Source organism: Phaethon aethereus (assembly GCF_964289735.1).
Source record: "Phaethon aethereus genome assembly, chromosome: 15".
Taxonomy (NCBI): domain Eukaryota; kingdom Metazoa; phylum Chordata; class Aves; order Phaethontiformes; family Phaethontidae; genus Phaethon; species Phaethon aethereus.
Genome location: NC_138591.1, coordinates 1,578,391 through 1,648,189, shown reverse-complemented (window position 1 = coordinate 1,648,189; position 69,799 = coordinate 1,578,391). Strand labels below are relative to the sequence as shown.

The window sequence follows — 69,799 nt, the reverse complement described above, 5'->3', positions numbered from 1 at the left end:
GTCTGCTGGGCAACAACAGACTTAGAATCAACCCTAGAGGTTTCCTCTATTTAAGTGGGAAAAAAAAAACCCAAACCTGATTAATTAAGCAGCCTAAACCAAATGGAGGTGTGCAGACTGACCAGAGGCAGAGGTGCTCTGTTGGCAGGCGGGCCTGCACCTCAGGTGGTCTCCGTGCATCACAGTTCCTTCTGAAGCTTGAGATAACAGTATTTCCACAATTCCCACGGAGAAAGGGCTTTGAATCTACTGTTTTGTTGTAAACATCTCTCTAGCGCAAGGGCACCGTAATTCAAAGTCAGGCCAATGAATCCCTACTGGAACAGAAACGCTCGAGGAATTATTAAACAGCAGCTTTGGTTGACGTTATGTGCCATAAATCACAGGGCACGGTAAAGACCCAGAACCAGTCTGCTCTGCAGCTGGACAGACGGAGAAAAGGGAAATGGTTTACAAGACACCGAAGCACAGGCCCTTCCTTAATCCCTGTGTTCCGGTGCCAATATTGATACGAGCTCCTCCGTATTTTTTCAAATGTGGCTGTTTGGGTTGGAGGGCTCTGCTCTCAATGTTTTTGGAGTATGTTCACTATAGGTCCTTAAACATCTTCCTTCTGAAAACAAAAAACAATTAGAACCCAATATAGACCTGCTGGTTCCAGTACAAAATGCATTTGCATGTTTCTGGCATTAATAATCTGTGTGGTCGGGTTGCTTCCTTTTAGCATTAGAAAGACTTCTGTGAGGCAGTCCGAATATTTCTACTCCAAAAAATGCTGATGTTCAGAGGCCCCAAAGTAGGTACAAAGGGAAGTGAGCAGCTTGCTTGGGCCTCAGCAGGGCCCCGATCTCTGCGGCAGAGCCGCCCCCTCTAGAAGACCTTGTGAACAGACATGGGAAACAGCAACCGATTTGTCCTCTGCACGAGAACTCCAGAAGAACACCTCTTTGCCATTGCAGTGAAAGAGCTGACTCTAGCAAAAGGCGACATGGGCACTGCAAGCAGAAAAACTGTGAAAACCACACAACAGTGCTCCTCTCCCTAGCACTGCCTCCACCGTCGGGATCGGAGTGTGACCAGGCTGAGGAGCCCCTGCCATTCCCCTTGTCCTCCATCACCCAGCCGATCCTAGGTACAAGCACAGAGGCTTCAGCAGAGACAGCTGACCACACATTCCACAGAAACTGTCCACTCTTCCCTCTTGGGAGCTTCAAGGAAAAGCACGAAAACAGAAATGTCCTTTCTCTTGAGGCGCCTCCAGCAGCCAGGTCAGACCCATCACCCAGAAGCCATCAGAGGAGGTTTGCTCTGGCCACTGGCCACGCTTTGTGCTTCTTCAGTGGGCTGTCAGGCTCAGTGTCTGCAGATACTGCTGCTAGCATGGCGGAGGTCCTCATCAAGTCAGATCATGTGCCAGGCTCAGGCGCGGGTGATGTACATTTCTGGTTCTTTTCTGGATCACTGTGCACAGGAGTCTGCTCAGTGTCCTCCTCTGAACCCATCCTGGTTGTAGCACTCTTTGTATCATTATCAGCTAAACTCTGGGTTTTAGTCACATCTCCCTCATGAGATTGGCCTTTCCCTGCTGAACCCATCAAAATAGCTGACAAATCTCTCTGCTAAGAAGGGCAAAGGACAAAACCACAAGAATTATTGGGAATTTTAAGACAAAACTTGTCAAGCAGCGATGGGACAAATTCAGCCCTGAAGCCAACAGATGCACCCCATGGATCCACTCGTTTCCATGTGCTGTACATGAAGAGATGCCAACAGCTCCTCAACGTGCAAAGGGTGCAGATGACACAACTGACACGTTAGCAGTGATACAGCTGGAACAACATGAGCCTGATGCTGCAGAAAGGAAGGGTTTGGATCTCACGGGTAAAACAGTACTTGCACATCTAAGTCTCTACCCATTGCTTGGAAAGTTTAAACTCCAGAAAGGAGAGCGCCAAAACTTTAACACGATCTGCCTGGGACGCATAACTGTCCATGCTCTAACAAATATTAACGGCTGATAAATCTACTGTGCAACGTATCTGGAGGTACGGGGTGGAGACCAAAGGATAGATCCTGGAAAGAGCTCTGGAAGAATGCGCCGGTCAAATCATCAGCTTATCCTTGAAAGATGCAGCTGACCTCAAGATAACCTGCTTTTACACCACTCCCCTCAGCTCAACTCTCCCTCTTGACATGGACTGACCTCCACCTGCCCAGAGCGATGCAAACAATTTACCTCTGACCTCTGGCTCAGCCAAAGACGCCTTTGGGCTTGCCTCTTGCGGGCTGTAACACGGCTTCTGTGCTGCTTGACTGCAGCCCACAAGACCTTCAGCAACTACAATCGCTTCCTACTACCTGCTGCCTAGAAGGGCTCGTGCTGCAGTCCAAGAGGACAAGCTGGGGCTGCGTTCAAAAGCCACCATCGGCTGAGAAAGCAGAAGGTGCATGCTTCTTAGGGAGAACTCCCATGCTTCCTTGGGAAAGACACCCTGATCCTTCACAACTTCAACAGCTTAGTGCCAGGCATCATTCCCTGTCCTGGCATACGTATTATCCATACGTGTACACTAGTCACACATGCTCTCAGGTCAAGAACACAGTATTTCTGGAGCACCTGTTTCAACTCAGCCTGGGGAAAAATAGGAGGAAATCACAGCAGCCATCCCGTAGCCCACAGGAAAGAGGCTCGGAGGTCCCACTCTGCTTCCTACAGGAACCACAGCGGGCACAGCAGCTGGTGCGCCAGGCTAGCTGTCCACACCCCGCATCCCTCTCCTCACAAGGAGGTGCCTGTTTCTGCAGACTCCTTTTTCTGATCGGCTTTGGAAAAGGGATGTCTTGCCTTCAGATTACATACATAATGGAGAGGCACAGTTGGTCTGATTTGTTGTGAGGGAATTCCCTCACAGAAAGGATAATTTCATTCACTTCGGACTACAGGTCATGTCAGTGATCTGTTAAAGGGAAGATCGCTACAGTGTCTGTTCCTTTCTCCCACGGGACCAATGCCTATAAACCCCTTTTTAAAACATCATTATGTGGAATAAACTGTCCAAGGAAAAAAGGCCTTGCAACTCCGCTAATCTTCCTAATGATTTAATACCTGCAAATACTACTGGGAGGTATTCCTTTCCTGATCGCATTAAAAGCTGTCGTATTATACGTCTCACCACACTTCAGCATCCTACTGTGGATTTTTTTTTTTTTAAACAAAGCCAATTTCTCTGGAGACTGAGTAGGGATTTTAGCTCCCACCGCTCTCCCCAATTTGAAAAGACCTTCTAATGCCTGCCTGGGGGATTCCAATAAGTCCTGGCACAGATCCTCCAAATAGTAGCAAAGCTAAACAGGGTATGGCTGTTATTGTAGAGATCTCTCGCTGCCAGCACAAATACACAGACTGGACCATTCAACCTTTTACAGCGGGAAAGTCACGGACAGTTGATGATTCACAATCCGCATTACTTCTTCTACTACAGCCACCCTTTTTCTTTAATTATTCTTTCTTTCTGGCAAGCATCCCTTCCCTGCAGCTTTTGCGATGCTTTTTCTCCCCAGCTTCTTAATCATATTAGCAAGAGCAGGCGCGGGACATCCCAGAGTCCAGTTGGATTTCTGCATCTGCTCCAGACGCCGTGTGCCGCAGCCCTGGTGAGGAGTCCCAGGCGAAGACTGCTGTGGTTCAGCTAGCCAGGGTTAAGCATTCCCCCGTGTACAAGACCAGAACAAGGCCTGTGAAACACTCCTGTCCCCTTCAAGACCTCAGAATAAGGCTGAAGTGGTTTCATGGGCTGTGTTTGTGCTGGCTCTGTGCCTAGGGGTGAACCTCACCAACGGCAGCCTATACTATGAACTTTTCTTTTTTTCTTTTCCTACACAAAGCCAGGAGACATTTCTTTCCCAGGTCAGTATGTACAGGCACATCAAACTGTAAAATCTGTTAAATTATTGTCTCCTCCCCATGCAAGCATGTGCTGGCCCTGACGCAGCGGCTCAGGGGCTCAGCACCCCGTGCTGCTCCCCACCTGCCCCCCTCACCGAAGCAACCCAGAGCGGAGCCGAGGTGCCGAAGGCTCGCAGGGAACAGAGCGTGGGTACACGGAGGTCTGCCCCAGCACAGCCTGCCCAGTCTCTCCTCCACTCCGGTTTCAAACAGCCGCAGCAAAGGAGCTTTCCCCAGGAACTGATTCTTGCTCTCAGAAATCTTTTCTTCATTATTGAGCTTAAATCTTCCCCAATTCAGGTTTTCTCCAAAGTTCCCAGGCACAGGTCCTCTGACAATTCACCTTAACTACAGGCCTTTACTGCTGTCTAACACCCACAGCCACTGCACATCACACAGTTGTCAAAGCACCCACCAAGAAAGGAGAAATGAACCATCAGAGACCCAACAGGGCAGATGTCACCGGAGCAGAGACAGACAATTTAAAAAAAAAAAGTCACACCCCATCCACTTCATAGCTTTTTTTCCTACTGTAAACAAATTGATTTTGCTGCTGTTGTTTCACTTTCTGATGACTAAAACAGAAACTCAAAGTTGAGTCCCCCCTCTGGCACAGTGCTACTCAAAATGAAACACTGACAGCATTGGTTGAGGAGTCTTTGGGGAGGCTGATGCTTCACATCAGGTTTGGGCAACTGTCTTGTACTACATCTCCATTTTATTACTTTACCCTAGTCTTCATAAGCTGAAGATAAAAAAAACACAAGGGTAATTGTGTAAGAGAGTGTTAGCGGTATATACAAACCACCAGTAAATTTGCTTTGTTTAAAATGGAAAGAAGAGCATGAACCCAAGCAATGCCAAGCCTAATAGAAGACTAAGGACAGAGTGCCCCCACCAAGCGCAGGCATGCAGCCCGCTCTCCTGTGCTCTGTGGCCGGTGAAGCGGGCACCAGCGTGCTCCACGCCCTGCTAGCACCATCCACTGCCTCTGCTCCAAGTACCGCAGAGACTGGAAGGCTACCAAGAGCAAGCTTGGCACAGCAGGACATGTAAATTCAGTCTGATCCCTTCTTAGGCTCCATACGGAGACTCTGGAGGGTTTCGGTAAACATCCTTGGTAATTTTTGGACACCACAGCAATGTCAAGAAGTATCACATTCATAAATCAGACCTTACATCAGCTCTGTTGGCAGAAAGAACATTTGCCCAGTTCTTGAGGCACACTGAGCCTCAGACGGCATCATCGTTTCTCAGGATTTATGGCAGACACCGAGTTAAGCTGCATCTTTGGTCTTATGTTAAATCACCTTCTTGCCAAGGCTAAAATTTGCTCCATGGTGTAATCACAAACTGGGGCAGAAGAGTGAAATAACAAATTTCATTCCCATATAATAATAACAAGTTATGTTTCCATAGCACCCCTCTTCCTCTCGGATCCAAAAGGACATTACCAGCTTAACTCACTGAAGTACACTCTGTGCACAGGGATTACGTAATCCTCCACTGAAATACAGCCACTGCTCTTTAAGGGTGCAATCCAGCACTAAAGCAGAGTTTAAGATGGAAAGAAGACGCGCCCCTGCACTAAGGGATGCCACGGAGCAAGGACTGAATCCTCCGACATGCTGCTGATGTGAGGACAGGTAGACAGGTGCATGGTCTGCGCTCTGCAGATCTGTCAGAGGAGAGGTGCTGCTTTCTGCTGACAAGACTAAGCCCAGATCCATCCGGGACAATGACAAACGCTGGAGCTCCCTCTCTCCAGCGGCAGCCAAGAGGGCAGCAGGACTGTGCCGTCCCGCGCCCGGCTTGGAGTTGTGCTGCCCCGACGGTCTGCCGGGCACCTCGCGCGTGCCTGGGACAGCAGAGCCACTGGGAACGCGGCTTTCCGGCAGAAGGGGAAACCACAGCCCGGGCACCTGTGGTCAGAAAAGGTCCTAGGTCATGCACTAAAAGACAAAAACAGTCTCTTATTCGGCCCAGTCATGCTGGGATCGCTGCCCAGTCATGCCTATTCAAACAGCGTCAACCCGCGCCGACTGCACCCCTCTCTGCCTCTCAGTACAAATAGCAGCTTAGACTGCTGCAAGCTGCGCTTTGTATTAGTTGGGGGGGTCAGGAAGACAACAACCCTGGGGCTTTTCCTGGTAAGTAGTCTGTCTGTCCCACCTTATCCCTTGGAGGGCTGTCAAAGAGCTACTGTTTCCCACAAAAGAAAACAAAATAAAATTAGGAGCATGAAGAGATTATAAATATAGCAGTGAACGAAGAGGGATGTCATACAGGCAGGGGGACGGAGGAGCGTGTGATGCAGCGCTCCCCAGCCTTGCACACACGTCTGATCTCGAGGCAGACTGAGCTACAGGCTGCCTTTGCTCCATTTTTCCTTTCCAACATTTTCCACACCCTCCTGCCAAGAAAACTCCGAGAGCTGCCTGCCATGTCTGGCAAACGCTTCCTACTGCAGAGTCCTCCCAGTTAGCGCACGCACGCACACACACATGGAGGGACCCGCACCAGGGCTGGGGCTGCTGCGCTGCTCAGCGATGCGGCAGGTCGTTCACAAAGCTCTGTCCTCGCTCCTCACCGATATCCTAGAAAGGAGAGACTCGGGGAGAGGGAGAGGTGACTCTGAAGTGCATTAGGCATTTTGGGTCCTTCACAAGGAGGCCAGCTGCCCAGCTCCCACGGGGTTTGGAAGCCTTCTAAGATAGAACCTCACGCCGAGGTTCACAGCAGGTGAGGTGAAGAGGGAAGGCCATGCACGAGAAGCGAGATAACTGTTACTTGCCCACGCTCAGGCCTGGGTTGTAAATGCCGAAAGGGGTTTGTACTTGTGAAGAGCACTCCCACGTATCACACAAAGGCAGATCTCCTGGTCTCAGCTGCCTGGGCATGGATTTAATATATTTCTATTACATTTAGAATCATCAAATATTATGACATCTTTGTGACGCTACCTGGAGTCCCAGCTCCTACATTCAGCATAATTTGAGCAAATCAAAATTTGCATCTGAGGTGTCTTGTGTGCTTGGAGTTGTTTTAATTTCCTGCTGTGTGAAATAGGAGAAGCAATAAAATCAAATCCTTGGAAAAAAATGACAATTGTTTAATGGAATAAAAAAAAAAAAAATCCCAACACCTTCCCAGCCTGCTTGTGCCACACATGGCTGCTTACACAGGTAGAAGAACGGTCTCCAAGTCCGGACTTCCTCACTTTTATGGGTTTAAATTGGATCCCACTAGGCGTTTAAGGCCATTGTTGAACTGCTAACGCATTCTGCAGCATGACTAACAGCAACTGGGTTATTTTTCATTCTCATTTGGCTTTTTTTTGCTCCATCTGCCTGTCATAGCAGACAGGAGAGCCAAACAGAGCAGCAGAGCTACAGGTGAGTGATCAACAGTGTCCTGGATGTGTGGAGAGCAGGGATAAGAGCTCACCAGCAAATCTGGGATGGAAGAGATGTAGGGACAAGCTGCTGCATTCCCGGACTCACTGAGCAGAAGGGATGTGCAAATATGGCTTTCTCTCAGATAAAGGGCAACTGCAACTGATACGGCATGGTAAGACAGAATGGCAGAAGGAAAAAGATGAAGAACTACAGGTCGCTGCTACGGAACTTGAAGGAGGAAAGTGACTTTCCCCACAAGGCCGGCTTCAGCTCTCAGCAAAGAGCTGCACGCCTTTCCTGACTTAGCTGTGCTCTTCTGCATTTGCACCAACGCTCCTGAAAGCAATACTTTGTCCTCTGCTTCCAGGAGCCTGGAGATTTTCTTCCTCACCCTTTTATTTTTTTTCTGAAAAGAGACCAGCAGACTTCAGTTGACTGCACACACTTAACTGGCCAGAGACTGGCAGCAGGGGCAGAGACAAGCCCAGGAAGCAGGAGGCAGGCGGTGGTTTATGAAAGACCCTGTGGAACCAACACTTTCCCCTACCAGGAACAGTCTTTCGCAACTGGATGTCTCTGAGCTGTGGATTTGGGTGATTTCAGAATTCTTCCTCCATGACCTCTCCCTCTCCTGGCCAGACTGTGGCTTCATCTTACTGGAGAAGGCAAACTGGGTTGGGAACATCACTAATGGCATGGAAAGAAATAGGAGACTTCCCAAGAAACGCAACCACAGAGCCGGTTTCAGGAGCCCCTCCCTGCACAGCAGCAGCTCCCAGAGGATCCTGGAAACAGTCAGCATGCTCATCCTACCTGGGATCTTAAAAGCCTCAAAAAAAACCGTGCAAGAAACTGTCAGTAAATTAAATCCATCCTTCTCTTGTAATAACCTACCTTTCTTGATGTGAAGACAGCCCCAATGCTAGAACTGCGGGCTCAAAAGAGGGGACTATAACTACAGCAAGATTCCCCCACCTAATGGCATCTGTACTCTTAGACAAATCTTCCTTAGTTCAACGTATAATCAAACACACTTTAAAATGCTCCCTCTGCTCTCCCATTAACTATGCTGTCTAATGAGATTCCAATGAGTCCCAGTAACTCACAGTGAGCAATTAGGGGTTGTAGTTTCAAATTGGAAACAAATAACTACACATGCAATCCGTCCACATCTATTACGTGCAGACACCCCAGGGGCTGGCGCGAGCCGTTAGACTTGGCATTCAAAGGCTCACAAGATCTACCAGCACAGAAAAGTCTGAATCTGTTCTCCCACCTATGTACTCCCGGCATGGGTTTACAGTACTCAGCCAAACACCACTGTGATCTTCTTTCCTATGAGACAGATCAGAATCAGGCTTCAAGTCACAATTTTTCACCAGCGTCTTGAGAAGGCATGAGAAAAACATTGGTAAGATATCCCTGTTGAACATGGGGAGCAGGTGAGGCTGGAAGAATGGAAGAGACCTCTGAAATCAAAGAGCGAGCTGGAGCGACTTGCCCTTCCCATTAAGTACTTCGCAGTATTTGAATTTGGTGCTACCCACCAAATACATCCTGAACCTGCAGGTCCCAATTAGAGTCACACCTCTTGGGTCCAGCCAGCACTCCCGAGGAAGACAGTAGATGTGTCACAGTTGGGCACTTCACACCCCCAACTCTGCAACCACCCTGTAACCATCCCCAACTCTATAACCACTCTTTTGCCTCAGAAAGAGGCAAAAGCCAGAACCTGAGGGATAAAATTTCTCAAGGTCTGAGTGGTGTTTGGGAGGTGAATCAGGGCTGGGAGGGAAAGGAAGGCAGGCTCAGATTCCTGGATCAAAGGCTAGCTCAAAGTTCAGCTTTGGGTTACCTACAGATGAAATACCTACCTCTAAACAGCAGAAAAGTCGTACAATCCATCTGATCAAACGATAACGTCTCTAAAAATGACCCCAAGATTTCAGCTGCCTCTTTACAACTTCAAAGATTTTATCAACCTCGCTTGAATCCTAACCAAATTCTGTATGGTTAGGATGGTACATGGCTCCAGATGACCCTTTCCCAACCCACTTTCACCCCAAAAGGGGAATCAGAAGATATACTCAGCCTTGCCATAAGACAAGTGGTGGGTTCCCTAAAGCTGTCTCCTGGAATAATGACATTAAATGATAATCTCTATTTTTTTCTTCCCTTTTATTTTGCTGAAGCCTTTTTTCTCTATTTCTCCTTATTGAGAAGTACAGATGCCTCCAAATGTCTCCAACACGGGGCTTCACGCTCAAAACCCAGAAGGCAACAACATTTGGCCTTTTTTTGGTTTATTTTTAGTCTCAAGATTTATGAGGGGTAGCTGACTCATGTTTTGGCTGGCAGGGCTGGACTCTTGTAAGTAATTGCATCGTCGCTATTTCATTAATTAAGATAAGTTTCCCCACTTCTGTTTGAGGTGTTGGCGATGCCACTGACTGCTGTGAGAAAAATACAGATTTTTGCCTTGGGTCTCAGGCAGGTGAAAGTCCAGACATTTCCTTCGCCAGTCCCTGGCCCAGGCATCCAACTGAAAGGTGCAGATATATCCGATTTCCCAGCACTGCTCAGCTCTATCAGATCGTTCAAGAATCTCCTCCCACAGGGGAGCTCCACCCTCAAAGGGCAAGAAATCCTACACACATCAGGGCTACTGTGACTTGTTGGGTATGGTTTTGCTTCACATACCCCGATTTCCTTTCCAGCAATGCACCAAAAAAAATTTACTGAGGAGAGAGTTTGTAGCAAAGGAATTCAATGAATGATTAACTGCATCCTACCTATTAACCATTGCTCTCCGTTCCCTCGTGCCTCGCAGACACCCCGCTTCCGGGTAGCAAAGCCATGCCAAAATCTGATATCCCATTGGTTTTGCTTGCAGAGTGGTCAGGTGATGTGGACAGGTCTGGCTTTGAGTTAAAACCCATTAAGTGCAGTAATGATTAATCCAGAACCCCGGCACAAATTAATGATGAAATGCTGTTCCTCTTGTCAGACCAAATTTACCTAAATGAATCCTGCTTCCTGGAGGTCACCATGGCAGGGGGTCTCCACACAGACCGGCAGAGGCAGGACCTCTGTGTACACCAGGAGCAGGGGCTAGCGCAAGGACAGCTCTTCACGAGGCAGCGAGAGGATATGATGACTAGATGTTGCCCTCCCTGCTCTGAAATGAACCACATCCACACCACGCTCTGCTGCCTTTGGACTAGGGCAAGACAGAGAATGCAGCTCTGCCAGTCTGAAGATGCTTCAGACCAGTGGCAGCCAGATGCAGGTGCACCCCCAGCAAGTCATCTCACACTGCAAGATCTTCATGTCAGATTGGCCCCACATGTACGTGCAAGCCCACGTGTTTATCACACTCAGCTGCACCTCAGAAGACTGGGAGGGCTCAGTGCCGGGCTCAAACGCAAACCCCCTGTGTGACCTCAGGCAACTCCCTTACTCTCTATAAGCATAAAGCTTTTACAGCCTTACCCAGCTGAAAAACAGGAAGACTTCCTTTTTCTTCTGCCTTGTCTATTTTTCTTGCAAGATCCGGAGGATAAGGCTTGTTTTCGGTGAGCTTATGTACAGTACTCAGCACTACGAGGTCCCAATCCTGTCCAGGACTCGCAGCACAACACATACAAAAAACAATTCCTAGAGCTTTGGGTCTTTTCTGCAAGCCCACACATACCATGGTACCATGCAATAGAGATGCAATTGAATCTCTGCATTGTAAATAGAGCTTCCTGGTATCTTTACATACAAAAAGACACCAGCACTGCTGATTTGTCAGGAATTTACTCCACTGGCTTCTTTATCACCCAAGGACTAGCAGTAAGCAAAAGGCTGGAAAGCCCTGCTCTGCTGTCAGGACAGAAAGTCTTTGGGTACAACATTAAAAGCTCAGAATTTCTGCCCACTAGGAAAAGAAGGACTGTACAATTTCACAGGCATCTGCTGAAAGCCACTTACCACCACAGCCTGTCACCAAAGTCCCTGGCATGGAGAGCAACACGTGAGTAAACAGCTCTCGCGCTCCCATTGCTATGCCCGAGTTTCATCAATTAGCGGTGCTGAGCCACCCGTGCAGCCACAAAAGGTGTCTGCTTAGACTGTTCAACAGCAGGACCCTCATGGCGCACGCTCAGGGAGACACCAGCTAAAACTGTATATGGAGCCCTGAAATATGTGGATACCCAGTATCCCAAGGCCCAGAAACCTGTCCTTGAAGTATGGGAGCCAAGCTACTTCACGGCCTCCCCATACTGACCAAGTGGGATTTAGGAGCAGCCCTTTGCTCAGCACAGCATGGTGCATCTGAAAGGGTAGGTGGGAAGGATTAAAACATTCCTTTGCAGAAGCCAGGACCTGATGCTGCAACACCAAGACTCTCATCTGTCTGTGGCCTGCACAGAAACAGTAAAACAACTCAAGTCTCCCATGCTCTTAATTATGTAGATTAACTCAGTAATATGAACTCGATGGGACTGTTCTCGTGGCCGCACCAGACACGCACACTTGCCCCCGTGCTGATCCTCTGCCACCCACATTGCCACTGATTGTAAACTCTTTATCTTCCCCGTAGATGCCCAACAATGGCTTCGTTACTGCCAGACTGCTGGCAAGAACCAGGGCCCCAAGAAGTGAAAAGAAACAAGTGTAAAAGTTGAGTCGCAGCCAGAAGGAGAATTGGGACCCATCCCTGCCACAGGCCCGTGTCTCATCCCATCAGTAAGCTCAAGCTCCTGCTGAGGGCTTCTTTGCTCTAGATTCAATAAAGAAAAAAAGTGCTGCTGCTGAAATGTGTTTCATACTGTAAAGGACAGAACCCGTCCCTCCGGACGGCCATGCTGCAGGCTGCAGTGGCTGCAGCGCAGCGGAGACACGGCTCTTCAAGCCCTGCACGGAGTTTGATTAGGCAGAGGATCAAGACATCCTCAAACTCCCAGTTGGAATACCGAAACGCACCCCCTAAGGAGGAGGAAAGGGCCAGTCTCCGCTCCCTCTAATCAGCCATCATTAAACAAACAACTAACAGCGGGGATCGTGTAGCACGCGCTGCAGCCAAGAGCTGCCGACTGGCTGGTCCCGAACCCACACGGCAGCGGTGTCAGCAGGCCCAACTCTGCAGCCCGAGGCGGGGCGGCCGGCTCAGCCTGCGGGGCGCCCAGCCCCGGGACGTGGGGTGGCTCGTGGCACCCCTTCCCCGCGGCTGAGCCCGGCCTCGCAGCGAGGTGTGTGCAGCGCCAAGGCCCTGCATGCCCGACGGGCGCTGACCGTGCAGAAGCCACGGAGACAGCAGAGGTGCAAGGCAGGAAAGGAGATGGATGCGCGGGGGTTTGCCCGAGCCCAGACAAAACCCGCGTTTCCAGAGGGCCCATCTATGAGACCACGCTGCTGCCGAGCGCCATGATGGGCCCTGCAGTGCCACAGCAACTGCAACGGGCTGCCTGCTGCAGGCCTGCTGGGTGGAGGCACCCAGGAGGGCTGCCTGGGGCTGAGAAACAGGGTCGGACTGGTAACGCCACAGAGACCTTCCTGCCAGATCCCCTGAGGTGCGGGCTGGCTGACCCGGAGCGGGAAATGGCACCAGAGAGCTCCACAGCTGAAGTAATATGGCAGCTGGTGAGATTAAAATGGCACCTGGCTGAGGTAAAGTGGTTCTTAGCTGAGGTAGGATGCTTTGGGGAGGATTGGAGGTACTGGCAGCGCTGGAGGGCCATCCTGCCGAGAGGAGTAAGACCCACGAGCATGGCCGCAGCCTGAGGCTACACAGTTCCTTTTCCCCAGACTGCTCCTGGTAAGGAAAACTCTCCCAGCGCCACGTCCCTCTGCCCCGAGGAGCCCACAGGGAGCAGCCACGTTTTCTCAGGAGCTGGCACCCTGGGCTGGAGTCAGTGCTGACTTCCCATTTGGGGCTGGGATGCCTGCGTTTAGGAAACGGATGGCACCACCTTGAAACAAAAAATAAAGTTGGGCAGAAAACAAAACTTTTCTTTTTTCAGACGTGTTAAAAGAAAAACAAATGGTTCTCCAGCTAGGACAGCACAGTGAGATCCAGCTGGCTCTGGTACCTGCCACATGGTTCCTACCAGCGAAGCACAAGGTTGAGCGTGTAGTTCGGAGGACGATGACAAGACAGGGTTGAATCACAAGCAAGGATGGGAAGGCAGGACCAAGGTTACCATTAAGCCTGTCAAAATGAGTATGTGTGTGGTGCTTTGCTGCCCTGTTCTTTACCTTGCTCAAAGTGAAGATTCACCTTCCTGAGAGTCAGTATAGGATAATGCTTTGCTTCCTTCTCACGAGGATGGCACAGCACCAAGCAAGGAGAAATTAGAAATCCAGGGCATTTATCCAGCAGCCAAGCATTTAAGCCCTCCACAATCATTTAATTCCCATAAATAACCACAACAATACTCCCGCGAGGCAAGGAAGCACCAGCCCCATTGCTCAGACAGGGGAGACTGAGTGCAGATGAATCAATGACAGCCCAGCCCACACAACCAGGGTCAGAACTGAAAACAAAAGCAAGAAGTCCCGCTTTCCCCTCTGTGCTCCAGCTGTTAGACAACACTGCCCCCAGTAGCTCGGCTTTCTTCCCAAACTAAGGTATGCACTTCAATTCCCTGATTGCGGAGAGGAGAAGGACAGAGGGGGAAGCAAATCCTGGCCTTAAGCACGCTGTACACAGCCTCCATGGCTGCTGCACAATTCAGCAACTTCCAGGAACTGCACGGAAAGCCAATAAACACAACACTGGCTCCACTGCCGCTTCCCCTCTCTATGGGAACGAACAGGAGTTGTGGTCAGTGTGCCCAGGGAGAAAAGGTTGCTCCGTGTTGCTGATCAGACCGATCACCTGCAAGAGGAGAGGAGCTGGAGTAAGGGCTGCATGCCCTCAAAAGATCCAGGACTCTCCCATGACTTATGAAATGTCTCCCAAACAGCTAGAGAGTGCATCTACTTCAGGGGAAGCTTTGTGTCCTGTTGGAGCGGGGGTGTTGGACATTAATTTCCAAACTTAGTCTCCTCTCCTGGTTCTCTCTGAAGTTATGGAATCAAGCTACAGGCTTGGATGCGTCACAGCTAATCCACAGGAAGACAGAATGCAGCAGTGGGCTTTGCCAGCTTGTTTTAGAGATCTGATGGCTAGCTGTAATTAACCCTTTAAATGCTGCAAATTCTAAAATATGCCAGAGCAAAATACTCCAATCTGACTGGCTGCATAACATGGGTCACTACACTTGGCGCAAAGCAAATCCAATGTAACGGAACTTAAATTGGTGGCTGTATCAGATGCAATCTGTACGTGTAATCAGAAACTAATTTGTCCAAGGACGGTGACATTGCTATCTTGACAGCTTACTCTCCTGCAAACACTGGAAAGGCAGAAAGTTTTTCAAGAAGTGGCTAATTGCTGGATGCAACGAGTGACAACAGGGGCAGCAGTGAGGGCCAAGGGTCTCGGAGTTCAGGGTCTGGCTGCTGGGCTACTGAAGTTATTTTGTGTTGTATAAAACACAGATTCAAGAACCAGTGATGCTCCTGGCACTCCCTGCAAAAAATGGGGTGTGTCTTCTCTCTAAATTAAAACTTGGGAATTGTGTTGTGTCACTCTAGCAGAGCCTGGAGTACCACCCAAATAGCTTAAGCTTTGTTTCCATGGTGCTGTCCTACGATGTGCTATGCCCTATAACAGCTTTACTGCACAAAGGAGCAATTTTCTTTTTTTCTTTCTCTTAAGTAATGTCATTGGTATGAACCCAATCCACCACACATTAGCTACAGCAATTTTCTTAATGCAACTGAAAGACTAACACAGTCTAACCCTTGTGCCTCTTTAGCTTTTGTCTTACCACCTCAGTTTGGTCTACACTAAATTTTTCAAGACTTCTGATACAAACTTTGCACTGATCCCTGCAATCAGAAGTTGCAAATCTAGGCAGAGTTCAGTCCACAAAGCCAGTGACTTCATGCTTTCCCTCCACAGGAGTAAAATAACGTTCCCACACTCTGATAGAAACCTTTGATCTGCACAGATTTAATTCATTACTTATGAATCTCTGGCCAACGTCACTTTGTTCATTTCAGTGGCTCTCTACTTGCAGTCACCTCCTCTGGGAGGACAGGGAACTTTTTTTTTTTGCTGTGAAGTAGGTGAGAAGGGATGCTGACCAATGGCTTCACCAGCTCAGTGCTTTTGTAACGGTCCTCTTCCAGAAAATCACCCAGCAATAATGAGCCAGCCTCTACAACTGCTCTACAGAGGGTTGGTCGGGAGCCAAGATATTTTCCAATGGAAACTCTTCTCCAAGGGAATCACCCTGCATCGTATTTCAGATGAGTGCTTTGTTTTGTTTCAGGAAATAGGAGAAGACTTCTTTTTAATTGTGCTATGCTTAGGTGCAAGGGCAGTTTTGTGACATAAATTGCTGAGGAGTCACTATATGGCCTGCTGGAATCATTTATGAGACCGGAATGGGAGCAGCTCTGCTAACATCCCAAAGGCAAGTGCCCATATTCCAAGCTTATGCTTTTGCAGGATTGCTTGGACCACATGCAGGTCTCGGGTAAGAGCCGTCTCTTTGCCGTGTCTGCACTGTGCCTAAGCTATGAGATCCCATACAGCAACACAAAATATTAAAGGTGCCAGGTGATTGCTCTTTCCATATCCAAACTCTTCCTTTTGCAAACTCACTCTTTCCAGAAGGCTTTCCAACCCTTTTCATCTGGGAAGGGGTGAAACACCACTCTCTGCCGAGGGCGAGCCCCACACTCCAGGCAGCACAGTGCTGATGCACAGGCTCAAGCAGAGCGCAGACCCTTTCACAAGGTCTCCACAAAGCTCCTGTGCAAGCCTCTGTCTGTGGGTGACAAGGCAAGACACTGTCCCAAAAACCCTGTCCCACTTCTTTTTCTGAGAAGAATGCAGCTTAAACAGAGGTGTCCGAGGGAGTAAAAAGCATAGCTAAGTGGAGGGAATGTGGCTGCAAGACTTTTCTCACAGACTCTCTATTCTGTAGCCCATGGCGGTTTCCAACTGTTCTCTCAGCTCTCTAAGCCCCCAGAGTCGAAATGTGGCAGATACACTCTGCTGGGAGCATGCGTCGCAGGATGGGGCCCATGATTATTCCTCTTATCACCTCACAGACTGCCTGGCACTGGCTGAAGAGTGTAGCTCAGACGGTTCTCTCTGCTCTCAGCTACGCAGCCTCTGCATGTGAAAGCTATTAAGCAACAGCACAGGAGCAACCCACGAGGCAAAACCGGTGAACGTTCCCATACTGACAGCACACCGGTCCCCGCTGCCAGGAAGACACCGAGACACCCGGGTGCCAGCGCTGGGCTGCACGCAGGTGCTGACCAGGAGCCATGCGCGTCCCCTCGAAGTTAACGCTTGAGTGGCCAGCTCTCCTGACAGCTCCGTGAACAGCACGCAGCTACTGGCGAGCCGAGGAGCCCCGTACACAATCCAGGGCCCGTGTGGCAGCACTGATGTCCCGCTGCTGGAAACATGGCATATGGGAGCATCAGCAGTGGAGACTGGAACTGAAACATCTGTTTTTTCCGAGCCACAGATGGAAAGGCTAAGCTGTATTCTACCCCTAAAATACAACCAGCACAGCTGTGACGCAAGCACATGAGTGGAGAAGTACAAAAATTTCCACTTCTGGAGTGCTTTTTCAAGCAACACGAGGTTGCCCTACAATAATAAATACACAAAAAGGAACGATCGTAGGGTTTTTTCAGCTATTGGGGGGACCCACGTGCTCACATCACTGCCACACAGTAAAAGAATACGTGCCTTCAACTCACAGCTCTGTCTTCACAGCGTGTTCCCACGACCCACCAGCTCACCACCTTGGGTCTGTTTGCAGCGCAGCAAGAATCCCTGACAGGACTAGACACGGATGCTCTCACTAACCTGACCTAAACCCAAATCTGCGTGCTCCAGGCCCGACTCTCTCCACCCCTTCCTGAGGCGTGGCTTTGAGAGAGAAACTAACAACTTTGGCCAACACAATTTGTCTGGGCTCTCGCTTTCCCAGGCTTAGCTGTTCCTCGGGTTCCTCCCTCAGGAGGACTCAACCCACACCCTAGATCCTCTTTTTAGAGAGCCACTCCCACCTCTCCCTGACCATGAAGTATTTGCTGTAGCGGAACCTATTTAACCCATTCCCAGCAGGATCCGTGCCCCGTGACCGAGCAGGGAAAGGTGTTTACAGAATCCCACACAAGCCCCCACACCAGGGAGAGGAGGGGAGGCTTCGCGGCCTGTCTCAACCAAAGCTGCAGGGAAAACTGCTCTTTTGCTTCTGGATCTGCAGAAGTCCTCCTCCCGGCCAGCGGAGCCCCGAGCAGCACGATCCTGCGGGACCCAGGGCTGAGGTACTGCTGTTGCAACGGAGTTGTGAAGAGGCCGGCGCTGGGCACCCACATGTACCATCAGCGACGTCTGTCCAAGGAGGTGGGCACAGGCTCTAGCCAGGGCTACCAACTCCACCCTGGAAATCTCCATTCCAAACCAGCCATTAGACCTCATGACTTCATCACAGACATGCAAAATAGTACTGCACAGAGCCAAATGTGTTTCTTGATACAAGGAGCTGTCTGCATAGGCGGGCAGAATACAAGTTACTCAGCTGTCGCTAGAAGAAGAAAGGGGATGGTATGGTGTCCGGGTACAATTTCAAATGACTAGGAACAGACTGGCTTGGATCCAGAATTCATGTCACTACAGATCGTCCCGCAGGCTCGTCAAAAGCAAGAGCTGCTACAGACTGTGCTGTCAGCGTGAGTACAGCCTTCTGATGATGCTCAAGAGCATACGCCAGCGTGACAGCAGCGGGCAGAGAGAGCCCCATCGCCTCCCAACACCGCGCTGCCGGAGGGCAGCCCCGGGCCCCAGGCTGGAGGTGAAGCAGGGCCACACGGTTAACACACATGCACCACGATCGAAAAACGCCGTAGGTGGAGATGCATTACCACAAAGCGAACATCGTCATTTCCTTCCATCAAGTACTGTTACCCAAGCGGCGTCTCACACTCTCTTAACATGGGTTGCTAATTAGATTAAAAATGACACTGGATTAAACAGAATAACACAAGACTGTATGCCACATCTGAAACTTCATCTCCGATCTCAGCTTGTTAAAGTTTTTACTAGGCCTGATGCCAGGAAGCCAGAGGGACTCGTTCCTAACCTGAGGGGAACTATTTTTACTGCCAGACGGGCAGAAACAGCCGACTGAAGAATATTATGCTTTGATTATCTCTGTTTAAATCCAGTGGTAGCACATCATCAAAATGTATGCAACCTTTTGGGGGAAAGGGAGGAGTTGGAAAGTGAGGACAGAATCTGTTTATTGGTCATGGTTCCTATAATGTACCACAAATGCTACAGATGGTCAACTTGCATGTTGTTGATGCTCTTCCTGATGATAGGTTATCCCTTAAAAAAATGGGAATGGCTGTAATCACATGTTTTTTGCTTTTTGTGCTCTTTGCAAAGCAAAAACTAACATTATATTTCAATTCGACTTTTTTAGTTTCGGCGAACAGAGATGCCAACTTAGCTTCAGTGTCTAAGTAAACAACAGTCCTTCAATACGAAAAACGAGCTAATTGTTTCCTGCAAAGGCAGGTTACGGAATAAGGGCCGGGGAGGTCTGACTTGAAGCCCTCACCCTCCTGTTGGGACAGGCAGCGACCTTCGGCAGAGCACGTTCGGGTAGGTGGCAGAAGCCGCAAGCGGAGCGCGGTCGGTAGCTCTGCAGCCCGGCAGTCGCTGCAGCTTTCCAGCCTTTAAGCCTGATCTCAGCAAAGCCTGGAGAGAAAGGTGGGCTGATGCGGGATGAGGGAAGGGTGGGCGGATGTGGGGTAGCAGCCACTCCTCCCGAACAGCAGTACCGCCGCAAGTGCAGCCCATGAGCGGAGCTGCCAACTTTCCACTGTGGAAGAGGCAGAATTTTTCTCTTTGAGCCTGACAGCGACTGCCTAAATCATGCTGTTGGCTGTGGAGGGGCTTTTTCACAAGTGCCATGTGCCCCACACTCTCTCGAGCACTCTCCTCATGGTAAGAGCAAGCAGCTCTGTCTGTGCAGCTCCCAGCCCGCTCCACCCCGGCAGCGGAAAGCACGTTTTTGCTCCTGAGCTGTCCTTCTTCACCCCCGCTTACTTTCTTACTCACTCACTACAACTCAGAGAAACACCTGGGGACACACGGGGTAAATAAGAGACAAGATGCAAAATCAATCTGAAATGATCAATCAAAGGACAACAAAGCTTGAAAAAATGGAGAAAGGATGACGGAGAAACACATTACGGAAACCGCAGCACGACAAGAGATAAAACAAGGAATTCCATTAAGTGGCAAACAGGGAGAGAAGCATTAAGAAACCATATAAGCCTGTTTCACCCTACCTTCTGATCGAGTGATTTTCTTTTTAAAACCCCTTTTGTGAGAGCAGAATAAAGGCAGCTGGGTGAAACATGAGACAGACCTGGCAGGGGCTTTCCAGCAAGAGAACAGCAGGATCGGGCCCACACTTTCACTCCAACAGGGAAAAAGCCACACGCAGAAAGGCACCACCAGTGAACTTAAAAACTGCAGGACGTACTGGGAAAAACCAGTCCCAACAGTACATGGTAAAAAATACATCAGATGTCAGAGGAACCCCAAAAGATGAGGTGAGCAGAGGTGCGGTCTTCCTTTCTACTAACGCCTGACACAGGTCAGGAGCGGGCATTCGGACAGCAGGTCTTCACTCTGCCCAGTGGGGCTCTGCGATCTGGAGCTACAGTTTCGTAATGTGTGGATTTCTGTCACTACCAGGGTTTGTAGGTTTGGCTGCACTGAATTGCAAATCGCAAAATCTTTAAACGCTGCACCAACACCAAGGAAGCGAGACACCTTGATGCTACTCCGGATTATTTAATTGCGACTTTTGCCACGGAACAGGGATGCCTTCAAACGCCACCTCTCCGGGGGATGCCTTTTCTTATCTAGCAGGACGTTTTTGTTAGTACATTTTTAAACACCACCAAAAAAAAAAAAACCCAAGTTTTACTTTTAAAAAGGGCAAGTTTCTCAGTCGTGGGAACGGCACTCAAATTTCTCTGAAGCTTTAGGAAGGAGCACAATAAACAACCCAGACCTCCTGCTCGAGTCGTTGCTGTACTGGCATTATGGTGACACTTCACTAACGCCAGAGACCATTATGCTCTGACAGCATAGTACAGAATTGCCTCCTTGTTTGGTGCTTAAACTATAGTTACATGTTCCTGATGTGATTGGTCCCTTCCACAGACTGAATGAAGCTCGTCTGCAAAATATTTATCTAGCACCTCATTTGGGCCTTTCCCCCCCCAAAAAAAAATTCTTACAAAAGAGAAACACAGCCTTGTTTTCGCTGGGGATATGGCTTCTTGTAAGAATGACATTCCAGGCTGTTCAAGTTTTTTCTAGGAACAGAAGTAAAGGTATTTTGCCTTTGTGGACTGGACACTACTGTACAGACACTCCACTGCTTGTGGTTTTACCTGAATTGGATTTTACTTTTAATTGGATTCCCCCCCCCGCCCCGATAACTTTTGAAGACACCTTGAGCCTTGAAAAGGCTTTTACTGCATCATGTAACAATACCAAAATCTACTGATCGCTGCCAACTCTTGAAATTTAAAGTATCACAGACTGTAGGTCCCTGAATCATAAAATCTGTTTATTTTAGGAAGGTGAAGTCACCGACTAGGCAGCATAACCCCAGGGATCTCTGCCAAATCCACAAAAAAACCTCGCTAGGTTTTGGATTAAAATTATGACCCCCAAATCTGCAAAGCTTCTGCTTCTGCAGGAGTGTGGTGATAGCAGAGCTCCTCTGATATTTTCACCTTCTCCTTCTTACCCATCCACAAGTAGTATTTCACATTAATGAAGGAAAAATAAGGGAGTTTCAACTCTAGTCTCATAAATTGAGACTCTAATCTCCACTTCAAAAGTACTACAATACTAAAGATGTGTGAGAAATAGTCAATATTTGCAAGGGAAAGTCAGAAAGTCTTTATGAGGTTTACTTCCAGTTGAGGAATGAAAGAAGTGATACCAGCTCATGAAACAGCTAAGTCTCAAAGTAAATGCGAACAAAATCCAGTAGCCCTGAAAGCAGAGAACTTGAAAAGAGATCAGATCAGAGCATTTCTCAGATGGAGAAACTCCGAAGTGCAAATGCTGCCACTTGAAGCGTGTTGCTCTCGACGTATAGTTTTTATGTTGCGCACTGCAGATTATTTGGAAAAACAGACTTGCTCTTGATTCCAGCCAGACTTTGCGTTACACTTCAAGAACCCAACTCTGGCAGTGGGAGGGGGCCAATATTCCCATTCTGTCTGCCTGGAGATTGCTTCCAGCTAGGTATGTAGCGTCTGCAAGCAGCAGAGCTTATTTCCTTAGTGATTCTTTGGATGGGGCATTTCTTCTGTAATCCTAGTAACAGTGCTGCCGAAGCTGGCATGAATTTTTTCAAAGTTGCTACGTCTGTAACGTCAGACACAAGAGGAATTCATTTCCTAAGCCGTACTTCTATAGCTAGAGGTAGGGTATCACAAGTCCCTGAGTGCAACTGCTAGCACACGCGCCTGCTGCAGGATCGGGAGCTTCAGCGTTGGTAATTTTCTGAACTCGGCCTTCTTAAAGGCTGTTTTTGTTTCAGACTAATAAAAAAAGTTTTGTTGAGATATTAAAAAAATGCTTTCCTCTAATGAGAGAATAGACAGCAAATCATTAAAAGCATTATTTACTTTATCTGTCAGTGTTCAATAAAGGGAACACAAAAGGCATAGACAAAACCGCTTGCATAACTTCACTGCGCCATGAGCCAGAGTCCCTCTCATCCCGACCGACAGGAATCTGTAAATCTTTCATGGTTGTAATGACAACGTAAGTACACATGCCTTCTTTCCCATCATCAGGAGGTCAGCGAGGGCAGTAAACTTCTCCCCCAAGGAAACCCGTGTGCCACAGCAGACGGCTTCAGCACATCTTATACCAGTCATCAGAGTATTACCAGCACACGCTTTTTCAGCTGAGTTGTGACTGTACGCACAAGATGATCTGCTGGCTGACAAAGACGACTCTACAGTCTGAATTCCAAAGACAATCATCCCTCGGCAGAGCAAAGCTCTTCTCCTCACCACGCTGCTCTCAGCAGTGCTGTAAACAAACATTTCTCCATCGAAATCAGAGGAAGATGTCAGTAACACTATCCTGCCGTTTCAGTCCATTTGCTTTAGCAGATTTCCCCTTCCCACATTCCGGGCACTTTGTTTTATTGACCTGCAAGAGCTTTATGTCCAACTTCAATTTGTCATTGCACAATAGGATCTAATCCAAAACGTTCTGGGAGCTTTTACAACTCAACGCCTCTGAACAACAATAATATAAACAGTCCCGAACACTTACTACCGAATTTAATAATCCTAGAAACACACTGTAATAACCCCAAATCCTTAAAAAGCCAAATGAGGGACTTATCATCACAGTCTTCAGAAGGCTGCTCTACAAGTGACCAGCAAAGTGCTGGCACGTTCCACCTCTGTCGCAACGGCACACTCAGTCTCCAGAGCTGCAGATCCCCATGCCTAACTGAACAACAGATAACGCAATGTCAGAAACCCCTTAATAAAAATCAGTTTTTCCCAGTTAGGGACTTTCTACAACAAACAATGGCTAGTTTGTTCGGAAAAATCTAAACGTATCTTGTAAGAAAACAGTTGGAAAACACCTTGTCTGCTGGATTTAGAGATGTGCACATTTTCCTGAAGTTAGTCTAGATACATCTCGCCAATCTATAACGTAATGCTTACCGTGGTACTTCACAACTTCTGCAGTCTCGCTTAATCTATACTGCCACTAAAAAGTGGAAACTTTGTTAAGACTATCCAAATAGAAAAGCAGACCCTTAACTTGTTGAAATACCAGTAGAAATTAGTTCATATGAGATTTTTCTACTGTGCCGGGCCCCACGTCATCTCTCCTACATGAATCACTTGATGCTTTTGTCTCCTCAAGAACAGACACGTTGCTCTCTAAGGAAAACAATTTTAGGTTCAAAATTAAATTTTAAAAACCCCACTTTTCCCCTAAGTCTGTTTTTTGAATTATACAGTAACTTTAAAGTGACTGAGCGTACGGACCATTCTAACACCCCTCCAAGAAACACACCTTTCTCACTGATTTTCCCAAAACAACAAAATCAGCATCAGGACACAAACACAACTGCCATCTCGCATCCTAGCGCTTTCGTGGAGCAAGTTTTATTTGAACTTGCTGAGTCTTTTGGATTTGCTGTTAACAGCAGAGTGTTGTTTAAACCACATCCAACTGCTCATTTCCCGACACCATCCTCCTCCTGCCATTTCCCACAGAACCTCACAAATCAAACTGGGGGCACAAAACCTCCTGCCACTCCAGCACAGCAGCCCCCCGGCCCTCTTTAAGGTACCCACCGGATGCGTTATCCCAGGGTTTGCTCAAGGTACCTGCCAGGGTGCCTCTGACCTCGCAGGACGGCTCTATCTAGCGTGCCCCGCTGGCTGCTTGGCAAGACACGAGCAGCGTTCAAGATGGCCCGGTCCGGAGGGAATCCTGAAAACACTTCTCCGGGTGCGGAGCGTGTCCCCACGGCCGTGACCTCCGGGGACTACCAGCCCAGCCACGCTAGCCCTACCCCAGCTGAAGCTACCGGGCCCGAGCAGCGCTGCCAGGCTGGGCCGGAGACTTCGCACACTGAAACCGTTTTCCCTTTTGCTTCTCTTGGGCCACTTCTGCCCAGGTCTGACCCCGCAGCTCTCCGAGGTGGCCCCATGGTTGTCCCTGCTGTCAGGCGTCCCGTCTCCATCACGGCCCAACGCAAAACAGCGCTCAAGGAAGCACTCGAGGACAAACCCAGCCGCCGGCCCGCCGAGCTGAGGGGCTCGCCCCACAGCAGAGCCGGCCGCCGCCCCGGGCCCGCCGAGCTGAGGGGCTCGCCCCACCGCAGAGCCGCCCGCCGCCCCGGGCCCGCCGCGCCCCGCCGTACTCACAGCACCGTGGCGGCGGGAGGGATGCCGGCCCCCGGGCGCTCCATCCCGCGGGCTGAGCAGTTGACGAGGCAGGCGGGGCCGGCGCAGGTACAGTCGGCGGCGCAGGGCTGGCAGGCGGGGGCCGGGGTCGCCCGGGCCGCCGCCAGCCCCCCGCACAGCAGGGAGCAGAGCAGGCACCAGCCCGAGAGGGGCAGCCGCGCCGCGGGGACGCCATGTTTGCGCTGTGATCCAGTGTCTCCATTTCCAAAAGGCATCTCTCCCTACGGGCATGGCATGGCCCCGGCCCGCCGCTCCCCCGGCCGGCCGGCCGGGCCCGGCCGCGCCCCAGCTCCGCCGCGCCGCTCCGCGCCGCTCCGCGCCCGTCCGCACCGCCCGCTTCAGCGCCCGCCCGGCATGGCGGCCTCCCCCGCAGGGCTGGCGGTGCGCGCTGCTCGGCGGCGGCGCCCGGCCCGGCCCGGCCCGGCCCGCTGGGCTCCCGCTCCGCCGCGCTGACAGCCCCGGCCCGGCGCCGCTCGGCTCTGCGCTCCGCCCGGGCCGCGGCCGCCGCCTCCCCCGCTCCGCCTCCCGCCCGGCGGAAACCCGGCGCCGCTCCAGCCCCGCCGCCCGCCCCGGCCGCCCCCGCCGCGCGGCCGCCCCCGGCCGGCCCCGGGCGGCGGCGAGGGCCGGGCCGAGGGGAGCGCTCCGCTCCCGGGCGCGGCGGGGCTCCCGGGCCCGGGGCACATGCGGCCCCCTCGGCCCCTGCTCGCAAGGGGGGCAGGGGCGTTCTTAGGGGCAAGGGGATCCCGGAGGTAGGGGGATCCCGGGGGGCGGGGGCGTCCCAGGGGCAGGGGGATCCCGGGGGTAAGCATGTCCCGGGGGCAGGAGGGTCCCGGGGAGCAGGGGGATCGCGGGGGGCAGGGGGATCCTGGGGGGAAGCATCTCAGAAACCAGAAGGGGCGGGCAGCGGAGCACGGAGCTCTGCTGGGTGGGTGCCTTGGTTGTCTCAAAATGACGGGGGGAGCTCTCCCTCCTGCCCACGGGGGTGATGGGCAGGGGGGAGCACGAGCACTCATCTGCACCCTCCCCGATGGCTTTGGGCGCTCAGCTCCGGCCACTGGTGCCCATTCCTGCGGCTGCTGCAAGCCTGTTGCATCCAGCAGGAGCTGCAGGGTACGGGGTATGTTACAGGCATGCAGCACAGCAGGGCATTTGGGTATCCTGGAGAGAGGCAAAGAACAAGGACGGTACTTTTCAGTGCGGTTTTTCAATGCTAACCGTGGCAAAGCCGTCAGGTTGCAGTGTCGCTCGCACCTTGCGTTGGCCCGGGGCACCAGCCATGGTTCAGCCCGGACCAGGCCTGGTGAGGTCAATCCTGTCACCATCTGACGGCTCCTGGGGGATCCGATGGTTCCTCAGGGGTCTGACCAGGTTCTCATCTCCCCAAAACCAAACCCAGCCCCATTCGGAAGCGGTGGAGCAGGAGGTGGGATACCTGATAATTTTACAGCAACCCATATTTGTAAGTGTTTAATAAGTGCCAGGTGTGAGGTATGTGTGGGACACGGCCCCCACCATCAGCCAAGGGGAGGATACAAGGAAGCTCAAATAAAACATGGAAGAAGTTGCTTTTGAACTTGCTCCGTGCCAGATCACTTACTCTGCAAACCAGAGCCAGAGGTTCCTGTCCAGCCGAGCGGGGATTTCTCACCAAAAAGACAGCAAATGTGTCTGTGTGTGGTGGGAGAGGTGAAAGCCTGGTGCCAGGCGAGCTGCTGGCGGCCGCCTGACCCCCAGAAAGATGGAGGAGTTTTGTGGGGAAGCAGTGGACCGGTGACCGTGCCCGATGCTTCCCTGCCATGAGTGGCCTGGGAAGGGACATTTGAGGGGCATGGACCCAAAGCCAGAGCGGGAAATCCTGCATGTCCTCCGGAGAGCTGCTGTTCCGCTCAGCAGGGGCTGGTATCTAACGTGCCAACCAAAGGCACTTTCTGAGATTTGCCGATCCGGACAAAACTTTCAGCTGGGTTTTTGCTAAATGAGAACAAAAGCATCTTGCTCTTTGTTGATGTGATTCCATTAATTCTTGCAGCCATTCACCCTTTAAAATATTCATATGTAACACTGAAGTTCAGTGCAGCAAACCACTCCAGCTCAGCCTTGGTGCCAAGCGTGCAAGTGCCCACGGGAGTTCCCGGGACTGCCCACGTGCGAAACTGGAGCCGCGGTCGGTTCAATCGTGGCTGTTGCAGCAGTTACTGTCTTTACAAAATCCTTTAGAAGTGCTGGCTGGCAAGCACCTCTGTGAGACAGGCTGCTCCATGGCTGTACCAGCGAGGCACCCACCTGCAGAGAGGTTGCACCCCTCGAACGGACAGCCACCCCGATGCCGGGGTGAGGGACATTTTGTACTTGTCCAAAGCAGGTTGCACAGCCATGCAGGGCTGCCTTCTGTCCAGAGCTCCCACCACCCCTCGGGGCTGCACCCCTTGCCTCCGCCGGCTTTTGCCGCTCCCCCGTGCGTCCCCCAGCGCGCTGCAGCGCTCCGACTTGAGCGTGCTGGGGAGCTGCCGTCCCGACAGCCTACAGCAGGCATTGTGTCAGTGGGGCCCTGTCAACTGGCGGGCTCAGGAAATCTGCCTGGCAGCTTTCAAGGGAGAAACCACAACAAAAATGGGTGGGAGAGAGCCATGCTAGTTGTCCGCGGGCGTCCAAAGAGTGCAAGCAGCAGGGAGCCAGAACAATTGTTCTGGGTGGTACCAGACGAACGACGGGAGCCTCGGAGCCTACTACCCCCCCGTTCATCTTCTGAGAATAGACCTGGGGGAGAGGAGGGCCATGGGGGCACGTTCGCCTCTCTCGGTGGCTGCCCTTGCCTAAACCTTGTCTCTCTGTCAGTGCAAAACGCCCTCGCTGGAGTCGTCCCACGTGCAGATGCCTGCGTGCGTGCACTCGCTTTGGGGCCAGGTCACGGGTTTTTGCCATGCGCTGCATGATGGCTGCTGTGGTCCTGCACACCCCAGCTCCTGCAAGCAGGCGAAACACGGGCATCTTTCCTTTGCCTGCAAGAAAATAGCTGGTTGTTGCTGAGCTCCCTCCACCTCGGGCACAGAGTAACCTTTGAAAGCCCAGGAAAAGGGAGGACGATTAGCCAAGGGTGACAGTCGGTTTGGTTTTTAATCATGTAGGATTTTCGAAGCCACTTGGGATTTCGGGCACACAGGAGTCTCTAGGGAGCAAGGGACTGACCCGCGAGCACGGGGTGTAGATCCACTGCGGGCTGTGAAGCCTTCGTTACAGCTCCAGAGCTGCTCACCGCCTCCCTGCTCCGCCACGTGTGCTTGATCCAGGGCGCTCCCGATCCAACAAAGTCCGTAAGCACCTGTATGGTTTTAGGTATGTGTATTATCCCGCTGAAACCAACGGAGTGACAGTGGTTTACATCGGTTGGGGCTCTGGCGTTCTTTATCCAAATGCTCTACAAACTTTAAATAAGAAGCCTGCCAGCATTCGATTTCTCTCCTTGGCATAGTACTTAATGTATGTGAGAATTTACTTTCAGAAAACATTTTGTGCCTTCTGGACTTGAAATCTGCTTGAAAGACACATCGTCTTTTGCATGATGTATTGTGCCCAAAATAGCTCAGCGGTTACTACTTCCTCATGTGACTACGATGTATTTATTTCCGCTCCCTCAATTGTACATTGCTTTTTGGGTTTTTTTTCCCTTTCTTCTGTACTGATGCCCATATTTTTTCAGATAACAGCAAGGAGAAGATATCCTGTGTATGGATTGTAATCGGAAGATTAGATCACTAATGTAATCCAGCAGATGTAATGAAGTTAAGGGCTCTCCCCTAAAAGCTGGGGCTGCCAAGCTGTAATGAGGGCAACAAACAAGGAAATAATTGAGTGAGTGGGAAAGGAGACAGCAAATCTCGATACAGCTGCGAGAGAATAATTTGTTCACATCGAATCCTAATTTTTGGTCTTGGAGAAAGGTCTCATCACTGAGTTTGGACAGATTTTAAAATGCGTGCTGCAGAAAATGATGGAAGTGGAAAATATACGCTGGGGCTGGGAGGCTGTTTGATCACTGCGAGGCTGGGAATGGCTTGTTGTGGGGAAGGGATTCTTCTGGTTCCTCCTACTGGCAAGCAAACGGAGAGTTTCTCAACACTGTTTACTTGAAGCAGTATTAAAACCCCAACTAAGAGGGTGTTAATTCTCCCTGTCCCACTAGTCCTGCAGGCTGAACGCACCCAGAACATCAGCAGCGGCAGATACACTGTGGTCAGCAAAACGTGACGGAGCTGCGGCCAGCCGGGAATGTCGCTGCTGCCTCCGGGCCCCTCTGGCCAGATCCCGAAAGCGCCGCAGATGTCTTCAGCGGCACTGGGACAGCCCTGAAATCCTGCTGTGCTTGGCGGGACCCTGCAGCACCCCCTGTCCAGCCCTGCATTTCTATACATTAAGGTGCTGTTTTGCTCAGACCTGCGGTGCCCCGGTGCAGAGAGCCAGGAGCAGCTCGGGCAGCTCGGGCTGTGCTCCCCGCAGCCGTGTGCCGCAGCCACCGCGCTCTGCAGAAATCCTATGCACGGGCACCGCACCGAGCTTCACATGAGATGCCACAGCAGCTGCTTTTAAAACACACGATGGGAGCAGGTCTCCTCGCTGCATTGGCCTCCCAGCACTGCTGCTTTTTCTCCTGCCCAGGAATCCTCTGTCACATTCAGGCATGGGGCAGTTGGGGGTCAGGAGCGGTGGGGACACCTCATCGCCCAGGTGGGTCCGTGGCGCGTGGAGGGGAAGCTCTGTGCAGCTGGAGGTTGGCTTTGGAGCTGGGATAGCTGGGCCAGGACAGGGAGCCTTCTGCCTCCAGCAGCACGTGTCTGCCGTACCTTGTGTGTGGTTTGAAGATGGCAGGAAAAAATGCCCACCTTGAACTTCCTGCCGCCTTGCCACCGGCTTTGGTCCCTGTGGGGGGCAGCTGTATTCACGGAGGACCGTAGCCTGCAGTGAGCAGGAACATCTTCAACCAGAGCAGGGTGCTCAGAGCCCCGTCCAGCCTGACCTGGGATGTTTCCAGGGATGGGGCATCCACCACCGCTCTGGGCAACCTGGGCCAGTAGTCCATGACCCGGATGGCTGCAGCCAGATCCATAAACTCGCCATCGCAGCTGCGGGATAGCCCCGGGAGTAGAGACCGGCCCCGTCGCGGGGGGCTGCCCCGGCCCCGAGGAGAGGGACGCGGCGGGGCGCGGGCGGGCTCAGCCCCTCACCGCGGCCGCCGGGCGCCGCGGGGCCGGTGTGCGGGGCCGATGTGCGAGGCCCTGGCGCCCTCTAGCACCGCCTCCCCGCGCTCCCGCGGAACGGAAGCCGCGGAAACGGGCTTGAGCGGCCCCACAAAGCAAAGATGCCCTAAAATCGGATGCAAACGGGGCCCGGCAGGTGCAGCAAGCCGCGGGCAGCCCGGGCTGCCCGGCCGCCCGTGAGCGACGCCACTGTGGGGTGAGCGTGGTCCCCGCTCCTGGCCACGGCCTCCCCCTTGCACGTGCCTGCACGCACCCAGAGCGGCACCACGTCCGTGCGGTCAGCGCTAGCTACGCGTGACGAGCGACTGCTGTGTGGGACAGTTACCCCGGCTCAACCGTGCAGAGCGGAGCCGTCTCACACCATGTCCTGAGCAGATTTAATCCATGCTGGATGAATTAAGCAGCAAACTGCCCACCAAACGGCTCCCAGCTGCATGGCCACAGCCGTGGGGCACAGGACGCTGTGGGCAAGGCGAGGAGGCATCGGCTCGACACGGCTGTCCCAGCAGCGCGGGATGCCCGCAGCCAGGTGGGATGGCCGCTACCTCCCGGCTTCTCCCAGGCAGCTGGAAGAGGGACCCCCCGCTCCCTGGACTGTGCTCGGCGTCGATGCTTTCCGGAGAGGCACGTGGTTGTCTTTTAGTGCTGGGTTTTCAACTGCTTGGGCTGAGCCGAGTCAGCAGCGCCGGCACAAGCCCCTGTTCTCTGGATGATTTTTGTGGACGGTTTCAGCTCAGGAAGTGAATTATTCACGCTGATCGTTTTCGTCCGTTTGGTGCAGTGTGAATGCAAAACAGAGCCGAGCAGTTTTAGTGGCAACGCTTTCTGCTCAGTAACTAGTTGGTGGCGATTCCGCCTTCATTTACCAAATGCTCTTTCAAAGCAAACAGAACTTCATGACTTCTCTCCCAGTGTTTCTCAGCGTTCAGGGCTTTCGGGGGTCCTTGGCTGACAGAGGGACACTCCCATCAGGCTGAACTGGCATCTGGCTCTGGGTGCTCTGTGCCCATTCCCACTCGGCTCTGCCCCGCATCAGCTCCCTGGGAGCACTGTGCACACCGGAGGGGTTTAGAGCGCTCGGGATTTTCCTATGTGCAGGTCCCTGCCTGCCAGCAAAGGCAAGGTCAGAGGGGTTGCTGTGGCTGGAGACAGGACAGAGAAGGGGTTTGTCCTCGGGCACTTGTTAATCAGAAACTTCCCGGGGAGCGCGCTCGGTGCTGCGAGGCCCGGCCGAGAGCCGGCCGCGTGCCGCAGCGCTCGGAGGACACCGCGTGCTCTGCGTGCCCAGGCTGTAGCACACCTCACTGCTCGGGGAGGACGTGAGCTTTGGGGCGGGGGCCTGGCGGTGGGGCCAGCATGACGGGGGGCTTTCAGCCACAGGGCTGGCCCTACAGCCATCTTACTGGCCACCCCAGCCTCCCACAAGAGCTGATGCTGCAGAAATCCCCTCTGCCGTCAATGTTGGCAGCAGGGACAAACCAGCCCCGGTTTCCTACTCCCTGTGTTGCTGGAAAAGTCCAAAGCGCAGAGAGGGAATAACCAATTCAGCCGGGAAGACGCAGGCGAGCGCTGGCTGTGGCAGCCGGGAAGAGGGCTGCTTTGCACAGTGGGTGCCCCGCGGGGTCCAGCCTCGCTGCACCGGCGCTGCCTGTGGGACCAGGCAGTGAGGGGGCAGCAGTGCCAGCCCGGCCGCAGCGGGGTCCCCCCAAATTTCTGCTGCTCTGGGCCGGTTCCTATAGCAATGCTGATGCCCCAGCGCCGTCAGGAGGCTTCGCAGTGCTGGAGTTGGCATCTTTCACTGAGGCGAGTTGAAGCCATCCTGGGTTTAACTGGGTAAAAAGTCGGGGAGCAGCCAGAGCTGCTCATTTCCCCACCACAGGGGCTTCAGGAAACCGCCTCCCCTCTCCCTCACCTGCTGCATCCACCCATCGTGGCATCACCCTGCCCCACACAAGGGGAGGGCTCCCAGCCTGCTGCATGGAGCCCAGGAGGAGCATTGCCCAGTACCAAGCTTGGGGCGTGATGGCCCCGTTTCCACCGCAGACGCCATCGATGAGAGGAGGCAAAGGCTGAGGCTTCCCCTCCCCTCTGCAAAGGGGCCCCTGCGACCGTGCACACTGAGAAAGCGGGGTGCAGCAAACGTGCCGATGGAGCCGAAGCCAGAGGGCAGCTGGCGAGAGGCACGAGGCAAGAATGTGTGTTCAAAACTTTTAGGACAGGCTGAGTTTAAGGCTCCTTCCCCCCCTCCAGCCTGGCAAAGTCCAGGGTACTGGCACCCCGGCGGGGTGAGAGGGTGTTCCTCAAAACGCTGGCAGGGCCTGTCGCACAACGCATCTACTTTTGAAAAGCCAGCTTGGAAAAGTTGCTTGCCAACAGTTTTTTTGGCTTTGACCTGGCTGTAGCTGGTTGCGTGTGGCTGTGCCTCGCTCCCCGCCTTCCCCAGGCAGAGCGTGTTGCGCCCGCATGTTCTCAGCTGGTCAGATGTGATTAGTCCTTCTGATCGCAGAGGGACGACTAATGCAAAGCAAATTACTTGAAGGCAAAATGTTCGCAGGGCTGGGACAACCCGTAGTTTCGCTGAGGAAGAAGATGTTTCCAGCAATAAAGAAGAAACACTTTTAAACACACCAGGAAATTGTAAAATCATGGAAAAGGGAAGGCAAGAGGAGGCTGCCTGAGCGGATCTATCGAAGCTGATTGCATTTCAGAGCTCAGGGTGCCTGGCAATGTCTGGCTCTGGACTGGCCATGCTGCTCACACATTGTCGTCTTGAAGAAAAAAGTAATTGCCCAAACTTACTAGAGTTTTGTTAAGAGGAAGTGTTCACCTTCCTTGAAAAATGTTAACAAACACCATTAAAACACTAAGCTGCATCTTCATCGTCCAGGTCATTAATTACCTGGAGCAGTGCCACTTGCTAACAGCTCAGACCAGGGAACGTCATTGCAGGTGTGTCAGAGGACGAGCAGAAAGACAGAAGCCATTGATCCTTAGGCTGATAACTACCGCCTGGTGCTGCCCGTGTCTAATGAGCAATCTGCCACCAATTTGCTCTGATGAATAGCTGAACAAGCCGTGGGTACGGATCTGCATCTCCCCCGGCAAGCGGGAGCCCAGCTCTTCACCCGCCAGCTCTGTAACAGCCCCAAACGGGGGGCCCTGCTGCTCCCCAGCACCCGCAGCTTTCTCAGGAGGTGGATTTGCTTTTCCCCCCAAGGGACCTGCCCGCGGAGCAGGACACCTCTCCGGCGAGGGGCTGGCACATGCTGCCGCAGGGGAAGGTGCGGGCACGGCCATCGCAGGCACCAATGCAACGACTCGCTCCAGCGGGAGCTTCTTCCCAGCCTGGCTCTTCGTGGTTGACTTATTCTCTGGGGCAGCAGCTTTATGAGCCTCTGCACATTTCCATGCTCGCTCATTACCACTGCTTATTATTTTACGGGGCCCCAGAGCACTGCGCGCGTCCCGGAGCTGCGGCTGGCCCGCAGAGTGCTCTAGATCTGCATCTAACTTGCTGATTCCAAAGCCAGGGGCTTTCGGGGGGGTTATGTGCTCAAGCTCCTTGGGCTCTGCCGCGGTGACTCTGCAGGCAGCGCCGCAGGAAGCAGCCAGGTTCGGGGCCGCTGGCCGGGCTCGTGCTCCTAGATGTGACCTGACTGGTGCGAACCCATCCGGGATGGAAACGGTTGAGTGTGCACGAATAATGGATGTGCCCTGTGACAGTTGTACGCTTGTTTTTGACACCGTAACCATGCTCTAATGCTTCTCCGTCTCAGGATGTGCCTGTATATGGCTACGAAATATCCGGGATGGTTTTAAGCTGAGATGTTATATTTCTACAATATTTGATATTGCTGAGGCATGTCTGAAAAGCATTCAAAATTTACCAGATAGCTCAAAAACTAAAAAAAAGCTTAATATTTGGGAAGCTGAGCATTTGTTGCTCGGTCCTCCCTCTATCTTAGTAGGACACATTTCACAGGCCCTTTGAACATCCAACTCTTCATCACGTTCGAAAGCTCTCGTGGGTCGTGGCTGGAGCTGGGGACTTTCCTGCGCTCAGCCCTCCACTGGCTGAAACCTCAGCTCCTTTCGATCTTGGCACAAGGAAAATTTATTTCCTGGCCTCAGCCCCGTGCAGGCTCATTAGGATCTGGCACGATCACCCTTTCGTGCACAGGAGGGGACGGGCACTGCGGTTCCCTGGAGATGCCCATGGGGACATGCCAGGGCCGGAGGATGTGCCAGGCAGGGCCCATGTCCCGGCATGCTGCTGGCAGGGATGTGGGATGCCGACCTGCAGGGAACAAAACCTTCAGGTGCAGGGGGGGTCCCTATGTTTACTAGGGTTTGGTTTATTTTACAGTCAGTATCAGCAGCCGCACTGTGTCCTGCTCGGCCCCAGCTACTGCTGCCACCTCCCCGTGCCGTGCCGTGGGTAATCCCAGGGTGCCAGCCCCGGAGCAGGGCAGAGGGGGAAGCCGTGCCCCAGCCTCTCATTTGCCAGCTTGAGCACAGGACAGCCAGCCGGTTATACCGAAGGGCTCTTGTTCTGAGCCACCTCGGCTTGGCAGCTCCGCCAGGCTCTAGAGCAGGGGAAAGACTTAGACCTGCAGGGCTGCACTTGGGGCAAGAGACCCCGTCCCGTCCTCCTGCCGCCCGTGGAAATTAGGTCTTGGCAGTGGGTTTGGGTGATGCTTTTGTTGCCAGCGTGGTTCCTCCTCTTGAACACTGCCAGGGGTTGCAGAGTGCTGGGAAAGATGTTTTCTTCGCTTGACTTTGCCTTTTGGAGAGGGAGAAGGGGCTAACGGGGGCAGTTCGGTGGGCGAAGGAGCGCTCAGGCTTTGCCCAGGGCTGCCCGTGCTGAGACAACAGTATCTAACCAGCTCAGTGGTTTACAAACCCCTCGGGGAGCCGGTTGCTGCTATTACCATAAGTTTTTCCAAAAGCAGCAACTTCTGCAACACATTAATGTGCCAGCCTGGTTGCAGGGCTGGTTTGCAGTGTGCTGGAGCTGCCCTGCGTGGCAGTGGGCTGCACCTTCCCGACCCCCAAAGCTCCTGGGATCCCACCAGCGTCGCAGGGAACGCAGAGCCCTCCGGCACTGCTGGGCGAGCCCGCTGGTGAGAGCCCCATGGCGCGGTGCATTCAGCAGGCCTCGTCTTGCAAATAAATTATGGATTTGAATGCCAAAAAACAAAGACTTAGTAACAGGCTGGGCTCTCCAAACCTCCTGGGTGCTTTGCAGGGAAGACAACGGCGGTGCAGCAGGCTGGAGGGAGCTGCAGGTGGAAGCTGCCCTTCAGGACGGATCAGAGAAGCGGAAGAGCCTGAGACAGAAACAGAGGGACTGGGCACAGGAGAGATGGAAAATGAAATAACCAGACAAAGGAAGGAGGGTTGCAATGTAAGACTTGACTTGGTGATCTAAGAAAGGGAAGAGACAAAAGCAGTCTCCCAGCAAAACGCTGGAATTTAACTTCCACAGCTGCAAAAGCAAAACAATCACTTCCCACACAAAAATAACTGATGGGCTGCGTTGATGAGAAGATGTCTGAGGAATTTCAATTAAAAGCCAGCAACACTGACAAAGGCAACGAGATTGAAGTGTTCAAAGGTAAGTGAGCAACGGGGAGGGAAGAACAATAAATGGCGAGGGAGGGAACAGTGCCTGCTCAGCACTGCGTGGGCTGGGCAGGCAGAGAGAAAGCCCTTGCCCACCAAGCATGGCAGGGTGCTGGGATCCACCTCCCGCACGTGCCCCGTGCGCTGTGCACGCTCCTGCGCCTCCGCCACGGACTCTGCTCCGCAGGGAGATGCTCGCTGAAGCAGGACTGGCCCCCCTGTCTGCCATCGCCGGTGGATGTCTGGTCATGTGCAACATGAAACCGAGCTCTCCCTGTTTCGCCCAGGTGACGAGTCAGCTGGTGAGCGTGGCATCACCTTTGTCCCCGGCTGCCCTCCCGCACCTCCCGCCCAGGTGGTGCCCATTCCCTTCAGGCCCTTTCCCCACGATGACTTTGGAGTCGGAGCCGTGTGTGTGCCCTTGGCAAAGGACCTGTAGCGGAACAGAGAGTGGGAAGAGCTGGCAGGTTCACACGTGGTTAGGAGAAACGTCCCCTTAACCGTGGCTGGTGGCACTGCAATAGGTGACAGGAGAGGCAAGCTGTGCCGTGTTACCAGGAGCATGTGGAAAGAGCCTGCACCGGTTTTTCTCCAGCCTCCAGGCAAAGAAGATGAATATCTTCCAAGACAGCGCAGCTGACACCGTCTCTGATGGGAATAGCTCGTCCTTGCAGCCTGCCTGCTGAAGAGTCGTCTCTGCTCCATCTGAGCCGGCGACGAGAGCTGGGACCAGGAGGGCAGCAGGCTCAGCACGCTCCCGGGCTGCCAGGAGAGGCATCGCCAGAGCCTGGCCAGGACAAGGCAGGTGGCCCTGCCCAGGGCGACGGAGCTGCCGTGGTGGGGAGCATGGGGGCAACACGGACCAGCGGGAGGAAGGAGGGATAGCCCCACACCGAAATACCTCGCTTGGCTCCGAGCATGGCGTGAAACCTTTGCCACACAGAGGACCCTGCAAATGTCCGTGCTGAAGAAAACAGCTAGATTTCAAACCCGGAAGCACAGTGCTTGTGCAGAGCAGCGGGCCAGGGCCCGGTGCCGGCCCCAGCCAGGCTCTTTGTGTCTTCAGCCCTGCGCGGAGCTGTGTCCCCAGGCAGGGATGGCCGAGCCAAGGGCAGGTACCGTCCCACATGGGCCTCAGGCTGCTGCTCGGCCGTTGGCACCGGCAGAGGTAGCTGGCGCTGGCTGCCTGTTGGTGCTGCCCTGACAGTCCCCCATACGCTGCAAGACAACAGACCTCTTGGGTTGACAGCCCTGATGGGGATGAACTGATTTTCTACCTTTAAAAACAAATCTACTTATGTGTACATGTATCAGAGTAACAAATAGCCACTGTCACGGCCAGCTCCGCTCAGAGCCCTGCCAGATACCACAGTCCTGCTTCCCCAAGGTACACTGTATCTTCAGGCTTCTGTTGTGCCATTAATCTATTTTTAGTAAATATATCCCCCTTAGTTCAGCTGCAGTTATCTGATTAGTTCCTGTAACTACATGAGGAGCAACATCTCCAGGCGTGACTGTGATTTCTGAGCAGAATGTGTCCCTGCACACACGTTTTCTAGAGGAGAGAAACTTGCTGAAGATGCTTCTCCCTGCGGCGCTCGTGGATGCCGTGCTCTGAGCTCTGGCACTGCACAAGGCTGAATTTTGAGGGGCTGGGGGCAGCGGGGATCAGCACTGCTGCAGGTGCTGGAGCACACGACCTTTGATAAAGGCAGAATTAACCAGGCATGCTTCCCCGCTGCTGCCCGTGATAAGGGGCCATCCTCCTCCGGCGTTGCCCTGATGCTGCGGCGATAAGCAGCTGGCTTTGTTTGCTCCTGAGCGCGAGGCTGTCGATGGAGATTTCCACCATCATCGACTGTGGCTGAGAGACGGGAAACATCCCCATCCATCAGCGCTCACAGCCTGCGGGGAGGTGCGCCCCACAGGCGCAGGGTGCTGGGGCTGCACCCCCTTTCTCTGGGGAAAAGCTTCACCAGAGCCTTGTCGCTGCCCAGTTAAAAACCCTACAGACCCACAGCATCACACTTTGCTCCCACGCCTTGGCCTCTACTGACTGCAGCTGTCCCAGAAAATCAGATTATAGTGCAAAACCCTGGCACTGAGTCTGCTCTGACGAGTCAGGTCTTCCATATCCCGCTAGATCACCAGGATGAAGAGCACACGAAGGGACTGGGGGGTTAAGCCTCCACCCCGACAGCTTCAGCTCTGGTCTTGGCTGTTGGAGGAGTGCCGCAAGCCCAGAGCTCCTCGGCACTCCCTGGGCCCTGCGATGGCCGTGCCCGGGGCCTGGGCTGGGAGAAGGGAGATCTCGCCCAGGAGCCACGTGCCGGAGCTCCTGAGCCCTCTTGTCTCCCTTGTCCGTGGCCACGGCCATCAGAGCTCCGCTGCCTGCTGCTCTTCCCCGCACTGGAGCGCCTTAGGGCCGTCCCACGGGGACGAACTATAGACTTCACCGCTCCCAGGGCAGCAAAGGGAAAAGCTCGTCCGTGCCCACAGCGAGAGCAACAGCAGCGTCGCGGCGGCTGGTGCCCACGCTCGGGCGCTGGCCCCGGGTTTGCCGGGCCGCCTCAGCCCCGCCGGGTCGGCCCCCACCTCCCTCTTGGGCACGCGCCGTTACTTGTCTCCACCGGCCCAGCGCCCCGCCCGGCCTCTCCCCACAGCGCTTTATTGGCCGCTCCTGCTTCGGGGTGGCGGCTCAGGCCCCCCGTCCAGTCAGGACGAGGCCGTGGCGCTTCGTGGGCCGCCCGGGTGCCGCCCGCCGGGCCCGCGGCTGTGGCGGGGCCCCGCTGGGGAGGGCGGCAGCCCGCGCCCCGCCTGCTCACCGGCTCTGCCCTCGGCCCCGCCGGGACGCCGCCAGCGGCGGGGGGCCCGTGTCTGCCCCGAGTGACCCCCCCCCACCCGTGCTCCGAACGTGGCAAACCTGGAGCGGGGGCGGAGGGCCGGACCCCGAACCTGGCTGGGGAGCTGCACCCCAACCCCGCCGAGCACCGTCCCTCCCGCCGCCGCTCACCGCGGGGCTGCGGCGTGCCGGTGGCGCGCGGGGCGTGCTAATGCCCCCCGTGGGCGCGCGTGAGCCCCCTCGGCGCTGCTTCCCGTCGCGCGCCCACCCCCGGCCCGCTCCCTTCCCGCCCAGTGCCGCAGCCCCGCGCGCCGCTCCCGTGCCCGCGCAGGTGCACCCCCCGCTCCCGCGGGTGCGGTGCGGCACGGCGCGCGGGCCGGGGCGGAGCCAGCGGGCGCGGAGCGGGGCGGGCCGGCCCCCGCGGCGCTGCCATTGGCGGCCGGGCCGGGCCGGGCCGGGCCGGGGGAGGCGGCGGCGGTGGCCGGCAGAGCCCGCGCCCCCCCCAGCGCCCGGCGCGGCGGCGCGGCCCCGGCATGTCGCGGAAGAAGGCGGCTCGCAGCAAGGGCGGCGGCGCCGCGCCCTCCGCCGCGCTGCCCCCCGCCGCCCCGGGGCACGGCCGTGCCGCCGCCAGCGCCCCGCGGGGCTCCGCGCCCGCCCCCGAGCTGCCCCGCAACGGCGGCGCGGCGGCCGGGCGGCCCTCGCTGAGCAGCAGCGGCGAGTTCTACGACCTCGCCTTCAAGGTGCGGGACACGGGGAGTGGCGGGGGGTGGGGGGCTGCGGAGGCGGGAGCCCGGTGCACGGCGCCGGTGCGGGGTCCGGCGGGTGCAGCGTCCCCGCGGCCGCCGGTGAAGTTCCCGGGGGCCGGGACCGGGCGGGCACCCCCGCACAGCCCTCCCTCACCCTCCACCCCTCCCCCGGCAGTCGCCGCCGCCTGGTCCGGGTCGGGCCCGGCCGGGCTCCCGGGGCGGCGGGGGCTCGGCTCGTCGGGGCTGCCCCTGCAGAGCCCCGGCGGCGGGGCCGCTTCTGCGGAACTTCTGCAAGTGATGGCAAAAGGCTTTCTGCTGCGACGAGTTACTGTAACCTGCCGGTTCCTCTTCAGCAGCGTCAAAAACGCAGTGGCAAAGCGGGGTGAGCGTATTCCCGGAGCGGCACCGAAGCTGCTCCGGCTGCTGGTGAAATGTCTCCAGCTCGCGCTTGCTCCTCAGGGCTCGGGTGGCTTCTTCTCGCCGCCTCAGATTCTGGCGGGCGAGTCACAGATCAGACGCCTTTGCCCCCCGCCCTCAGCATGCGACCTGCTGCGCACCCGGCTTGGCGCTCGCTTAGCGGTTTGGGCCGAGGCCGCAGTTCAGCGCGACCCGCGGCCGCGTTTCGAACGCGGATCTCCGCATCCGAGCGCGGGGGATTAAGCTTGGAGAAGAGGGTGTTTGCTGTGGCCCGGCCCAGCCTCGGCACGCTGTGTCAGAGAGCTCGGCGCCGGTGGCGATGGCGTGGCCATCGTGGTGTTAAGGTGTGGGACATGCAGTAGGAGGTGAGGGGTGTTCAAGAAGTGAATTTGGTCCCTTTGGTAGGTGGCTGGTCCTGATGCAGCTGTAATAATGTTTCAACAGCTTCCCTAAAATGGAGCCATCTCCACGTTCAAGCTGGCCTTCGGCTCCTTGAGCTCGCCTCTCCCTGCCCGGGCTGGGGCTTTCCCTGGAGATTGCCCCCGTGGCACAGGGATGAGCTGAACGAGGTCTCGGATAAGCCCAAATGCGCCAGGTAGCCCAAACCTCTGCTAATGCTCCGTCTGGTTTTGAACTAGTGGCAGAGAGAAATTGCTTTGCATTCAGGAAAAGATGGGTTTATTCAACTTTCTCTTTCCCTTACCGCTCTCCCGAGCTCGGCCAGAGGCAGCGGCCAAGCGCGAGTGCTGGGCACAGGGCCAGATCCTGATCTCTGAGCCCGTGGCGTGAGCCTGGCCCTGGGTGCTGCTGCGGGCCCCACATGAGGCTTCAGCGGTGCTGGGTGGGGAGAAGCTGCCTTGAAAGGTTGCCCTGCTCTAGAAGAGAGATCTGGAAAGTTTAAAAAAAAAAAAAAAAAAAAAATCAATGCTGCTATTTTGCGCTAAAAACGACTTTTTTCCTCCCTTCCCCTTGGCTTCACACGGATACATCCGTGGCTTGCTGGCTCCCCTAACTCTGTTGTGCTGGTGCGAGGTGCTCCCACGGGAGAGCCGCTGTGGGGCTCTGCACTGTGGGCGCTGGAGCACCATGGCTGAATCCTGGCCACCCACTCCCCTCCCTGACAGTGCCCCCCTACCCCAAAACAAATTAGAGCTGCGGCTGGGGCCACCACCGCTGCGGGAGGCTGAGCTGCAGAGTGGTGGCAGTGGCGTTTGCTGCTTCCGATGGCTCCTGCGTGGGTTCGGTGTGACCCAGGGCAGTGCCACCTTAAAACCATTTAAATTCGGTGGTGGGCTAATGGCTTGCAGAAGGCTAGTGGCAGCGCTTTCGGGAGAGAGGGAGCCCTGCCATGGCAGCGTGAAGCCATGCACAGTGGCGCGGGTGCAGGAGCCGCTAACGCGGCTTGGCCGTGTGGTCGGGGATTTCTCGATGGCGGGAGGCTGTCATTCTGCCGAGGGGAACGGGGTTGGCAGCCCCGGGGGGCAGGGGGGCTCAGGAGGGGTTGTGGTTTGAGCACAGGCATCGGCAAACCATTTGTAGGAGCAGTTTCACCTCTGCTGGGGTTTCTGTGCAGCAGGGGAGTGCCTGCCCCGTCCGCACCAGGGGGCTGCTGCTGGGTGGGGAAACTGAGGCAGATGGCACTGGGAACAGCTCCCTCGGCATCCGCTGAGGGCTGGGAGTGCGGCTGGGAGACTGTGCGGGTCCCACCGCAGGAGTTTGCTCACAGAGGGCAGAGTGCACCCCTGGAGCTGGCGCTCGTGGTGGGGAGCCCCCCTGAAGTCTCCCCGTGGGCAGTGCCACCCTCCCAGAAAGCCCCGCGCGTGGCGAGGTGCGGGGTGTTCCGTGGGTGTGCTGGGGACAGCGTGGGCCCTGCAGCCATCGGGTCGCAGCTTGCCTTGTCTAGACAGAACCCTTTGGTTTTCAAGGGGTGTTTGTGCCCCCAGGGGGGTCTGTTAAGTATTGGTTGGGGGAGGGTGTCTCGAGTTTGGTCAGTGCTCAGGGTGGGGAATAATCCCGCTGTGGGTCCCCCCTTCTCTCTCCCACCCTCCTCTGGGTCCAAGGACGTGCTTTTTTCCTCTCAAGAATACAGGATCCACTGCCAGCCCCTGGGATGGGCCTTTTGGGATGGAGACGGGTAACGGCTGCGGGGGGGGGTTTCCTTCCCGAAACCCAGTGCCTCACACCCCCCTCTCCCTCTCTCCCAGGTGATGCTGGTGGGCGACTCGGGGGTCGGCAAAACCTGCTTGCTGGTGCGGTTCAAAGACGGCGCTTTCCTCGCCGGCAGCTTCATTTCCACGGTCGGCATTGACTTCAGGGTAAGTGCCTGGGGGGCTGCTCGGCCCCTGCCCGCAGGGGCTGGCAGGCGAGTGATGGCTTTTGCAGAGGAGCAACAAATCGTTGCTGCAGGGACATAAACCTCGTTGTTGCGACCCATGTCAGCCAGGGCACCTCGGGGCTGAGCAACCATCTGATGACGGGCTCTTCGTTACCGCTTTGCACGAGGATGGGGGAGCACGTCCTCCGCTCTGGGTCTTAGGGATGATTTCTGGAAGAATGACTGCTGAGGCCTGAGCAGCTGCCCAGTGAAAGTATTTCCCTAAGTCAGTTTCAGTGCTTTTAAGAGTTTTTTTAATTAAAAAAACCCCAAACCAGCCACAAAACTGACACAAAACAAAATCCCCTGGAAACACCTGAGCACAGCTCTGGGGTGCTGATGTGGGGTGCAGTGCTGGGGTGGCCCCGCTCCCTCTGCGCGAGGCAGCACAGCCGGCTGGCCCAGGGACAGAAGCATCGTGCTGAGGGGTCTCTGCTCGTGGAGACTAACTTTTGTTGGCAGTGACTGGAGCATCCTGCTGCCGGGGGAGCCCCAAGTGCCACACGTCAGAGCTGTGCGGCACTGGTGAGGACAGCGGGAACCTGCTCGACAGAGGGGATAATGTGGGGCAGAAGGGGAGGCAGCTCATGTCCTGCGAAGCCCTGCTGTGGGCAGAGCATCCTTTGCCTGGTGGGAATGTCTTAGTGTCAGCTGGGGCCCTCGAAGCCTTTTCTTGGCCACGTTTCCCCAATGGTACCTTGCTGGGGAGCTGGGGCCGGGGGGGGCTGCCTGGGGACACCGTGGTCCAGGCAGCCCCTGGTGAAGGGGGGCTGCGGTGCTGCCACGGGCACCCTGGGCTGCAGAGCGGGCATCGCTGCGGTGGGACAGCAGAGCAACAGGGATGGTGACTTTGCAGAGAGAGCATCAAAGAAACCTTATGGCAGGCTGCGAAAGGCCAGCAAGGGAGCCCTGCGGATGCTGCCGAGGCCACAGTGGCTCCTCTGAGCTTTTGCTACCAAAGCAGCATCTGGCAGCACACTTGGCTTGGATTGCTGGCACGAGGATTGGATGCTCCTATCCCTCACCAGTTCCCCGACCATCTGCTTCCCCCAAACCACGACCTCGCTGCCCCTTGAGGTGTCTGGCCAGTGCCACAGGCTCCTGGGAGAGGCTCAGCCCTTGGGACTGGGGATGTGTCTGGTGGCTGTGCTCTCCCTGCCCTGCTGTCAGGGCACCGGCTGTGTTGTCTCACTGTGCAATGGCTTTTGGCATCGTGGTGGTGATGGGTGGGGGTGGTGAAGAGCTGGTGGTGGTGCCACACACAGGCGTTGCACCTTCCTGACCACCTTTTCTCAGCAGGATCTCAGATCTCCCCCTTTCCTGGAGGATTTCTGGGAGATGGGTGTCTCTTGTAACCTGCTATTTCGCCAGGGTGTGAGTAATAACTTGCTGGTACAGTGACAAGTGGAAGAGATGAGAGAGAGCTCAGAAAGCCTTTAGAAAGAAAGTGATGTTCTTTCCTGCAAATAGGCTTTCGGTGCAGGGCGATGCCGTGGGCTGCAGCAGTAGCTTGGTAAAGTTGGTAAATTTGAGTCCATAATTTTATACAAAGGTAATTTCAGGTGTTCTTAAAATGAAAAGCGTTTTATTACTGATTACAATGATTGATACCAAGGGCAGTCATAAAATCCTGTGACTTATTGATTAGAGCACTGAAACGACCGCTACTGAGAAGCAATCAAATTAGGGTTAATTTACTTCTGTAATAGAGCTGCTAGAGCTACATCGGTTTGAAACAGGCAGATTATACAGCAGGGAAGATCATGTGTATGCCCTAAAACTCATTATTATCATCTTTGTAAGGTACTCATCGTTTGTGGGGGGGACATGGAAATAGATTTTTGATTGTACATCTCCGTTTCCATTAAGCTAATCCTGTTTGCAGGCGCTGTGTGATTGTGCCCCTCTTGCCGTTTGCATCACGATGCAGATGAAGCTCCGGGGCGGTAACGCTGGAGGCTTCTGCTGCGAGAACGCGCTTGGGTTTTAATTTGTGTCTGTCTAATAACAAAACTGTCACATTGTGGCTCTCTCTGTCTGTAATCCCAGAATTTGGCATCGGGGTTTCCGGCTGAAGCAAGCGAGGCTCTTTGTGACCGCGGGCGGTTGTGGTTGGGGAAGGCGGTCACTGGGTTTTTGCTGCGTTCACCTGGGACCGGCGCGAGAGGTGCTGAGCAAGCGCAGGGCGTTATTTCGGTGCATCAGGCTGTTTTCGGCAGGGTGTGTGGCGGAGACCGTGGGGACCTCTTCAAGGCCAGGGCATGCGGCAGCTGCGCTCCTGTGCACGCGTGGCCTTGCTCGGCCAGGGCAGCGCTGGCGGGAGCCTGGGTAAAGGCTGGGGATGTTGCGGGGACAGAGCTGCCCGACTCCCGCCGTTGTTTTCGGGACTGCGTCTGCTCCCCTTGATGCTGGCTGGTGTCTGCGCCCTGGGATGGGACGGAGCCGCGATGGGGCGCAGCCCCTGCGCCCGCCCAGCTGCTCTCCGCCTCCTTTCCCAGTCCGTCCACTGGTCCCAGTGGGCTCCAGGGTCAGCTGCTCGTTTTTGAGGATGTCAAACCATTAGATGCAGGCAAAGCTATGGCTAATGCATTATGTAGGCCTAAGCAAATGTAAATGAATAGAAATCCATTTATGATTAACCTGGCATTACAATTCCTAGTGGTCCCCTAGTTTTCTTCCCTCCTACTGTTTTATGTTAGGGAGAACCTCTCACATCGTGTTTGTTTATCATCATCTCTTAAACAAAGAAGTATGTTGATCTAAATATATTTGGAAAATAAACCACTAGGGAAATAAAGATGATCGCAGTATTAAAAAAGGAATCAAAATGGTACCTACCGGCTTCTAGCTTTGGAGGTGCCGAGTCCTTCGGCTTTCCTTCCTTTGAAAATTGGTTTTACTGCGGGAGCATCTTTAACTCCTTGGGAACTCACCAGCCCTCCCCGTTCCGCCGGAGCGGTGCCGCAGCGTCCAGGGCGATGAGCCGAGGGTTTGGCTGGCGGCACGATGCTGGGCGAGCCCCATCCCCGCTGCAGGCGCCACGACGGCGAGGCAGGGCCCTGGGGTGAGGGGTCCTGCTCCCACAGGGGCTTCATCTGAGGGGAAAGCCCCCGGGTTAAGCAAACGCCTCTCTGCCTCCAGCATCCTGGTGCTGCGACCTTCACCTTCGGAATTTCCAGCCATTGCTAGATAATGGGGAGCTTAATTATTGCCTCCCACCAGCTGTGGTGTGGCCAGGGCTGTGCCAAGCTGTGACATGAGATCTTCTCCTCATCTTCCCCGGGGCTGGGGGTCTCAGCCCATCCCTCTGCTCGGGGGCAGCAGTGGGGCTGGGTCGCTGCCTGTGGATCCCTGCTGGTGAGGGCAGGGCAGGTCCTGCCTGCGCAGGCAGAGCGGCTATCTGGGGCAGGTTGCTTTTCTAACTTCATATGGTAGGATTTCGGGTAGAAGGCTCTCCTGGAAAAGAGTAGATTTATCGCTCGGAGCTGTGAATCCCACTTTTCTTGGTGCTATGGAAGGAGCTGCCTTTTGCTGTAATTTTGGGAAGGCTGCAGAAACCTCGACAAGAATTAAAGTTGTACAGCCAACGGTACTTCTGTCTTGTCGTAACAGCTAACGGGAGGAATGTCTTGCCAAAGTTGAGAAGCCAAAGGGCCACCTGAGCCCACTGTGTGCCCCCTCCCTGATGATGGTCGGGCTCCGTGGGGCTGCCCTGACACTAGCTGCCCAGCTGGTGCTCGCAGCCCCACGTTCTGTGCCGAGCTTCACAGGGTTGGATGAGTTAAGATTTTTGTGCTAAAAAAAAATAAATATGAGCCTTTTCTCCCTGAGAAGAGGTGCTAGTGAGTTTCTTTGCATTAGCAAGAGAGATGGTTTCTGCCTTAATCAGATGAAACCGTTAGGAAGTGCTTTGCAGGTGGAGTTCAGAGCAGGGCAGCTTGTCTCCGTTTTCTCCGAGGTGTGTAGAGTTATCACTCCTCTGGTGCTGCCCCAAGGAGAGGGAGCAAACCAACATCCTCCCAGCACAAAGGGCAGTCGGGTGCCGCGGCAGGAGGAGGGAGCCAGCCCGGTGCTCGGGCACAGCCTTGGCTTTCCTGAGCAGGCGGCTGGGCACGGGGAGTATTTCCCCTGAAGGCTGGGCTCTGGCGTCCGCCGATTTGCACCAACATGCCCCGGAGGGGTTTCCGCTGGTTGTTACCATGCGGAGACCCACGGCTCAGCCTCAGCCTCCTCGGGTGCGGGCGAGCCGGTGGTGGCCGTGCTCTGCTGCAGCCTTGGCCATACCGCGGTTAATCTGCCCGCTGGGACGGCTGCTGTGCGCTGTAAATAAAAGCTGTCACTTGTGACCCTGAGCTTTCAGGACTCTTGAGTACATTCAGCCCTGTGCTGCTCTGGGGGTGGAATCAGCGGTATATAATATGGCTTTTTGTGTAAGAGATTTGTTGCATCTCTGTTTATTTTTTGCAGCGTGTGTGCGTGTGCACCTTCCGTCCACAAAGAGCAGCTGCTGGCTGCCTGCAGACTCCCTCCGCGAGCTTAACTTTGCAGGAGAGATGGAAAGCTTCGTTCCAGCCATGCAGGGTGTGCAACCCAACACCGGCCACGGTCTGGATTCGCCAAGTCTGGTCCTGGGTCTCCATGTGCTCCGGAGCCAGTCCCCAGCGGGCGCCTGTGTCCCTGCCCGCGGGGTGATGCCCCAGCGCAGCGTGTGCCGTGGTGCCTCCCTTTGAAGCGTTGGTGCAACCTGGAGCCGTCTGAAAGCCAAGGGCTGGCTTTTATCTCAGCGGTTGGCACGGAGCATTAGCAGGGCTAATTTTCTGATGGATCAATCTGGAAAAAATGGGAGGGGATCTGCTTAGGCCAGAAGAAAGCAATGGAAATAAATTAATTCCAGCATGTCTTTCTATACAACATTAGTGCTGAACGTTCGAGGGAAAGGACTCTGGGCATTGAGCAGAGTGTTTAGTCTCTTCTGTTCGCACTCTTTGCCGTGTGGCATGGTGATGTGTGCCGGCTCAGGCAGGGGGGCTGCCGCAGGCTGCCGTGGGGGGTGGGTTTAGGTTGGTCCCTGGGGCCATGAGCTGGAGCACCGGAGGGGACAGCCTGGCTCCGCACCCCTGCAGGGGAGGTGGCCTTCCCCTGGGAGAGGCATCTCGCTGCTGCTTGGGTCGCTTGAGCCGGTGCCCCTCCGTGGGGCTGCCACACCAGCGGCAACGTGGGTGCGACCGAGGAAGGAGCCCTGTGCGGGCGCTGGCGTGGCAGGGCGGTGCCTTGGGTATGTGCTTCCAGCAGCTCGCTCCGACTGAAATCGGCTTGTTCTGCATCTCCAATTGCTGTATGAATTTTAATAGAAGCCAGTAGCTGATTTCATACTTTTGCATGTCTCACTGTAAGGAAAGCTGGGCTAAATTTGCCCAGAGGAGCTTTCCTGCGATGCTTTCCACCCCTCTGCCTGGTTTCACGGGGCAGACGAGCTGCTGGCGCTGGTGCCGTAAGGAGCAGGTGCTGCCTGAATCTGGCAACAGGTGAAGCAGGTCCCGGAGAGCTCGCGCAGGGAGCGCAGGCACTTGTTAGCTGGAACATGCCTTGATTTTATCAATTTATGTCATGTCTGTCTTGTAGGATGACAGCTTCTCTGCAGCTGCTGCTGGTTCCTGTTCCCTCCTCCCAGGACAGGCTCTCAGGGGAGTAAATAGCCATTTTTCCTGGGAAACTGAGCCCTGCTTTGCTTTCAGCGGCTGCTCTCTTCCCTTGCAGAGGGACACGGTTTTGCAGTCGGCGAAGCCTGTCATTTGCATGCAGGGGCTCAGTTGCCAAGAGATGCTGTGAGCAGCGCCCGTGGCGGGCTGCACCCGCTTTCTCACATCTGCTAGTATTTTATTCATCTTTCCTTGGCTCTTGCCTTTGAAAAATAATAAACCTCCTCAGCGTGCTCCAGTTCTGCAGCACACCAGTAAACTGCAAACACCCGTGTGCTGGTGGTAATCCCAGTGGACAACAGACTCGATTCCTGCCTTGGGGAGGGCAAAGAGAAGTAAGATGAATGTCTTCAAAGCAGAGAAGTGCTTGAGCTGCTCTTTAAATGAGCAGCTGGAGTGGCATCAAGGCCCAGAGCCTGGTTAAGTTTGCGGGATGGTGTGAAGGTGCCTTCCCTGCTCTCGGCACGCCGGGGGCTCTCCCGCCCCCTCGGTGTCTATACCCAGAATAGATTGGGTATTTAATCCGGGTGTGAAATTTTGCATCCATTTCAGCTGACAGCAAGAGCGCTGAGGACGTGGGGTTTCGTGGGCGATGCTCCTGGAAGGACGCCGGTGTCTCCCAGGCTCCCGCAGCCCTGCCGCTGCGTGGTGGCTTCCAGGTGCATGCTGACAGCCGGCATCCCAGCAGCTCTGTCCCAGTCTGGGATGGTTAGAATAAAAGGTGTAATTAGCTCAGGTGGAGGGCAGGAGGCCTGGACTGCTTGGGAGCTGCGGAGCCAGGGCACAGGCACGGAAAAAATACCCTTGGGAGCTGCTGGTGGAAGGATGGAGGTTGTAAAGCTGTTCAGCGTAATCTGCTTCTGTATGCTCCTCGTTAGAGCTGTACGGGAGCTCAAAACCCCCTTAGAGGATGGGGACCAACATGGTGGAAACTCAGCTGGAAAATGCAATTCCTGCACATCCGCAACCTGTTGTGAGCCTACGTGGAAAGCACAAGCTGAGTTGCTTCCCAGGCGCTGTAGTGTCTGACCAAAACAGCTTAACTACTTCTCCTTTAATTTCTTCTCCAGGCAAGTTGCGCTGCGGCACAGAGGCGGGTTGGGAAGCGGTGCCCGGGTGCGTGTGTTGTCACTGCAGTGTCCCCTGGGCATTTCCCCATGTCTTCGGGGGTGTGGGTCAATGCCCCACTCCCTGCTTTGCTCCAGCTTAGCAGGCTCCCTGTGAAGGAGTGGGGTGAGGAGGAGGAGGTTGGTGCTGGAGGAAGGCTGCGGGCACACAGATGCGGTGTGTCTGCACCTCTCTGGATGGTGCCAGGTGAGAAATGGGCCCCAGGGAGGCCAATTCGGGTGCTGGAGCATCAGCTGCCCCAGTGCAGAGCCAGGCATTACGCTGGGTCCGCTCGTGGTGCCGAGGCCTGCAAGGGAGCGTTTTATAGCCAATAAAACATTTAAATGGGTCTAGAGTAAGTCTAAATGGCTTGAATATTTAATAGCATACATTTGGCTTAATTTCACTTTCATCTTTTATTTGTGATAAAATACTGAATTCAGCTGTGCAGAATTGGGTTTTTCTTTGAAAGAGGATGGAAAGTGGCCACGCTTGTGGGGACGGGTGGGCTTTGGGGTGCCTCTGCCCCCCACCATCCCCGTGATGGGCATTTAGGGGCATCCCTGCCCCATGACTCTTGCCTTGCTCAGCCCCCATGATCTCCCCCGAGCCCTTGCTGCCTCTCTGCTGAGCTGTTGACTCATTTTGTTACCACTGATTAATTATTTGCCCCCAGCAGGCTTCACTTTATTCCCAGTGTGGATGCTGGTGATGTCTGTGTGCACGTGGGGAGGGGCGAGGTGCTGGTCCCGGGTTCAGCAGTGCTGGGGAGGGCTGCAGCGGGGCGGTGCCGCCTCTCCCAAAAAGCTCGTGCGGGGTGACCTGCCTCCGGCCGAGCTCACCGGGCACTGACTGTGCATCGTCCTTCCCTGAAACCCACCTGCCCCTTCGTCCTCTTCCCAACGAGCTGCCTTCCTCCTCACGTCCACGAAGGGTGAAGAGGCCTGAGCCATGGAAATAGGGGTCAGGTTGGTCCCATCGGTGAGGCTTTTGCTGGGTCCTGCAACGCTGCCGGAAGGGCAGCGATCGTCTGCTCCAAAGCCTGGAACAGCAGAAGATCATCCCCTTTGGAAAAGAAAAAAAAAAATGGGAAAAACAATCCCATCCAAGTGGATCGGAGCTGTGTTTATGGTGGAAGGAGCCACAGCGTGGCGTGTCTCTGAGCAGTTGTCTACTTGTCCTTAGCTGGCGATGGGGACGATGCTGGCTCCTGCGGCAGTGGGGAGTTGAGGATCGAGGGCTTCTTTGCCTGCAGAACCTTTGGAAGCAAAATATTTTGTCAGTGGTGTTGTCCATTGTTGTGGGATTCCTGCACGGGGCAGCGTTGGTGGCACCATGGGGACATCCCTGTGCTGGAGCCTGGGACTGGCTCAGAGCTGTGCCATGCCGTCGTCTGCCCGCGGCCAGGCAGAGCCGGGGCGATGCTCGCCTTGCTCGGCTGCGCTGCCAGTGCAGGGCCTGGCCCTCCTCGCAGCCCAGCAAGAAGGGGAGCGAAGCCATGGTGCTGCCGTACGTCCAGGAGCGATGGAGCTGCCCCTGCTCCCCGGCGAGGGATCTCCAGTGCGGCGGTGTAACTCATACAGCTTTGTTTGTCTAACAGGGCCATACAGCATTTTTAATCCTGGCTAAGCACCGGGTTGGTGCCTTGAAGGATTGCAGAACCTCTCAAAAGCAACAGCAAATCTTTCTTCTTTATGCCTGCATTGGACAAAAGATTTCTCCCTGATCATAACTAATACATGTTGGGAGCCTGTGGCCCTTCAGCTTTAAAGGGTGATGCGCACTGCCCCGGTCTGCGGCTGTCCCGGGGCGAGGAGAGCCCCGACGGGGCTCTGGGGGCTCGGCGATGCTTCAGGCCTTCAGCCTGGGGAAGCTGCTCGTGTGACAGACCCAGCGGGTCTGGGGTCAGCGCTGCTGCAGGCAGGTCAGCAGGCAGGAGGGGTGGTCTTCTAGAGCTCGTAGAGACACGCTGCTGGCCTTGAGGGTGCAGCTGGTCCTGTTGTGAACATCTGCACAGGTTTTGTTTCATTTCGTATGGAGGTTTTGTATTTAATTTATTGAAGGGAAGGGAGGGGAGGGGACCTGTGCCCAGCTGCGTCGATGCAGCCGAACGTGCCCGGGTCGGACGCCGCGAAGCCGTGCACCTGCGGCGAGCCCAGACCGCGTCAGCCCTCCTCCGGTCTGCCCATCTCTCAGGATGTTTTCCTCCACCCTGCCAAGCCGCGATGTTCCCGGGCCCGAGTGACACGCTGGGGAAATGGAGGCTTTGGCTTTTCCAGCTTTGCTTGCGTGGGCGTCGCCACGGCAACGGCACGGCCACCCCCTGCTCCCGCCGGCGAACGCCTCATCCGATGCGCACCGTCTTATGGCGGTTATTAGCGAAGTGCCGCCAAGCCGCGGTGCGATGTGGGCCGGGCACGGCACGGGCGGCAGAGGAGGAGCGGGGGGGTCCTGCCCCAGCGCTGATGCTGCTACTCCTCGTTACCGGTAACGGGGCTGGACGACCTCGGCTCCTGCTACCATCCTCGCCGGGAGAGCCGTTGGTGTCGGCACTCCTGTGCCCTTTGGTCTCAACCTTGAAAGAAACCCCTGTTAATAATTTTTCCCCCCTCAAAGCCAAGCGCAGGAGGCTGCTGGAGGCAGCCAGGTAGCCCCAGCCCCCCTGGGGAGCGCAGACCCCGCTGGCCAGGACCTTGCCCGTCCGCGTGGTCGACGATGCTGAATTTGGTCCAATTTGCGGGGCTTTGCTTCCCCCATGCCGCTCGACGGCAGCAGGTCCCCGCCGGTGCCTCCATGCCTCACTGCTTCCTCTGAGCTGATGACCAAGAAAAACACAACTGTGTGGCTGGATGAATAATTCAGCCCAGCCTCGTTGCTGGGGGGTTTGCAGCGAAGACCCTGTCCAGGGACCAACTTGTCGGAGGGGGCTGGTCACTGGGTGAGCATCTGTCTTGCAACAGGGATTCGGTGCAGAGTCAGTCCAGTCCCTCTCCTGGGTGCGCAGGGAGCCCTTCCTGCTGCCTGTGCAGCTAGATAGCTGGGCTTTAATTTGGATTTTTTTGTTCCCCAGTGTTAAGCACACTCTGCTCTCGGGAGCTGCAGGGAAGCAGCCGTTTCTCCGGGATCGCAGCTGCGGGAGGGCAGCATCATTTCCCCTGTGGGGCCGGGCTCTCGCCCTCCTGCCCCACTGGCTGCAAAGCCCCTGCGGGCTCATCGCTTTCGGCGTCGCCCCGTTTGCCGCACGCCTCGGCGGAAACGCTGGGGGATTGTTGCTACTCTCGGAGTCAATTTTTAGAGCTCGGCGCGGGTTTTGGCAGCGGCGCCAGCCAGCCCACGCAGCCCTGAACCACGCCAGCCTCGGGGAAGGACTGGCAGCTCTGCCGGGCTGGCGGGGACGTGGCTTTCCGGGGCTGAGCCCGCTGTGCCATGCCACGCACCTCCCCACGGCACCAGCGCGGCAGGGCTGGCCCCTCCAGGCTGGCCAGAGCAGTGGGGCAGGGCTGGAAAGAGACCCTGCTGCTGTGACGGCCGTGCCACGCTGCCCCGGGCAGCCGTCACCGGTTGCGTTTATTTTCTGCTGTAAGTGTATGCTCTTGGGTGTCAGGGCTGAGGGGCTGTGGGGTGCTGTGTGCTCACGGCGTGGGTCGGTGCGTGGAGGGAGCGGGGTCGGGGCTGTGAAGCATCTCACACTGCGGGTGTGGGCTTCCTCGGGCTCTCGAGAGCCCGTGCTCTCTGAGGGAAAAGCCTTCCCGGGAGATCACGCATCGCAAGTTTCAGATCGGTGGGCTCTTCTTTTTCCTCTAAGTGCCAAGGCACACGTGGGGCACGCTCTCCTCCTGCTCAAGGAGCCCGGCCATGGGGCAGGCTGGCTCCTTCCCCGGCTCCTTCCCTAGACGTGGCCTGGGGAAACGTGACGGGGCCAGAGCGGAGCTGGGAGTTGCTTCCTGGTGAATCCTGTTGCGCTGTGTTTGGGAGAAGGGCCGGCTGCGGTTCGTCCCTGTGGTGCCGTGCCGTGGGGCATCCCTGCAGCGCGTCCCTGCGGCGCGTTGCCCCAGGGCATTGCCATGAGGCAATGGTGGCAGAACCGGGGGAGCCGGAGCCGTAAGAGGGGTGACCCCACCTGTCTCTGCCTGAGACCAGGGGGAAGAGAAGGAGGAGGCTGTCCCCCCTCCCCGTGCCCGCCGTCGCTGCGGTAGGTAAGTGGCGCCCGGCTGAACGGCAGCGCGCGCCGGGGTGCTCGTTGCTGCTGCCTCACCTGAGGCTTTGCTCACCCGAAAGAGCCGCACGGATGGGAACACCCAGAATGTGCCAGCACGACGGCGCTGGAGCACGATCTGCCGTGCGGGAGAAGCGCTCCCAGGCCTGAGCGTTGTGCCGGCCGCTCCGCTGCAGGGGCTTTCCCGAGGGCTTTGCTGGGAATGGACCAGCTCCTGCGGCATCGCCCTGCCCCAGGGTGTGGGACGTGGACAAAACCCGAAGAGCGGTGCCTGCCGTGGTCCTGTGTGCTGTGGTGCTGGCCGACCTCGGAGAACAGCACCGAGAGCACTTAATTTAGTGACGAGGAGCTGAACTGGGAGAGCCAGGTCTCGCTGCGGTGGGCGTGCGTGCCATACCCCTTTGCACGGGGGTGAATCGCAGCTTGGCGAGGTGGCTCCCTGCAGGGCCGGGGCTGGGCAACTGGGATTGCAGTTTAGCCCGAACTTTCCTAAATACATTAACGTGCTGCACTTATAAATGTGCATGAATTAATGTGAGAAGTGCTTGACAATTCCTAAAATAACTTTGTTCCCGAGCAAGCGTTAATGCATGGCAGATGTCTTTTTCCCTCCTGAATAATACACACGTGAGGTCAAATTGCTCCCAAAAGCTCCACGCGCTGGCAGTCCCGTGGGGCCTGGCATTGCCGAGCGGCGCGGCTTCAGGGGGCGATTGATTCTCCGGGGATCAGCCCTGCAACTTGGTGCAGAGGTGGAAATCCTCTCCCCAGGACCCGTCTGCTCCGGCCCAAGTTCTTGGCTGCAGCCGGCCTTTCCAAGGGGTGGAAAAAAAACCCAAGGTATCTGTGGCATGTGCCCGCCAGCGGCCAGGCAGGACCGCAGCGGTGTTGCCGCCTGTGGTGAAGCAGAGCCACTGTGGCTAGCGAGGAGGAGGTGAAACCTCAAAACATTCTCACCTAGAATTTGGAAAGGGTACATGGGGCTGAGGAGGAGCCCTGCCCTGCAGGGAGGGGGCCGGGGCTCATCGTGCTTCAGCCCCCACCGCCGCTGCTGCCGCCGCACCGCCCCGCGCACGGGAGCTGCTGCACCGCCGCGGAGATGGGCTGGGGTGTTGGTGAGCACCGAGACCTGCTGTGTGCCGTTCCCAGGGCCCTAATGGGCTTGTACAGGCTTCAGGAAATGTCAGTGTAGTTGTTCAGTCGCTCTGTTCCTTGAATCCTTCGACGGATTCGGCTGGACTCGGGTTTGCTGCTTATTGCAAACATGGCTTTTGAGAGCTGTCTGCCTTAGCTGCAGGTGAAGGATGTGTGTGTTTGTGCGTGTATGTGATAAAAAGCTACGGATTCATTTGTCAGGTCTTTGGGGATGATTTTATTTTAGGGATGAGAAGTCCTATTTAATACTGCTGTTTGCAATGTCGCATGCAGAAGATGCTCTGTTACTGCCAGATGCCGCCGGGATGTGTGCTGCTGTTTACTCAGCCTGCCTTTTTTTTTTTTTTAATTGAATTGCAAAGTCTTCTCTGAAACCTCGGGCAAGTTTCCATCCCTTTAGATGCCAGCCCACTGATACGAAGAAGCCCGGCTGTGTCTCTGGCTGCAGTTGCAGGTACAGCTAATTGTCCGCACCGTGCTGCGCAGGAGAGTCTTGGTGGCCGGAGCCCCACAGCCTTTCTCAGCAGCACCTTCCTCCAGGCAAAGTGACCCCACTGCCTTCAGGAAAGCCACGGTCTCTAGCCGGCATTGTACAGCGGGCAGATGAAGCTGCCCAAAGGCTGGTTTTATAGCTCAGAAACCAAATTATAATACTCTTCAGAGTGGGACAGGCCAAAATGGAAAATGTTTGGACCAAGCATAACACCATGAAAAAATAATCTTTCCTAATTTGCCTGCCGTGCCCGAGGGCTGCTCAGCTGTGCGAGGGGCAGCTGGAGGAGGTATGGGCTTGCAGCCCCCCGGGGCCTGTTCTGCCGAGCTGAGGATCCCCTCACTGGGTGTTTCCCCGTGGTTTTCTCTTCCGTGAACCCCACGGCTACAAATGAGATGGCTGCTGCAGGGCTTAAATGTGGTTCCTGGGACCCTGCACCTGGACACAGCTGGGCTGAGTCAAAACCACGTCCCCTCTGCATCTGGGGTGGCTCCCCCGGAGGGATCGTCCTATTTATCATCCCTGGAGGCAGTGGAGGATGGAGCGCGTGGGGCCGGGGACACAGCCCAGGGCTGGCTGCCGTCACCGGGGCTTTGACAAGGGTGAAGCATAGGGCGCAGACCCGGGAGGCCGGTGAGCAACGAGGCTCCCCGGCTGGTCCTGCTGCTCCGACGCCCCGTGGGCTGCTGTGATGGGAGGACAGAGTACCGCAGCTCTTCTGACACAGGGACTGGCTTCTTTTACATAAAAACTGATGCAAGGCTTTATTCCCCCCACAGAATAAACAAGTCCCTGTGTAACAGTAATTGATGACCCATTTTTCATTCTCGTGGCATTGACAGGTGCTGTGTTTGCTGTAAATGAGAAATGATATTGCAATAAATGCTCTGTGGAGATTCCTGTTCTGCTTTGCAGCGCGGTATGTCCTTGATGAAGAAAATGAAGATAAATAAGTTGGGCGCCACGTTACATATTCTCGGTATTGGCACAGATCTGCGTGAGCCATCTCTGCCCCCTTTGTTTCCAAGGCTGCCTGGTTTAGAAGTAAGCACGGAAATTTTTAAAAATATCTCTTCTATTATAAAGTAGAAAAAGGAGATGGAAGGGGTGAGTAATGCAGCCCAGGGTGGTGAGGGAGCTGCTGCAGACCATCCCCGGGCGGGGAGGAGAGATGCGGCCATGGGCTCCATCTGCTCCTGGGGCCTGACCGTGTGCTGGGAGTTGCAGGGATGGGGTGCAGCCTTCCTGCTGACTGTTGCTTTTTGGTGGCCCTGGTCTCTGGGGCACCTGTAGCAGATCCTATCTTGTGGATTTTTAAGGGTAGAAAACCCAGTTTCCCTGGCTGCCTGCAGGGCTGGGGCACCGGCTCACTCCGACGTGGCGGGGACGTCTGAAAGCCTTGCAGGGCCATGTCTCCCACCTGTTGGGATGAGCCTGAGCAGCTCCATTGGGCTTAAAAGCATCGATAGTCTGAGTCTCATCTGCCTACGGCTCCTTGGAAGAACCATTCCCTTGATCGTGCCGGGACCGCTGCCTTGCTGGTTGGGTGGAGCAGCCAGGCTGGGGAGGGAGACTGTCGCCGACCTGCTGCTGCTCCGCGAGTGCGGGGAGCCGGGTGGCTCCAGGAGACGGCTGCCGCGGGCGATGCCGAGAAGCAGAGCATGGCTTTATTTTAAAATATATCATCTTAACCAGATCCTCTTATCCCTTATCTGTGCCTAAGACAGGATTCTCTACTTCTTGCCAGAAAAACCTTTTATGTGCAGACTGATGTGAATAGAAGATGATAAGTCACTAATCCTTCAGTGTGTCTGCTCTAACAAGAGTCTTGACTGTTACCTCCTGCAGGGCTGGCAGCCAGGAGATGTTAATTGTGCTTTAATGTAGTATACATGGCTCCTGAGAAAGACTAGCGCTGCAGACATCCCCGGGGTGTTCGCCAGGTGCTGCAGGGTGTGGGGAAGGGTCTGCACTGCCCGTGGAGGTGAGTGGTCTGCAGGGCACGCAGAGGGTCCATGCCCACCTGGAGACCCCGGATTAGGGTGATCTTTATAGGGCAAGGCTTGCAGCTTCTCCCCTCTCTCCGGCAGCATGGGGGGCGGGTTGTGCCCTGGCCAGGACCCGGCGTGCAGTGGGAGAGGGGACACAGCGGGGTGACCCCCCGACGGAGGCGGGTGGAGTGGGCGCAGGGCCGGCTCCGGCAGCAGAGTGGGTCAGAAGCGCCGTCTGCTGCAAGGGGCCGTGTTAATCTGCTTTTCGCGGGGTCTGCTGTTGAACTGAGCAGCGAGCGCTGACACGTTATCGTTTCTGAAAGGATCTTGGCAGCGGCGAGCGGCGGCTGGCTCTGGAGCGTCTCTGCTGCAGGCAGGAGCGTGCAAGTCCTGGGGGGAAAAAAAAAACAAGGCAGAAGTTTCTATTTTTAGCTGCAGAGTGCAAATGCACAGTGCTGCCGAGGAAATTCATCACCTGCCCTGGAAGACGAGTGGTTGGGTTTTCTCTCTGAGCAGATTTATGGGACGAGGCGGAGGGTGTCCCTGGCTGCCCTGGTCTCCCCCAGGGCGCGCGCTGGGGCTGCAGGGCACGTCGCCGGCGGTGGCATGGCAGAGCTGTGTTTGTTGCTGCTCCACAGCGGAGGAGGAGGATCATCAAAGATGTTTCCCAGCGGCTGGGCCATCCTCCAGCGGGACTCAGTGCGGCCGGAGCAGGACTGCATCCCGCCGCCCCGTGGCACAGCCCTGCATCCAGCACGTGTCCCTGCCCGGCTCTCCCAGCAGCTTTCCACAGGCTCCAGTGCAGCATCGGGCTGTTTCCTCCCCTCTCTAGCAGGGAACGTGCTTCTGAAACGTTTTTTTCCTAAGCTGGGGGTAGTGGGCTGGCTGGCTGCGTTCTCCATCGAGGCTCTGCGTGGCCGGGCTGTGCCGGACGCGCTGGCCACATCTCCGGGAGGAATGCCTGCGCTGCCCTGTGAACCGGTGATGGGCAGAGCAGCCCTGCCATAACGTGCTTCGAAAGCTTGTGCGAAGCTAAGGGCTCAGCGCTGCTCTTACTGCTCTGGAGTCTGCTCATGGTTGCTGAAACTTAAATATTTGCTCCTGGTTACTGTTTGTCTCACTGAACAGATCTTGATTTCGGAAGTGCAGATCCTTGTGCAATACCAGCCTCCTGTTCCCCTCCCTTTTGTTACCCCCAGCAGAAATAACAGGGAATTTTAAAACCACCTGCTGCCAAGGCAGTTTCTCTGACAAAAGCTCCGGGCAGCTTTTTCCTCGTGGTCGGGCGTGCTGCGATGGCCTCGGGCACAGCCGTGCGTGAGGCTCCCCTGTGGCATCGTGCCGGGCTGCTGGGCACAGCTGCCTCCTGGCAGAGCCCAAACCTGCCGGGCGCTCGCTCGCCCCGGGGGCCCTGGGCTCGCCCCGCACGGCTGTCACACTCCCCGGGCCGTGCCAGGGCTGTGCACAGGCTGTAAATAATGCAGAGATGGAGGGTCAGAAAAGCTCCAGCTCCTCGCTCAGAGCCTGCTCGGATGGTCTGTACCCCGAGACAGACCCTGCTGCCGCGTCCCAGCCTGCCGGCACCCCCTGTTTGGGCACTGTGTGCTGGCCAGTTTGGGGCGGAGTTCGGGTTTTTTTTGCCATTTTCTCAAATGAAAATGAAATTTCCTAATTTTTAGTCTCAAATAGCACCCAGTTTGGCTGCTTTGATTTTGAAGGGCCAACTTTTTAGAGAACTGCTTGTACTGAGGGAGCAAAGAGGGGGCTGCTCGTCCAGCCCTGACCTTGGCAAAGGGCTGGGCTGTCCCTGAGCCGGGCTGTCCCTAAGCCGGGCTGCTGGGGCTGGAGAAGATGCTGGGCCGCCAGGACCAGCTTGCTGGCAGCGGCACGCACGTGTGTGGGAAAACTTCGGGGTTTTAATGAGCAAATTTAATGCAGTGTCCTGCTGTTTTGGGCAGATTTCCGTATCGATCCTTAATCCATTTTTGCAGCCACTTTTGGAAGTGGTGTTTACTTGTCTGTCTGCTATGGCCCCATCACAGCTGCATCCCAGCTCCTCCCAGCATGGGAGTGTTTGTGCTCTGGAGGCCGGGGCTCCCCGGACTTTGCCAAGTGGGAATTTGGATCCGGGTCCTGCCTTGGCATGGGGCTGGGGTACCCCAGCACCCCTTCAGCCAGCTCGCCCTGCTGTGCTGCTGTTTTCCTCCTGGCTTCCTAAAAATAAAGGATGCCCCAATCCATCACCCGCTGCCCATGCGCTCCCGAGCGGCGATGGGGACCTGGCGACCCGCCGGGCCCCGGCCGGCGCGTGACGCCGCAGCCCTGATGAAGTTTGCTGGGTGGCTGCGCCGTCAGTCCTGCAGCCCGCAGCAGAGCCGTCACCGCCGCTAATGAACTCAGCCAGTGCCCCAGCCGCCTTCAGTCAGGTTTGATGTATAGTCTGTAATGCAATTTTTTCCCCTTTCTGCAGGAACCCGCCCCCAGTCGCCGCAGGGGCTGCCTCCAAAGCGCACTAATGACTTTTGGCGTTTTTTTCTTTTCCATTGTGAAAGCAGACGTGGTGATGGCCGGGGGCCAGGCCCCCACCGGCTCCAGGGACGGTCCCGCTGCTGGTGCAGCCGCAGCCCCCGGCAGCGGGGATGGGTGCCCTCAGTCCCTGCTGGGACCCCGCAGCTTTTCTCGTCTCTCCCCCTCTCCAGGTGACAGCCCCAGCGCTTTGGGGAGGAGTGGGGCTGAGGCCAGGCACACCGGGGTCCCTCAGCCGGTCCCCAAATGCTGCCCGTCCCCTCTCCCCGCTGTGGGGCCGTGCACGCCGTGCCGCAGCCGTGCCCGGGCCGTGCCATGCCACGCAGTGCCTGCCCGGCCCTTGGGTGTTGGTGGGTGCTCTTGGGCAGCGTTGCTGGAGCCAGCACCCATCAGAGGTGCTGGGGAGCCAGGGCGAGGGGTTCCCCTGGTTGGAGCCTGAATGGTGTCAGCGAGCAGTTTTCCACTTGTCAGATTAATTGTGAAGCGGGTTAATCCATGTATCCGATTTAATTTTGAAGACTTTAATTAATGAGTTAAAGTGTGGAACAGCTGGGGAGAGGCCGGGTTGTCGTGCGATTACTGACCTTGGGTTACGCTGCGGCCTTCGCCAGCGTGGGCTCAGGCGCCTGCGGGTGGGCCGGGATGTGCCAGTCGCTCCCGGTGCGGTTCACGGGCACCGGGGGGACCCTGTGCCCGGGGGAGCGGCATTACCCAAACTGCAGCCGCTCGCCAGCTGCCCTGAGAGCGGGGCGGGGGCTCCTTGCTTTGCATGGGAGCATCGTCCGTCGCAGGGTGCGCGTGTCGGGGAGCAGCGCGGTTTCGCTCCATCATGGGCACTTCTCCTCCCTCCTCTCTGCCTCCGAACAGCCGCTCTCGTGCGGCCGCTGGGGCGGGATCGTGCCGGGGCTGCAGCCAGCGGGGCCGCTGGTGTGTTGATAATGCTGCTCTTAATTGCGGCCCATCTGCACTTGGTAATTTAATTTTTTCTGCATCTACAAGGTTCCAACTTTATTTATCTGACATCCTGAGGATTATTTAACTTACGAGCATCATGTTCCTCCAACAAAGGCACTCCAGGCATTCCACTGCAGCCTCTCCTAGAAGGTATTTTAAAAATATTGTCAAAGCCCCGGGAAAAAGGACACATAAAAACTGAAATTGCAAAGGGCGACAACAGAGCTGAGTTGCAGGCATGGCTTTCCTGCCCACTTTTGCGGAGCGGGTGGCCTGCTGTGAGTATTACCCCTATTACATTAAACTGTGCAAGATTAAGAATCAGCCCTGAACAACAGAGCCCCTCTCGCTGTGATCAGGCCCGCCAGCGTATTTCACGTTTCAGTGCATTGACACACGTCATCTTTTGTCTTTGGATGCTTATTAGTCGTTAAACCCCCCAACTGTGCCTTTGAAGGGCTGCGAGTATGGAATTGAACTGCAGCTCCTTAAAAAATTAATAATAACTGGAAGCTGGAAAGTCTTTTAGCTGCGGTATGGGGGAAGAGTTGGGCATCTGGTTCCCGTGGCACCGACGGGAGCCGTGGTGCTGCTGGCGGCAGCCCCTGCCTTTCCCACCCCACTCCTCCCACCTTCTGCTCCGCTTCTTCCCCCGCGTTTTGCAGCCACCCTGTGCTTGGGGGCAGGCAGGGATTCAGGCAGGGATGCAGGCAGGAGCCGCTGCTCTGGACGGCTCTGGCTGCACCTCCTGCCTGCAGGAGCATCTCTGCAAACACTCGCCCTGAAACGCCGCGCTGTTCCACACCGAAACCCGGGGGAATCCAGTTTTTCCCCCAGCCTGGTCCAGGAGTACCTGGGTCCACATGCAGACTTTAATGAGGTTTAAACATTTCCCCCTCCTAAAATGTAGGTTGGTCGTAATTAGTGTGAATCCTGCTGCTGCCAGCTTTGCTTCTAATTAAGCTCCTGAAGTGGAAGTTGATGCATGAGGTGCAGCACCAGAGCTTCAGTTTTTTCGGCAGCTCACCAGATGCTTTGTGGTCACTTCGGCTCGGCTGGTCCATGCTTGGGGCTGGGGCCATGTTCTCCCTCCCTCCCACTTGCGGTGGCCGGTCACCCTTGGAGCACAGCCACGCTGGGGACATGGCCGCGTCCCCGGGCACAGCCACCCCTTGGTGCACGCTCTCGTCTGAGCTGGAGGTGCTGGTGCGGCTGTGGGGCTGCGTGGGGAAGGGCTGATTTTAACATGAAGCTCCTGGTGTCCTTGTCCCTTGTCATCATTCATCACACCAAGTGTCCTCATCCCCTGCGAGGGCTGCTGGCGCTTGTGCTGAGATCTGGAGCAGCCAGGCACTCCGGGGCCCATGGGGAAACGCAGGGTGTTTTCCTTTTGCTGCAGCTCCTGGCACAGCGTCCCTTGGCGTGGTCCCCGGCAGGTGGCATCGGCAGCTGGTTGCCACAGACTGGGGACGGAGTTTGGACGAGCATCGCGCTGGTGCGGAGCCCGGGGCTCCCAGCCCCTGCGCCTTGCAGGATGTGCTGGTGCCTCTGGTGCGGCACCAGGACCTGCGGTAGGACCCACGGTTTTGGAGGGAAAACAGCGTAGGAAGCAGGTCTTCTGCAGAAAGTAAACCTGCCCCATCTCACCTGTGAAATGGGTGCCCAGCAGCGCAGTTCCCTGCCCGCTGCGGTGACAGCGAAGGCGCAGCTCCTCTGCTCGGATTTTCTCAGTGCCGTTCGCCGTGCCGTGTGTTTCCACGCCGGGCACGGCTGGCCTGGCGTGGCCATGCTCGCCCGGGAGCTGGCGTGCAGAGGTGCCAGGGAGCACCTCGTGGCAGTGGGGACCCTCGGTTTTAAGCACTTCAAGCCTTCAGCGGCCCCAGCTTCGCATCCTGGGGAAAGCCTCAGCTTCGCGCACAGAACATGGTGAGTGGGTCCCAAGCCCCCGGCCAGCTTCCTGAGTCCTTTTCGGCTCCCGCACCGCACAGGCTGGCTGCCTATTTTTACCGCTCCCGGGCTGTGAATCACCCTGCTCCCTCCTCTCAGTCGCTGCCTTTGAAGGTATTTATAAACTGCGATCGACTCCCCTGCGCCTGCTTTAGCAGGCTGTGTAAATGTAGTGCTCTGGCTCACTCCTGCCCTCTCCTCCTCGCCCGTATCCTTGCTGTTCGGCGAGCATAGATGTGCAGGAGCCAAGATGCTCCCTCTGCCCTAATTAAAAACATCAAAACAGCAATGAAGAGCTTCGCCGGCACCATCCTGGCAGAGTGATGCCAGCTGCTGGCATCCCGAGGTGCCTGGTACTTGATGCCGAGCGGCATGGGATGCGTGGGGACGGCTCTCGGCACACATGTGCTGTGGTTTGCCTGGGAAGGTTTTGGTAGCACGGGAGCTGGTGGTGTGTCTGGTGCTGGGGGGCGAGCGGGGCAGAGCCTGTGCTCCTGCCGGTCGGTGCCGGGGAGCGGGGCTGAGGCGGAGGAGCCTGGCTGGGATCAGGGCAGCCCTGGCCGTGCCACGGCCGTGTGCCTAGGGAGGGGAGAGCACCCCATGCCTGCGCTGGAGCAAGCAGGATTTAAATCGGTCGTTACGAGAGCAGCGAATGGCTGCTCCGTCACGCCGGGTGCACTGTTCCCTGGCGGTGTTTTCATCACGTCCTACTGATTACGGTGCTAATTTCTGTGGATTGAGCAGGCAAATTAATCTCTTCTCTGCTCCTTCCGCTGGGACTGCTGGATCATTAGGATTGGGTTTGATTAAAGCTTGGAGAGCCTGGTGCAGCTTGCTGGGCTGGCAGTCGTTCTGGGACGTGGCCAGGATCCGTCCCCTGCCCTCGCTGGCTGGCACAGCCGCCCAAAGGGGCACTGATGGGCTCCCCCCACGGCTCTGCAGGGCTCCTGGCTCTGCCGGGGCGTGCGCCCAGCGGTCACAACAAGTATCCTGTTGGCTTTGGGGAAAACCCCGCAGGGCAGCGTGGAGGGGAACTGCCCTCTCTCCTCCTCCCCACCTTTCCTGCTAAAAACAAGTAAAATGGGAAAAAAAAAATAAAACTGAGAGAGAAAACAGTGCTCACTGGGAGAAAAATGGGTACCAACGGCAGGAAGAGGAGTTATTTTTAAGTTGCTGACTTGAATGAATATGAAGTAGTTGGTTGTGTCTTTTGAAGGCCATTAAGATGGGATGCTGGTGCTCATTAATTTATTGCCAGAGGTCTTCTAGCCTGAGCCACGCTCCGCACTAAATTGGCTTTGCAGACGCGAGGATTTAACCATCCAAATAGATGCAACTTGCAGCAAACACAGGGAACGACCTTCCAGCTGGGCCATGGTGTAAATGGCTCCGACAGGCGCTGGGACCAATGGATGCAGGTTTAAAAAGCGGGGAGCAGAGATCAGCCCGAGGGTCTGGGGGGAAGCGCAGCCTGGGATGGGGGTCCTCGGCATCCCGTGGCCTCACTCGCCCCTCACCACCCTTTCTCTTCTCTTCTCTTTCAGAATAAGGTGTTGACAGTGGATGGGGTGAAGGTGAAGCTGCAGGTACGTCCCTGTGGCCCTGGTGGCAGCTCCCTCAGCCCTCCCCCCCGGGTGTTTGGGGCTGGGCAAAGCCCCTCGGCAGAGGAGCACCCCAGAAGCAGGTCCCTCATCTCCATCCTTTGCCATCGTGCCTCCCACCCCAGGTCAGCCTTACGAGCCCTTTCGGCTGCTCTGTCCCCTCGGCGGGAGCCTGCTCGAGGCTGGGGGCTGTTGTGGCCGTGGTGATCCCCGTCCCACCTCGCCCACCTCCTTGCTGCTCAGTGACTGTGGCTGGAGCTGGGGAGACTGGAGCAGCGCCTGCGGGGTTTGCCTGATGTTTCCAGGCTGCTCCTGCTTTGGGAGAGCCAGAGGATGGTGGGAGGGATGGAGATCCTCCGAAGGGATCTGCATCCCCTGGCTCAGCCTGCATCCAGCCCGTGGGACATGAGGGAGGTTTTGTGTCCTCCTGCAGCCAGAGCTGCTCCGGCCCCCCAAGACCCAACTGTTTCTCTGACCCCTTTGCCTGGAGCTCAATAACGACATTAGCACTGATCTCCCCCCGACAGCAGCGTGGCACTCTGCAAACGTATCGCTGCATTGAGAACTGAGAAATTAAATTAGTGGGTCCCCACGCATCCATCTGCTGGATGGATTTTCTGATTAAGGGACATGTTGGGAGTCCTTTGCCACACACCATTGTCTCCAAGGAGCTGAGGAGCGAGGAGGTGCTGCTTCAATATTTATTGCACTTTTAATTTTTCCTGTTACTGCCCCTAGAAGCAAAAGGCTGAAGCAGCTTCCTGGGCTTGCACCGTGCCGTTGGGTTTGGTGCTGGTTTTGGTGCTGGGCGGGTCCCTCAGCCTGCGCGGCAGCAGGTCATGGCTGACCCCCCTGCTCCCATCTGCCTTCCAGATCTGGGACACAGCCGGGCAGGAGCGCTTCCGCAGCGTCACCCACGCCTATTACCGGGACGCCCACGGTAAGCTGCCTCTGCTTCCCGGGGGGGAGCACCCTCCCTCCGGCTCTTCGGGGCCCTGAGCTGCGACTCCAGGCCAGGTGGGTCAGGAATCACCGGAGCGGTTTCCCTGTAGGAAGCAGCCACCGAGGATGGAGGAGCCTCTGCCTGTCAAGGTGCAAACACCCCCTAAGGCATTGCCCGTGGTGGATTTAAGCAGTTGCGTTACATTTTACATCAGGGACCACAGCAGTGCTTTAATGCCATGTCCCCAGGCGTGACCGGCAGCAGGGCGTGCGCTGCCTTGGGGAACGGTGCAGAGCAAACTCTGAGCCGTGGCTCTGCTTGGCCATGCTCCTGCCTGGCACCGGCACTAACGCACCGTCCTTCTCTCCGCAGCCCTGCTCCTGCTCTACGATGTCACCAACAAAGCATCGTTCGACAACATCCAGGTACAGCAGCAGCCCCGGCCCCCTCTGCAAGTCCCTCGAGTGCGATGGGCTGGGTCGCGGTGGCGGGTCAGTCCCGGCGAGGGGGTACATGCTGCAGGAGATGTGTGTTGGTGATGTGAACCGCCATCGTTTCCAGAGGGCTGGGGTTAATGCCAGGTGCTGTCTGACAGCGTGTCTGCCTACAAGGACACCAGAGGACAGGCAGAGAAGGTCTTCCCTTTATTTAGTGTAGCAAATAAAAGGGGTGACAGATTAACTTCATTGGCAAATTAATGCTGTGTGTAATTACAGCACCGGCTGGAGAACTTGCTCTGGTAAATGAGCGCAAGCAGCTTTACCGAGCGAGGTGCTCCCTCCTCCTCCTCCTCCTCTGCACCTTCGGGTCCCACCTTAGTGCCAAACCTGGGCAGGGGAGACGGTCGCATCCTTCTGCACGCTCCTTGCTCCTGGCAGACCTGCCCTTCCTGCCAGTTTCTGTGGGGATCCCTTGTGCTGCCCGAGCCTGCCCCCTCCCTGCAGACCTGGCCCCCCCGGCTGACACCAAGCCCCCACGCAGCTACTTCAGGGGTGCTGGGGAGCGGTGTCGGACCAGAGGGCTCTGTTAAATCTGGCAGAGCAGGGGAGAGCAAATGCTGCACGCCGCTGTGCGGGGGGCAGGAGGACCTGGCGTCGGTGTCTGCTCCTCTTGCCCCACCGGACCCGTGCGGCTGCTGGGGGCCACCTACGCCAGTGCCGGCAGAGCCGGGAAGCAATTAGCCCTGAATGAATAGGACATAATTGCTCATGTCCCGGATGCAGAGTACACCGTGTGCGTCTGCGGCGAGCAGACTGCGCGCCTGCAAAAACACCCTATTCAATAGCACAGGAGGTGCCATGCTGGCGTTAACACGCTGGGGTGGGGAGCGGGGATCTGTCATCTGCCACACCAGCTCCTGGGGGGTCCTGCACCGCCCTGACCCCCTGGCCTGGGATGCCTGGAGCTGTCCCTGCTCCGGAACATCCTTCTGTCAGCAGCCCCACTGTCTGCTGCCAGGCGTAATGGAGGGTGAGCGCTGGCCTTTAACCAGGCTGCGGGTCTGCACTGAGGTTGTGATCCTGCCACAAGATGGAAAATCACCTGGAGGTTTCACACTGCTGGGTAACGCAGCCTCATTTGCAGCATCAGCTCTCCCAGCCCCACGGGGACGTCGGAAGGATGGCCGCGGGAGGGATGTCCGTGGGGCAGTCATGGCCCCGGCGGGGAGGAACAAGCACCCAGGGCAAGGTGCTGGAAAGAGGGATAGAGGGGGAGCGGTGCCAGAAGGGCGCCAAGGGGGGTTGTGACCATGTGTCCCTTGGACCATCCCATCCATGGAGCTGAGCGCCCCGAGCCCAGCCGGGGTGTGATGGGCTCCTGGGGCTGCATCCACATGCATTGGGCTCCTGCGTATTGTCAGTGACAGGCTCTAATCCCACATCATCCCTCGCTTCCCTGGCCCGTTGGGTGCTGATGCAGGATGCCACTGGGCGAGGAGCGGTGGTGGAGCGGGGATCGCCCAGCCCTTGCCGGGAGCCCAGCGTCGGTGCTCGGAGCCGGGGCATGGGCTGCAGCAGTGCTGCCCACCTGGGAGGCAGCAAGCAGCTGCTCGCACTGTGGGGTCAGGGATTACGGGGAATTAAGGCAGGTTTGATTAGATCAGGCTGGATTAGAGGGCAGGAAAGCCACCCCATGGTTCGGGGAGGCAGGTTCAGCCACATGCTGGGACTGTGTGTGCTTGGCACGGGGGCAGCACTGTGTGGGGCACGTCCTGGAGCAAACCTTCAGCCTTATCCTCCAAAAGGAGGTTTAACATCCCAACCAAGGGGGAATTTGGGTTAAAGTCCTACACATGCCTGTGCTCAGACAGAGCAGGCAGCAGGGTTGAGAGGCTGCCATTATCCTTGAGAATCTGGGCTTGGTCAGCAGCTGAAGGTAGTGCCGGGCTTGCTTAGCAAAGCAGGTCCTTCGGGGCTTGGTGGCACCCCGGGGTGCCCACCCCTCCACTGGGCTGTCTGGGAAAGGGTGTCCTCGGGGCCGAGTCGCTGGCTGCTGGCTGGCTTCCGCCAGCGGGGGAAGAGGCAGCTCCTCTCCCCAGGGTGCTGCTGAATCGCTGGGGATCTGCGGGACCGGCTGCTCCCTGCCTGCAGCTCCTGCCCTGGCCCTGCACAGACAAATTTCTGAGGTCTTCCTCATTTTGCATCTAACCCGCAGCCACGTCTTCCCTGTGTCCCCATAAAGCTGCCCAGCATTGCTCAGGGATGGCACCATTTCCCACAGAGGGTGCCCGGTGCCCAGGCGCGGGGCAGCCCCCCATCCTTCCTACTCCTCTCCCCGGAGCTGTTGCTAACCCCTCTCTCTGGCTGTCTCCCTTCAGGCGTGGCTGACAGAGATTCATGAATACGCGCAGCAGGATGTGGTCCTCATGTTACTGGGAAACAAGGTGAGCCTGGCCCCACAGCTTCACCAGAGCCTCCTCTTCCTCCCCTGACAGTCCCACGATGGAGCTGCGCTGCAGCCACAGGCAGGGGAGCCTGGGAGGGCGTAAGGGGACATGGGGGTTGCCTACTGCTAACCTTCCAAATCATCCCAAATTGCTCTTTGTCGTTACTGTTGGCAGGTGGATTCAGCCCAGGACAGAGTGGTGAAAAGGGAAGATGGAGAAAAATTAGCCAAGGTATGTGAGGTGTCCATCTGCTGCAGCGGAGTCGGTTGTTGCATGCTCTGACTGGGGATGTGCGCGTATGACAACTTGTAATCCGTGATGTACAGCAGTGAAAGGGTTAGCTGGAGACCAGCCTGACCAAAAACAGGTCTGGGAGCACTTTGCTTTTCTTCCCTTGTCTTGCTTTCCTCTTCCTTCTCATCTGTTCTTCTTCCTTTAAGCTTCCACTAACATTTTTCACTGCTTTGTCCTCAAAAATTGTTTCCAAAGTTGTGTAAGAAACGCCTGAGCTGTGAACCCTTGCTAAGCTTTTCCTGCCCACCACGACAGAGCTCCCCTCCCAGGACACAGTTTCAGCTCCTGTGGCAGTCCCTGCTGCTGTGGGCCGGGCCTCGGCGCGAGCCGGGAACCCCCGAGGAGACCCCGGGTGATGTTTCTGATGCCGGTGTGTCTTGTCCCACAGGAATACGGCGTGCCCTTCATGGAGACCAGCGCAAAAAGTGGCCTCAATGTTGAATTAGCATTCACAGCCATTGCAAAGTAAGTAACTGGAGTGGTGGCTGTGTGGGCACCTCTCCCGCGGTGGGGACAGCAGTCTTTGAGATAACGGCTGGCGCTGTCACCCACCTTTTCATTCCCTGGGCTTCCGCCTTCAGCTCTTGAGCTGGCAAGTACTTGCCATCTCACATGAGATATGGAATGTCTCATCAGGGGGAACTTTAGCAAATCATCTAGACCAAGTCGAGTTCAACTGAGCTGGGCCAGGCAGCTCAGAAGCAGGCAGTGTAGGCAGAAAAGTAACGTGTTTTTCCCCTTTCCCGCAGGGAACTGAAGCACAGGTCCATGAAGCTGCCCAACGAGCCCAAATTCAAGCTCCACGACTACGTGAAGAAGGAAGTGAGAGGCTCAGGCTGCTGCAGGTCCTAATGCGCTCGGTGCATTTGTACAGAGACTCATGCCAAGTGTTTGTGCGCCACGCTCTCTCCTCGTGGACAGTGTGTGCATGTCTGTCTGTCGTGTCTGTATCTGCCTAAAAGGTGAGCTGAGACATGGGGAATGGAAGCAGCAGCAGAAAAAGCTCTCTTGGGCAGGGCGAACGCTGGCCGTGCTGCAGCCACGTGCCAGGTGCGGCTCCCCAAGCCCCCATCACATCCATCCGCGCTGCGAGCCCTCCGGCTTCTTTCGCTGGTCACTCCCGCCTGGCTCGCAGCCGCTCATCCCCGTGCAGGTGGGAGGTGGGTGTTCAGGAAGGGACTGGGCTGGGCTGGGGTCTCGCTCCTTCCAGGGCTGGGGCAGTCAGTAGGCCCAGCTGCCTCTACCCATTCAGCAGCAGCCAGGAGCGTTATGAGGATTCTTTAATGTTAGTAGGAGTTATGGTGTGACTAAGGGGAACGAATGCCTTCTCCCCACCAAACATCTGGGTAGGAGAAAGTCCTGAATTCCCTTTTCTTTCCCTACGTACTTGGAATTCGGCTGTTCGGAGCCCTGGCCTGGGGCACACAGGAAAGACTTGTTTTCAAGGCAACCATTTTTGTAGTTGCTTACTTATGTCTGTCCATCCTCAAAGAAGGTTTCTCCTCTTCCCTGCAGAAGACAAGAGCTTAGCTGTCTGTTCGAGTAAGCTCCTGCTAACCTATCTGTTGTACAGAGATTCCTGAATGTTTATCTGTTTGGTAAAGGCTTTGGTTCTCTTACTACTGCCATTTCGAGTACTTAAATTGAGAAGAAGTCTAATGTATTGCAGCTTATTCTAAATACCTTCATGTAAGTGTGATAGCATTTTTAGACTGCAACAATGCTTTGATATTTTCAAAGTTCTCTTGGGACAGCTCTTTCTGTTAACTGAAGAAAGCTGGGGGAATGCAGTAGGCATTGATTTCACAGGTTTCGCACTCTTCTGACAGTGCTCTTCAATGGACTCCTCACCCCTTTGGTCTGTCAGGCATTTGGCTTTTTTTTTTTTTTTTTTAAGCTGCACTTCTAAGTACAAATTTGAATCTGGATGAAGCGTTTGGCCTTTGGCAATTTTCTTTGAAAATTCCACACGCACAACCAAGTGTCCACTGCACTGAACCTCCCCGTACTGCCCTAAATGGGCCACTTACTTACTTAAAACAACCTGTCCTTCGCTCCCCAGCCACCAGCCAAGCGCCAGCGCTCAGCAGCCAGCTCAGATGCCCCTGGCCCTCTTTTTGCTTGGGGCGTTAGCTGCATTCCTGACGTGCACAAGACTCTCCGCAGCTCTGCACGTGATGAAGGCAGGCAGGGACGACTCAGTGAGCTATAGTAAAATGAGCAGCTACTGCTTAAAGTGGGTCCAGCACAATAACAGTATGA

General features: G+C 55.8%; 2 protein-coding genes across 2 annotated transcripts in view; one reads left to right on the top strand and one right to left on the bottom strand.

The window, feature by feature from the left end:
• Positions 1-24,683, bottom strand: part of PKD1 (polycystin 1, transient receptor potential channel interacting) — a gene marked incomplete at both ends in the record, with an annotated part of 95,900 nt that extends 71,217 nt beyond the window's left edge. The window contains one exon of the mRNA XM_082006882.1: positions 24,430-24,683. Coding sequence (XP_081863008.1) covers positions 24,430-24,683 — 254 coding nt within the window. The remainder of the gene's footprint in view (positions 1-24,429) is intronic.
• Positions 24,684-38,720: 14,037 nt separating this feature from the next.
• Positions 38,721-68,389, top strand: RAB26 (RAB26, member RAS oncogene family; the record flags this gene model as incomplete). Its single annotated transcript, XM_082006889.1, has 9 exons — positions 38,721-38,927; positions 41,555-41,665; positions 63,357-63,398; positions 64,287-64,353; positions 64,729-64,781; positions 67,175-67,240; positions 67,418-67,474; positions 67,926-68,002; positions 68,287-68,389. The coding sequence occupies 9 exons, from the start codon at positions 38,721-38,723 to the stop codon at positions 68,387-68,389; spliced, it is 783 nt and encodes a 260-aa protein (XP_081863015.1).
• Between the last annotated feature and the right edge of the window lie 1,410 nt (positions 68,390-69,799).